This window comes from Panicum hallii, chromosome 4, assembly GCF_002211085.1.
Source record: "Panicum hallii strain FIL2 chromosome 4, PHallii_v3.1, whole genome shotgun sequence".
Classification (NCBI taxonomy): domain Eukaryota; kingdom Viridiplantae; phylum Streptophyta; class Magnoliopsida; order Poales; family Poaceae; genus Panicum; species Panicum hallii.
This window is the reverse complement of record NC_038045.1, coordinates 17,777,177-17,849,265: the sequence shown is the minus strand read 5'-3', so window position 1 is coordinate 17,849,265 and position 72,089 is coordinate 17,777,177. Positions and strand designations below refer to the sequence as shown.

Below are 72,089 nucleotides of genomic sequence, written 5' to 3'. Positions count from 1 at the left end.
ATCCCTGACTTCAGTCCCACCAGTAAAGGCAAGCCCCGGACATAACCTACTATTTTATTTACACTGCAATCTATATCTATTTATATATTTCCATGCATCAAGTTCTTAGGGATTGCTTGGAACCCTAGCTGCATAATTCCAGGAACCGATGTATTGAACATTAGAAATTGAGTCCGACTAGCTGCTATGCTAATAGGACCGGTAGAAATCGGGTGATTTCCTGTCACTCGTGCGATATAGGAGTTGTAATGTTTGCATACCTGCAATCACTATAAGGATGACGGACGGGAAGAATGTAAGGTATCATGGTTGAGGTGATACCCCGTTTGTGTTGTTGACATTGATAAGGTCGCAGTGTGTGGTGATCGGGGTTAAGCGTTTGAAAGTACTAACCACATGCCGTGAGTTTTGGGTAAGTGGCAAGCCTAGTAACCAATCGGCCCGAGGAGTGGACATACCTCCCACCACTCGTATTTGCTTCTTCTGGTTACTGGATTCGACGTGTAGGAATACGTGTTGCAAGGGCAACCAGGAGTACGGTCTGTAAGCATCTAGGCCCTTAAGGTATGTTTCGGTGATTAATGACAACCATTATTGTGACTAATGAGTTTGTGCAGCTTTATAGATCATTATTGCTCATTTGGTTATATGTCAAAAGAGGCCTCTAATTTTCATTGTTCAAAAAGGCGATCTCGGCATTCAACTCTATAATGTGTCAAGACTAAGGATCTTTCTAGCCCTAAGTGTCATAAGGTTGAGAAGGACACTTAGGTTAGTATAGGTTTTATAGTTTTGTAGTGATCGCTCTATTAAGAGGGGTGTAGGCTTAGTAACTTGAGCATGGACATGGTCATTTGAAAATGGATGCACACAATGGTCACTCAGGTTTCTAGAAGCTCAAATAAGTGGTTCTCAACTTATATCTCAAGAATATTTGGATTTCATTCAAGACTCAAGTCAGAATAGGCAAAATCAGAAAAATCCTATTCACCGGTTTAACCGACGCTTCAAGTTTCATATACGTCGGTTAAACAAGGTCAGCAGAGTTTGACAAGTCAATTCACCGGTTCAACCGATGATATTTAAAAAGGGACGTCGGTGCAGTTGTCCAGAGACTCGGTTTTCAGTTGATCAGTGGACAGATAGACTCACCGGTTAAACCGACGCTGTTTGAAATTGGACGTCGGTTCAGTTGTCCAGTGACTTGGTATTTCTGTTGATCAATGGATGATTACACTCACCGGTTAAACCGATGCAACAACGGTTAATCTGCCCAAGCTGTAACGGCTAGCTTTCAGAAGTAGCAGTTTACATTCACCGGTTAAACCGACGATGACTATTGGAGGGACGTCGGATTAACCGGCGCTACGCAGTTTTCTGGCAGCTTTTTCTCCAACGGCTCTATTCGTGTGAGCTGCCCATATATAGCCCTCCAATGGGTCATTCTACTACTCTTGACACCAGGCAACATCCAAACACACATACTATAGTCAAGAGCCACCTTGAGCTTCAACATTTCATACTCTTGTTCATTCAATCATTCAAGAAGCAAGATTAAGGACTTGAGTAGAGAGAAGCTTGTGTGCATCCATTCTTTGTGATTGGTTCTTGCTCAAGTGAAGGCCTTAGCTTGTTACTCTTGGTGATTGGCATCACCTAGGCGATCTTGGTGATCGAGGTGATTCTCGCGGAGCTTGCCAAGGATTGTGAAAGCCCGGAGAAGAGTTTTGTACGTGGCTTGATCTCCACCACACCGGGATGGTGAACGGAGACTCTTAGTGAGCGCCCTCGTCTTGGTGACTTGGGAGGTGACAATACTCTTTGTGAGTGTCACAACGTGGATTAGGGGTGTGTGCCAACACATCGATACCACGGGAAAAAATCCGGTTGTCCCTTGTCCACTTTACTTATTTCAAGCATTATCTTTCATGCAATTGATTCATGTGCTTGATTTAGGGATCACTAGATAGCTCTACCTTGCTAGGCTTTATCTCTTTTCATCTTATCTAGCTTGTGTAGGTTGTTTAGTTGTCCGGTTGGTGAATTGAGGCCTTTCTAGTTCTTGCATAGGTTAAGGTTGTTTTATCTTGTTTTAGAAATTGAATAAGGCCCAATTCACCCCCCCTCTTGGTCCATCGATCCTTTCAATTGGTATCAGAGCCTCGTTGCTCATTTGGATCATTAGGCTTCACCGCCTAGAGCTATGGCCAAGATGGGTGGTTCGCCGCCTCACTTCGAGGGCAAGAACTTTGCCTATTGGAAAGTTCGCATGGCCGCATACCTTGATGCGATTGCCCCCGAAGTATGGTTGGCAACTAAAGTCGGATTCACCGGAGAACCCACCCCCGACCAATTAAAATGGAATGCTAGAGCTAGAAATGCAATTTTCGAAGCTATTAGTGAGGAGGTCTTTGCTAGAGTTAATGGCATGGACCTAGCAAGTGATATTTGGAAGGAGCTCATTGAAATACATGAAGGTTCCACCAAAGTTCGTGAACAAAAATATCACTTGTTTAGAGCTAAGTATGATTCCTTCAAAATGCTAGCTCATGAAAATTGCAATGATATGTATTCTCGCTTGAATGTCATTGTCAAGGACATTAATGCACTTGAAATATCCAAAATTGACAGTGCATCCATCAACCGCAAGATCCTCATGCTACTCCCGAAGCCCAAGTATAACATTATCAATGCTATGCTTCAAAAGGAGGATCTCGCCGCAATGGAAGTTGGAGAACTTGTGGGCGAAATTCGCGCTCATGAAATGAGCATTCTTGGTATGACCGAAGAGCCAACATCAAGCAAGTCAATTGCTCTAAAGACCAAGACAAACAAATCCCGCAAGCTCAAGATGGTCAAACAAGACTCAAGCTCAAGCAATGAAGAAGATGATCATCATGAGAGCTCATCCGATGTTGAAGATGATGGAGAGCTTGCTCTCATGATGAGAAAGTTCACACGCTTGAATGAGAAGATCAATAAGAAGGGCTTCAACTTTGACTCCAAGAAGGGAATGTTCCGGCCAATGGATGTCAAGAACAAGATTTGCCACAATTGTGGCGAAAAAGGACACATCCGTCCAAATTGCCCCAAGCCGGACAAAAGAAGCAAGGACAACAAGAGTAAGCATCGCCATGATTCAAGCGATGATGAAGAAGAGGAGAGGAAGAACAAAAACAAGAGATTTGGGAAGAAGAAGATCCATGACAAGAAGACCAAGCTCTTTCCAAAGAAGAAAGGGCACACCAAGAAAAGTTTCTTGGTGGAGAAACAAGAATGGGTGACCGATGTCTCATCAAGCGAAGACTCAAGTGATGAAGAAGACATTGTCACCATCGCCCTCACCAATGAAGAACCTTCTCTACCTCCGCCTCCTATGTGCCTCATGGCAAAAGGTAACACCAAGGTATGTGAGGTAGATAGTGAAGATGATAGTGATGAAGAGCTTGATCCAAATGAATTTACTAACCTCATCAATGAGTATACATCCGTCATCAAGAGGGAAAAGGGCAAAGTTAAAGTTCTTGAGAGCACTCATGCCAAGTTAGAGCTTGCCCACTCCGACTTACTTAGTAAGTACAATGACTTGCTCAAAAAGCACAATGAGTCACTTGTACTTGCTAAGCAAGTTGAAGAGAGCCACAAAAAGCTCAAACAAGAGCATAGGGAGTTGGCTCACAAGTATCAAGAACTTGAATTTGCCTATGAAGTAATTGACCCAAGTCTTGAGAAAGTTGTCAATGAAAAGGTCAATGCTTCTACTTCATGTGATGACCTACTCATTGATGCATATGCCACTAATGTTGTGCCCAAGCTTGCCTCTTCTAGGGAAAAGGAATTGATGGATCAAGTGGCAAGCCTCAAGAGTAGTGTGGAGAAACTCTCAAGGGGAGAATACATCCACAAGGAGATTCTCTTCAACAATGCCCGTGACTATGGTAAGAGAGGTCTTGGTTCATTTCCGGAGCCAAACATGGCTACAACTCCTTCTCCGGAGATCAAGACAAGCTTCATCAAGGAAGTTGGTTCATATTGCCAACATTGCCAAGTCACCGGGCACCACACTAGGGAGTGCACTTTACCATCACGTCCTCTTCCTAAATTACCCAAGAATTACTCATCAATGTTTCAAAATAATTATTTTCTCTTGAGTAAAGTGAAGGGCAAGGTGAAGGCCAAGTTTATTGGCAAAATTGCTAAGGAGTCGAAGAAGAAGCTCCCCAAGCAACTTTGGGTCCCAAAAGCTCTTGTCACACATGTGCAAGGCCCAAAGCTTGTTTGGGTTCCGAAAACTCAAAAATAAATTCTCATGTGTGTAGGTGAACTACAAAGCCGGTGGAAAACATTGGGTACTTGATAGCGGTTGCTCTCAACATATGACCGGCAATGATAGCATGTTCACCTCACTTGAAGACCCCGGCGATCATGAACATGTCACCTATGGTGATAACTCAAAGGGGAAAGTCTTAGGTTTGGGTAGAATTGCAATCTCAAAAGATTTATCCATTTCAAATGTTTTGTTTGTAGAAGCACTTAGTTTTAACCTCATTTCTATTGCACAATTGTGTGATCTTGGACTAACGTGTGCCTTTGACAAGAATGGTGTTGTAGTGACTTATGAAAAAGACAAGTCATTGGTATTCACGGGGTTTAGGCATGGCAATATCTATTTGGTGGATTTCTCTACAAAGCAAACAAGCACCATGACTTGCCTCTTCACCAAGTCGTCTCTTGGGTGGCTTTGGCATAGAAGAATTGCTCATATTGGCATGAGCAACCTTAAGAAAGCCCACAAGAGAGGGATGATCACCGGCATAAAGGACGTCACTTTTGACAAGAACAAGCTATGCAAAGCATGTCAAGCCGGGAAGCAAGTTGCAACTCATCATCCTATCAAGACGATGTTGTCTACCTCCAAGCCGCTCGAGCTACTACACATGGATCTCTTTGGTCCAACTTCATACAAGAGCATTGGTGGTAACCTCTATTGCCTAGTAATCGTTGATGATTTTTCACGTTACACTTGGGTCATGTTTCTAGGCGATAAGGGTGAAACTCCGGATATCTTCAAGTCATTTGCAAGAAAAGCTCAAAGGGAATACAATTCCCCAATTGTGAAGATCCGGAGTGACAACGGCACCGAGTTCAAAAATATGAAGATTGAAGAATGGTGCGATGAAGAAGGAGTCAAACATGAGTTTTCCGCCACCTACACGCCTCAACAAAATGGAGTGGTGGAAAGAAAGAACAAGACACTCATCACCCTAGCAAGAGCAATGTTGGATGATTATGGCACGTCCGAGAAGTTTTGGGCGGAAGCAATCAATACGGCGTGTCATGCATCCAACCGTGTGTATCCTCACCGACTCCTCAAGAAAACTCCATATGAGCTCATCACCGGGAGGAAACCTAATATATCATACTTTCGAGTCTTTGGTTGCAAATGCTTCATTTATAAGAAGAAAAGGCTCGGTAAGTTTGAAAGTAGATGTGATGAAGGTTTCTTTCTTGGTTATGCATCAAACTCCAAAGCATATAGAGTATTCAATCAAACCTCCGGGTTAGTTGAAGAAACATGTGATGTGGAGTTTGATGAATCTAATGGCTCCCAAGAGGAGGTTGTTGGCTATGAAAATGTAGGGGATGAAGAGATTGAAGAAGCCTTGAAGAAGATGTCCATTGGGGACATCAAGCCGGAAGAGGTGCATGAAGGCAATGATCAAGGGGGAGGACCTTCCTCATCTACACCAAGCACCTCCACGGCACCCCTAGTGGATGAAGATCAAGATAAAGTTGATCCACTACCTCAAGAAAATGTGTCAACGACAACACCCCAAGTCCAAGAACAAGAAGAGCAAAATGTTCCACCACAAGCACAAGTCACTCATGATCCACCTCAACAAGCATCCACGCAAACACCACTAGTGAAGCATGGTCGCATCTCCAAGGATCATCCAATTGGTCAAATCATTGGTAGTCCTTCCAAAGGAGTAAGAACTCGTTCTAAGCATGCTTCATTTTGTAAACATCACTCGTTTGTTTCTTGTATTGAACCCACTAGCATAGAGGAAGCCCTTGAGAACTCGGATTGGGTGATGGCCATGCAAGAAGAATTGAATAATTTCACCCGCAATGAAGTTTGGGTCCTCGAAGCTCCTCCAAAAGACAAGAACATCATCGGCACCAAGTGGGTATTTCGAAACAAGCAAGATGAACATGGGGTGGTAGTACGCAACAAAGCAAGACTTGTGGCAAAAGGGTTTTCTCAAGTCGAAGGTTTGGATTTTGGTGAAACTTTTGCTCCGGTCGCAAGACTTGAAGCTATCCGCATCCTTCTTGCTTACTCCTCACATCATAATATTAAGTTATACCAAATGGATGTGAAAAGTGCGTTCTTAAATGGCTTTATTAACGAACTTGTTTATGTTGAGCAACCTCCCGGGTTTGAAGATCCGAGGAATCCTAATCATGTTTATAGGTTGCACAAGGCACTCTATGGGCTCAAACAAGCTCCAAGGGCTTGGTATGAGAGGCTTCGTGACTTCCTAATCATGCAAGGCTTCAAGATCGGGAGGGTGGACACCACCTTGTTCACAAAAGACGTCAACGGGGATCTTTTCATTTGTCAAATTTATGTTGACGATATTATCTTTGGCTCAACTAATGATTTACTAAGCCATGAGTTTGCTACCATGATGTCTAGGGAATTCGAGATGTCCATGATTGGCGAATTGACCTTCTTCCTTGGTTTTCAAGTCAAACAAATGAAGGAAGGAACATTCATTTATCAAGAAAAATATACCAAAGATATCTTGAAGAAGTTCAAGATGGATGAATGTAAGCCAATCAAGACACCCATGGCAACCAATGGGCATCTCGACTCGGATGTGGACGGTAAACCTGTTGATCAATCCCTCTATCGTTCAATGATAGGGTCTTTGCTTTACCTTACCGCATCTAGGCCCGATATAATGTTTAGTGTGTGCTTGTGTGCCCGTTTTCAAGCTAACCCTAAGGAATCACATCTCTCGGCTGTGAATAGGATCCTTCGGTATCTCAAGCACACTCCTAGCATAGGCTTGTGGTACCCCAAAGGCGCTAGTTTAGATCTCTTGGGATACTCGGATTCGGATTTTGCCGGAAGCCGTGTGGATCGCAAGAGTACCTCCGGGGGTTGCCACTTGCTTGGGCGTTCTCTAGTTTCTTGGTCGAGCAAGAAGCAAAATTCCGTGGCTTTGTCCACCGCGGAAGCGGAATATATAGCTGCCGGTGCATGTTGTGCCCAAATTCTATATATGAAGCAAACCCTTTTGGACTTTGGTGTGAAACTAGGAAGAATACCACTCCTTTGTGACAATGAAAGTGCCGTAAAAATTGCCAAGAATCCAGTTCAACATTCTCGCACAAAGCACATTGATATTCGCCATCACTTCTTGCGTGATCACGAAGCCAAGGGGGATATTTCCCTTCAAGGTGTGAGATCCGAGGAGCAATTGGCGGATATTTTCACAAAACCTTTAGACGAAAGTACCTTTGTTAGGCTAAGAAATGAGCTAAATGTGTTAGATGCGGCAAACGTCATGTAAGTTGCTATGTCATATAGAAAAATGCATACATATAGGACACTTGTCTAACCATGGTAAGATAGTGATGAGCAAGGGTTTAGCTAGAGGTGGTGGTCCACTTGTTTTCCTCTAGGCTTGTAGAAAGGCTCATCATGATGAAGCTTTCCGTGGGATCAAACTTGACAAGTAGATCTTAAATTCTCGCTATGCATTTCTTGTCAAATAGTTGTGCATCTCATGTTTACCTTTCTTTCGCATGTGTTTGTAATTTGCATTATCATTGCATGCATAAAAGTCACAAAGGAGATCACTTGATGAAGATGAGACTTGTTTTACATGCAAGATCTTAATTCATGAGAAGTGAAGAAAGTAAAGTGTTAGGTGTGTTATTGCCTAGTGAGCAATGTCATTGTGAGTTTGAAGCTTTCCTCCTTCAATATTCCTATGACATGGCTCATACATTTTAAATTGGCGCTTTGTCTCTCTTGCGACTTATCCTTGATTTTGAAAAGAAAAACTATTTAAGTTATTAAGCTATCCTATTTTGAGGGGTAAAGTCGCCTATGCAAGTCCATTAACTTGAGTTTAGTTGAATCTTATAAGTTCATTGGACTTAGCATAGAAAAGTGAGCTGAGAGAGGGTTTTTGGGTTCACCGGTTAAACCGACGTTCAATGGATCTATACCCATCGGTTTAACCGGCGTTACTAAGTGTCAGCCACAGCTCAGTCATTTCAGGCGTTCAACCGGCGTATACAAAGTTTGCAGCATCGGATCAACCGATGAACAGAACTCAATTCTGACCTGAAAATCAACTGTTATTTGCATCGTTCAACCGACGAGTTCACTTTTCAGATCATCGGTTCAACCGGCGTACAGATACAGATTTGGCAGAGTTTCTGGTAAACTACACCGACGCAATCAACCGGTGTTCAAAACCTAGGCGTCGGATCAACCGGCGATAAGAAAATCTGCGGGGTCCACATGTCATATTCCTCTCTTGACCGGTCACAACCTCACTCTCGCTTTCGCTTCCCGCTCGACCCCTCGTCTTCGCCCTCGGTCCAGTCACCGCCGCCGTCGTCCGCCGCCGTACGCCGCCCGCGCCGCCTCGCTCCGCCGCCCGTCGCGCCGCCGCCGTCTGCGCACGCACACCTTCCGCGCCGCCGCCGCCTTCCACCGCGCGCCCAGCCGCGCCCGTGCGTTCCCAGCCCGCGTGCGCCCACGCCGCCGCTGTCCGCCCGTGCGCCACCTCGCCGTCGCTGCCACCACAGCGCCGCCCCTGCTCCAAAGCGCCGCCGCCAGTGCTGCTCCACGCCATCGCCAGCACGTCCTGCACTTCCACCGTGCCGTTGCCCTCGCGCATTGCACTGCATCCACGCATCCACGCCTCGCACGCCACGTGTTCGGCATTTTGCCCGAACCATCGCGCTAGCCCTCGCTCACCGCTTCGCTGTCTTGTTTCTGTGGTCTGTCGAGATGGGTCGTGACAAGAGGAAGGGGAAGGAGATAGTAGTTGAGGAGCCCGCGCGCAAGCGGACTCGCGCAGCGAGAGAGGCCGAAAGGGCCGAGATGGTGGCTAAGGCCGCCGAGGAGCAGGCGTCTGGCCGTGCTCGTCCGTTCGCGATCAGGGACACGCCAGCCAGGGGCAGAGCCAGAGGCAGAGGCAGAGGCATGGGCAGAGTCAGAGGTGCCAGGGCCACCAGAGCCGTGACAGCAGCAGCAGCAGAGTCTGAGTCTGGTCAGTCACATTCAGCGGCAGAGTCAGAGACAGCTTCAGATACAGAGACAGCGCAGTCCGAGCAGTCTCAGGGGCAGGACACTCAGTCACCAGCTCTTCGACGTTCTGGCCGCACCCGGCAAACGTCCCCCGCAGAGCAGCCCTCACCTGCGACCGAGCGTCGTACCGGACCTAGGACGCGAGGAGGCCACCAGCCACAGGAGCCTCGCAGGTCCACCGCAGCAGCAGCAGCAGCTCGACGAGCCGAGGCCCTAGCGGCCGAGCGCGCAGTGTTCCGCATGGACACTGTCGTGCGTTTGGAGCCAGGTGTACTGCTCCAGAACTTGACCAAGGCCAATGCGGTGAAGGTCAAGAGGCTCAGGTGGAGTGTACAGGAGGAGGAGTGGTTTCCCGTGACACGAGACAGCCGGGTCGATCGCAGATTCTGGACACTTCTTCAGGCCAGTTTCTACGAGACCTACCAGAGGCGGGGCCACAGGATTTTCCCTCACAGGGTTCTGGACTGGGTTTCACTGAGGACTGCTGCAGGGGGAGCCGATGTCCGCGAGCACTTCGAGCACTTCAGAGGTCTGCCCAGGTTGCTCTCGATTGAGAGGAACAGATATATTGAGGACTGGGTCAGAGTTTTCTACGCCACAGCTTGGATTGCCCCAGAGCGCAGAGCAGTTCACTTCATGTTTGGGGGGCAGGTATTTGGATTGTCCAGAGCGACACTTGCTGGGATACTTGGAGTTGACCTTGTTGACGTCTCTCTACACGAGATGGTCTACGGTGATGCAGATCCACCTCGCTGGGCCATGATTGGCGGAATAGCACCTTCTCACGAGGCGATCTCTCAGTGCTTCCGCCAGCCCTTCCCGGCCTCCTACGCCAGAGTTCCCAGCCTGCTGACCCCAGAGGCTTACGCAGTTCACATGGCACTCCGGAGGACTTTGCTCCCGAGGAGTGGCTACCCAGAGGGGTTCACTGGTCTGCAGCAGCTGCTACTACTTCACATCCTCACTCACGAGCCGTTCGATATTGTTGATTTTATTCTGGCAGAGATTGAGGATGTCATCACTGATGGGATGGGAGTCGTGCGTCAGTTCCCATATGCTCACTGGATCAGTTTTATTTGCTCCATGATTGTGCCAGCTGAGTCACCCATCAGCGCTGTCTACAGACAGGACGAGGTTCCCTGGTTCCCCGTCTACCGCCCGACAGCACCCTCTGACAAGAGGAGAGGGAGACAGGCCGATCGTGCTGCCATGGCACGGCTGTCACCCGAGGTACAGGCCCGAGTGGCCCAGGAGGATGAGGCACTGCTTGCCGCAGAGGCACAGCTTCCCGGAGGAGATGATGAGATTCATTGGTCAGACCTAGAGTCAGACTCCTCCGAGGATGAGGAGTACTTCCCTGCACCAGCCCCAGCTAGTCATGATCATGAGGCAGGAGGTTCCGGAGAGCCAGCTCCAGTGTCAGCTGCTGCTACTACAGTTTCAGAGTCCCAGGTGTCTCAGCCGTCTGAGCTCACCGCACTTCTACAGCAGCTGGTCACACAGCAGAGAGAGGACCGCCGGGCACAGGAGGAGGCCAGGAGAGCCCATGAGGCACAGCTTGCACAGATTCAGAGGGAGGCCGCCCGAGAGCGAGCTGCTACAGAGGAGCGTTTCGTCGGCCTTATTGACAGAGTCTCTCAGAGGACGGACGCTCAGTTTCAGCAGATGCAGCAGGGCATGATGGCGATGTTCGGGATGATTTCACAGTTATATTCTCACACCGGACTCGCCCCTCAGCAGCCAGCACAGTCAGGCCTTCAGGGCGCCGGAGCACCACCACTTGCAGTTACACCTGCTCCGGCCTCCTCTGCTCCAGCTTCTTCCGCAACCCCAGAGATCATGTTCTCACTGTCAGCATTACTTGGGTCTGCGAGTCGTCCTCTCTTCTCTCCTCTGCCTGCGACCTCACTTTTCCAGGAGTCACCCACAGCGGTACAGTCAGTTGGCCTCCCCGCAGTACCACAGCCATTACCTTCAGGGGGAGGCGGAGAGGTGTCCTTACTTCAGCAGTCGTCACAGCCGGCAGCATCAGCACTCACTACTTCAGATGTTGACACATCTTCTGCTGAGCCGGCTACTACTTCCACGGACCCTCTCCCAGGCAGTGCTAGCACCAGGGCCTCGACGACAGCCTCGACGACCGCTACACCTCCGGTCAGCTCAGCACCAGCAGGCCCTTCAGATCAGCAGCTACCGGCAGTCACTGAGGATCCACCGTCTGACGACGACGACGATGATGATGACCCGGATCGCTTCCTCGCCGTCCCGCGGCACTCAGATCAGTAGCTAGCCTTTTTGTGCTTTGATGCCAAAGGGGGAGAGGGAGTCAGGGGGAGGGTAGCACTAGAGAGAGCTCGATCAGGACTTTGTTGTATTATATATTGTCTTATATTTGGTTTTAGTTCATGGATATGTACATTTGTCATTTGAGCATGCTGAGCTTTTGAGACATATCTATGGATTTCGTTTGAGCCTTTGAGCTCTTTGGTTCCTTTCTCTCGAGTTTGCCTGTGTTTATTCTTGCCATATCTTTCTCGCTCTCTCGTTATTTATGTCAGTGTTGTCATCAATCACCAAAAAGGGGGAGATTGTAAGCATCTAGGCCCTTAAGGTATGTTTCGGTGATTAATGACAACCATTATTGTGACTAATGAGTTTGTGCAGCTTTATAGATCATTATTGCTCATTTGGTTATATGTCAAAAGAGGCCTCTAATTTTCATTGTTCAAAAAGGCGATCTCGGCATTCAACTCTATAATGTGTCAAGACTAAGGATCTTTCTAGCCCTAAGTGTCATAAGGTTGAGAAGGACACTTAGGTTAGTATAGGTTTTATAGTTTTGTAGTGATCGCTCTATTAAGAGGGGTGTAGGCTTAGTAACTTGAGCATGGACATGGTCATTTGAAAATGGATGCACACAATGGTCACTCAGGTTTCTAGAAGCTCAAATAAGTGGTTCTCAACTTATATCTCAAGAATATTTGGATTTCATTCAAGACTCAAGTCAGAATAGGCAAAATCAGAAAAATCCTATTCACCGGTTTAACCGACGCTTCAAGTTTCATATACGTCGGTTAAACAAGGTCAGCAGAGTTTGACAAGTCAATTCACCGGTTCAACCGATGATATTTAAAAAGGGACGTCGGTGCAGTTGTCCAGAGACTCGGTTTTCAGTTGATCAGTGGACAGATAGACTCACCGGTTAAACCGACGCTGTTTGAAATTGGACGTCGGTTCAGTTGTCCAGTGACTTGGTATTTCTGTTGATCAATGGATGATTACACTCACCGGTTAAACCGATGCAACAACGGTTAATCTGCCCAAGCTGTAATGGCTAGCTTTCAGAAGTAGCAGTTTACATTCACCGGTTAAACCGACGATGACTATTGGAGGGACGTCGGATTAACCGGCGCTACGCAGTTTTCTGGCAGCTTTTTCTCCAACGGCTCTATTCGTGTGAGCTGCCCATATATAGCCCTCCAATGGGTCATTCTACTACTCTTGACACCAGGCAACATCCAAACACACATACTATAGTCAAGAGCCACCTTGAGCTTCAACATTTCATACTCTTGTTCATTCAATCATTCAAGAAGCAAGATTAAGGACTTGAGTAGAGAGAAGCTTGTGTGCATCCATTCTTTGTGATTGGTTCTTGCTCAAGTGAAGGCCTTAGCTTGTTACTCTTGGTGATTGGCATCACCTAGGCGATCTTGGTGATCGAGGTGATTCTCGCGGAGCTTGCCAAGGATTGTGGAAGCCCGGAGAAGAGTTTTGTACGTGGCTTGATCTCCACCACACCGGGATGGTGAACGGAGACTCTTAGTGAGCGCCCTCATCTTGGTGACTTGGGAGGTGACAATACTCTTTGTGAGTGTCACAACGTGGATTAGGGGTGTGTGCCAACACATCGATACCACGGGAAAAAATCCGGTTGTCCCTTGTCCACTTTACTTATTTCAAGCATTATCTTTCATGCAATTGATTCATGTGCTTGATTTAGGGATCACTAGATAGCTCTACCTTGCTAGGCTTTATCTCTTTTCATCTTATCTAGCTTGTGTAGGTTGTTTAGTTGTCCGGTTGGTGAATTGGGGCCTTTCTAGTTCTTGCATAGGTTAAGGTTGTTTTATCTTGTTTTAGAAATTGAATAAGGCCCAATTCACCCCCCCTCTTGGTCCATCGATCCTTTCACGGTCATGTAGTCATGCTACAGGCGTACGTCCTGCACTTTGGAAGTGCGCATGGTCCTGCAGTCGCTTGTGGTGGCTCTAATCCACGAGTCGGAATGAAAGGCAAACGGTTGCTTCGGAATGACCCTTTGGTGTTCCAAGCGTGTGTGTTAGGTTTATCCTTGCAAGGTTTGAAATTCGATTCAGAATCGTCCGTTTCTCGCGGAGATTGAGACTGCTTGATCCCTTTGTCACATAGAGTAACAAGAGAAATTTCATGATTATCAAAGATGATGTTTGGCTAAAGTTTCTACCGTGCCTGAATAGCTATAGGTGCCTACCTAGAATGAATAATCACATAGAACTTGAAAGCTAAAAGTTGACATTAAGGATCTACTCTTTATTGCTTTTCAGCTGAAAACTCTACCCAAAGCTAAAAGCCTTCATAAGTCTAGTTACATGGCTATGTATACCATGAACGGGTAAGCCTTGTTGAGTATTAGTATACTCAGCCTTGCTAGTTATATGTTTTTCAGGTAATGTCTTTGAAGACCCTACTCTTCCCTTGTCTTGGCCCTGTGCTCTTCCAGATGATTAGTCCGTGGAATGGGATCCGTCCCCGGCCAACACTGATGATCTCGAATGATGTCGTGCCCGGGCTTAGCATGACATCCATCTTGACGACATGTTGTAAATCATCGCGTATGTTTTCCGCTGCCAAAAACCATAACTTTAACGGTTTGTAAGGTTGTCTCTAAACTTGATCTTCGTACTGCTTTAAGAAAATCTTGTATTATAATTTCCTGTGATGTAAAATATGATGGTGACTGTATCTCTGGACTCACCTTCGTGTGAGGTAACCTTATTTGATCCTGTGTATCGGTGGTTTATCGGGACGTTACCCGACAGGCCAAGGGATTATACCGTTTGAAGCACGTTGGAGCCCTCGGGAGTGGACTCGCGTACTTGAGCCGGTATAATTCAGGTTGGTTCTGCCACACTTCCCATCACGAGTTGAGCTTATGCAGCCCTATCTTGTCTTAAATGCAATGGAGGACCAAGTCACCAATGCTGAATGACCGCTCTTGGACATTACGATTGTGGTAGCGTCTGACCCCTTGAAGGTAACAAGCCGACTGGACAAGGGCATTGCATCTTGCTTCTTCAACCGAGTCCAGTTCTAGCTGCCTTGCTTCATCATCTTCGCCTTCATCGTACATCTCTACTCTTGGAGATTTCCACATGATGTATGTAGGGAGGATTTCCTCTTACCCGTAGACAAGAAAGAAAGGGTATGTCCTGTGGCTTTGGAAGATTGAGTCCGTAGCCCCCAGACGACATGTGGAAGCGCTTTGATCCATTTGCCACCTTTTTTGTTGTTCTCGTCATAGAGTCTCTTCTTCAAACCATCAAGGATCATGCCATTCGCCCTCTCAACCTGACCATTCGCTCTTGGGTGCGCAACTGACACATATTTAACCTCAACGGCTGCGTTCTTATAGAATTCCTAGAACTGGTATGCTGTGAAATTAGTACCCAGATTGGTGATGATAGTGTTAGGGAAGCCGAACCGATGTAGGATATCATAGATGAAGTCGACTACTCTGTTATGTGTGAGCATGGTAATTGGCTTGTATTCAATCCACTTTGTAAACATGTCGATGGCTACCAAAACATGAGTGAAACCTCCTAGCGCTGTTGTTAGTGGTCTGATCATATCAAGGCTCCAACAAGCAAACGGCCAAGTTGGTGGGATGGTGATAAGATTATGAGCTGGGAAATGTGACTACTTTCCGAAGGGTTGGCAATTGGGGCACCTGCGAACTAGATCTTCAGCGGCTGATACTGCTATGAGCCTGCCTTGTATGTCTTCCCGACTAGTGTCTTTGAAGCTGCATGATTGCCAGTGGAGCCATCATGAATTTCACGAAGAATATTATATCCATCCTCGCCCGTGACACACTACATGAGGATGTATGAACATGCAGAGCGCCATAAAAGCTTGTCATTAACCATAACAAATCCCATGCTCCATCTTATGATGCGAGCAGCTGATGCGCTCCTTTCAGAGATGCCCACGGGTAGTTTCTGGTCCTTGAAGAAGTCGATGTAAGGTTCCCTCCAATCTTCTCCCAGCATCATGACCTCCCGATCTGATTCCTGTGGACCTAGATCAGTGGTGCCTTGAGCTGGAGTCTTGATGGATGGGTGCTTAAGATCTTGAACAAATACGCTTGCTGGAACCTGAGCACGGGTAGAACCCAGCTTGGATAGTACATCTACTCCAACTATGCTCTCTCAGATCACATGAGGAATCTCTAGCTTTCGTACTTCCATTATGTATGCATCCTTAGCTTCTTTGTTGCAGTCCCACTCCTTGTTGACTTGTTGAACAACCAATAAAGAGTTGTCGTAGACAAGTACTCGCTTGATGCCAAGGGAGATCGCCAGTCTGAGCCCATGTAGAAGCGCCTCGTACTCAGCCTAGATGTGACGAGTATGGCATAGAGAAGTTTCTGAATTGGTGGGTAACGGACCTTTGATTCAGAGAGTACTTTGCTGACGAAATACACTAGTCTCTGCACACCAAATGCATGGCCCTCCTCGGATCGCTCCACCATGATGGCTGTGCTGATCACATGAGTAGTCGCAGCAATGTAGAGCAGCAAGTTCTCGCCTGGTAATGGAGCCGTGAGGATGGGGGCGACTGTAGGTGACGTTTAAGGTCCTGCAGTGCCTACTCGGCCTCCTCTATCAACTTAAACTTCTCTTGCCACTTCAATAACTTGAAGAAGGGTAGTCCCAGTTTCCCAATTTGTGAGATGAATCTATTCAGGGCTCCATTCACCCTATGAGCTTCTGGACATCTTTGACTGTGGTCGGAGCCCCTATGTCAATGATGGTAGTTATTTTCTTTGGGTTGGCTTCAATTCCTCGCTGACTGATAATAAACCCGAGTAGTTTTCCAGATGGTATGCCAAAGATGCACTTTGTCGGGTTGAGCTTCCACCAGACTTGCATAATTGAAGGTTTCTTCTAGGTCCGCAATGAAGTCATCGTGTTTTCGGGTCTTGATGACCACGTCATTCACGTAGGCCTCCACATTGCGGTGTAGCTGATCGGCAAAGCATAGTTGAATTGCTCGCTGGTACGTTGCGCCTGCATTCTTCAACCTAAAGGACATGGTCGTATAAGCATACGCGTCATAAGGGGTCATGAAAGCAGTCTTGATCTGGTCTTCTTCCTTGAGTGCAATCTGATGGTAGTCCGAGTAGCAATCAAGGAAGTAAAGTAGTACACAACCAGCGGTGGAATCAATGACCTGGTCGATGCGTGGTAGCCCAAAGGGATCCTTCGGGCAGTGCTTGTTGAGATCGGTATAATCAACACACATCCTCCAATCATTATTATTCTTCTTCTTTACAAGGATAGGATTAGCTAAGCACTCTAGGTGAAACACATCTTTGATGAAACCAGCCGTGACTAGTTTAGCTATTTCTTTTTTGATTGCTTCCCTTCTGTCTAGAGAGAACCTACAAAGTCGCTGCTTCTTAGGGATGACCTTGGTATTCACTTTCAAACTATGCTCGATCAGTTCCCTAGGAACACCTTGCATATCTGCTGGTTTCCATGCAAATATGTCTCGGTTGGCCCTAAGGATACTGATGAGCGCGCTTTCTTATTTGTCATTGAGCCCTGTGCCAATCAGGGCTGTCTTGGTTGGATCGCCCTCCTGCAGCTGGATCACCTTGAGTGCCACTTCTCCGATGGCTTGCACCTTGGAGTGGTTTGCTTTCTTCATCGGGATTTCCAGCCCAGACTGTGAGAGCTGCTATGTGGCCATAAGTACTTCTGATGAAGTATTTGGAATGCGAGATGTTGAAGCATACTCGATGCCCTCCTAATCACTGTCATACGACTTCTTCAAGTCACCTCGGAAGGTGAGCATCCCACTCTTTCCTAGCATCTTGAGAAGCAGGTAGACATAGTGAGCCACGGCCATGAACTTGGCCAATGTAGGTCTTCCCAGGATGGCAAGGTACGAGGATTCAAAGTTTGCCACCTCAAATTTGATGTATTCGGTCCTGTAATTTTCCCTTGTGCCGAATGTGACAGGTAGGGTCACGATCCCAAGTGGTCTAGCCGAGTTCCATGGTACGATGCTGTAGAAAGGAGCATTACTTGGGGTACGCATATCTGTGATATCCAACCCCCATCATCTGCAAAGTACTCGCGAAGAGAAGGATGAGGCCGCTTCCTCCGTCGATGAGTACTCTGGTGAGCTTGACGCTGGCTACCACTCGATCCAGCACGAGCGGGAATTTTTCCGGCCCTGAGAAGCTAGTCCACTGATCATCTCTTGAAAGCGAGATGGGGACCTCCAACCATTGGAGTGATCGATAGACAAGATCTTGCAGAGTGTTAGCTTTTGAGCTCGTTTGGAGGCGAAGCCAGATTCGCCGCCAAAGATGATGTTGATAGTCTTCGATGCATCCTGGAATTGGAGGCTCCTGACTTGTCTTCTGGTTCATCGTCCTCCTGGCCTTTGCCCTTCTTGTTGACGTCCTTGTCAAGAGGTGGGGTGTTGAAGGTTCTTCAGAGGTTGTAGCACTCGATCGTCGAGTGCTTGGCGTTTGGGTGCCATGGGCATTGCTTGTGCAGAAGTTTCTCGAACTGCTCCAGCGTCATCCCCGACTTCTTGCCTCGTGGGGGGCGCTCAACAGCCGCGACTAGATCGTCTGGCTTGCACTTTCGGGCGGATCCCGAGTGGTTCCGCTGACTTCTATCGTTGCGGTGGTCGTTCCCCCGCTTGTTATTGTTTTATTCACTCCTGCGCTTAGAGAAGCGACAACGCTCCTACTCCTCTTGGTTTGCCCAAGCTTGCATCATGTCGCGGAGCCCCACGACGGTCTTGGATCAGTTGCGACCGAAATCTCTAAAGAGAGTTTGATCGGTGATGCCGTTGTGGAAGCAGTCGAAGATGTCTTGCTTGGAGATGTTGGCGATGGTAGCGTGTGTGTCGAAGAAGCGGCGAGTGTAGGATCGTAGGAGCTTGTTACGTTCCTATTTGCATTGAGACAGATCGTAATGAGTACCTGCTCGAGTAATTGCCCCTTGAAAGGCAGCGTCGAGGCAGCCGAGGAAGTACTCGGAGGACACCTTCAAGATGGAGTTTCAGAAGAAACCGAAGACGACATCAAAACTACTCGAAAGCCTGCAGTACTCGGCTACGAAGAGTGCGGGGGTTTGTCAGACCTAGGGCCACGGGACTGTGCATATGACATAGAATATTCTAGGATAAGGGATAGAGCATGTCCCATACCTTATATCTGTACAGAAGTAAACTACTCTATTAGTACTCGGGTAGGACCCCTAAGCTAGCATCAGTTTAGGATTCCATATAACTCTATCCTCACAGAGTATATAAGGGCGGGCAGGGACCCCTCCAAACCTATGTACACCTAAGGCAATACAAATCACCGTACAGGACGTAGGGTATTATGCACATCGCAGACCGAATATTTCTAAACTTTATATTGCTTGCACCTTCAAATTACTGATCTCGACGATACCCTACCTACAATCTACCACCTTAGGGTATCCTTCGGTGTGCTTAGTGGTAAAATGCCAACACATGCAGGAGGTGGTTTTGGAAACTGATTGCAGCGCCATAGCAGAAATGTTGGCCACCCAAGGAGGATTAAAATCAACCTTCAGGTTCATTCTGAATGAAGCCAATGAAGCTGGAAGGTTGTTACCTGAGTGGAAGGTGGTCCACAAGGGAAGAGAGTGTAATGGCGTAGCGCATGAACTCGCGCATTTGGCAAAGCAAACAAAATATTCCACTGTCTGGCGGTTCGCTGCCCTGATGTGTGTCGAGCAAATAATTGCTCAAGAATGCATCGAACTTTCTGAGTAATAAAAATTCTCTTCCCCTCGCAAAGAAAACGTCTTTAGGCATCAAATGAGCTGTATGGGAGCAACATATTTTTTCTAATAAAATTTTCTGTACTTAATGGAATTTGTGCTGTATACTGAAGCGCTATCGATGTTCTATTAACATACTAGTTGTATGTTTGCAGTGAGGTCAGACGTTTGTTTCAATACTAGCTAGATCTTTATTCTTTGAGCAGCGCCAAGCTATTGTTTACTTGTATTTTGCACTGTTTTTCCTTTATTGTGACATGAAACGGGGGATCTCGACAGCTAAGATGGATTCTATGGATACGGCAAGGTCGAGTAGATGGCTCCCATGTTCGACATTTATGTTTTGTGATAGTGATTATATATTTCTTAAAAAAATATCTGGAAAAGCCGTGCCTCCTTAACCTTTAGGCATAATCATGGTCTGCGGGGCATCCACTTTTCACCTCGCGTCCAATTCTCCATATTTTATTTTTTGAATTGGTCTTGTCCATATTTTCGGAGCATCAAGAGTTGGCGGCACTATGTTTTCATAAATATCATCATGGGCGAGATAGAGAGCTTAACCCACCAACTGTATAGATAGGGAAGGCCGGGACCACGGATTTTGATGAATATAGTTTCCTTGCCATTTGATTATAATTCCTTCTCTCCATGTCATCAATACCGAGAATAAATTTATGGAAAAAACAGTTTGTGTAATCTAGAGATCAACAGAGGTTCACTTTCAAGAATTGGACATGGAATTACATATTAAAATTAAACATAGTCTCCGTTTAACTTCCTGAAAATAGGGTGATGTTCTGGTTAGTATGAAAAGATCACACAACATTTCCCTCCTGCTCCCATTCGATAAAAAGGGTCCACTGTCAATATCAACAATGGAGATAAGGACATATACAAAAACTTAAACAAAATAAAAGCAGTCAAACTAGTTTGATGCTACTTATGTATCATGCATAACGCTTTATTATTCAGCCAATTCCAATAATGGAGACAGGGGCAAAGCAAAATATTTAAACAAAAATAAAAGCAGTCAACCAAGTTTGGTGGTACGTATCATTCATATTGATCCGTGAATCCGTTCTCAATTTCCCTGGAGGCCTGGAGACTACATTGAAATAACGTTTTGAAATTTGTTCGAACTACCAATAGGCATAACGCTTTTATATTCATTAGATGAAAATGCAATCTTTTTGTATAGGTTCATAAGTACTCCTTCCGTTTGTAAAATAATCTGGCGCCATATTATTCTCAATGTTCTCATACCGTTCGAATATTAAAAGTAATTGTTGTATACTAGTCGGGTATCATATACATATCCAAAACATCATCATATACATTGGCCTCTTGTTTACGGTCAACCAACAAAACAACTAATTAATTGGGACCCATGATTAATCAATACAATTTGATGAGATGTAACACTTAGAATCCATATGCCCGTTTGACTGCATTAATTCGTCCAGCAACCCATACCTTATACTGAAAGACTCCAGCATATTGGTAACATGTAAAGGACGCCTAACAGCAACCTAAACAATGACACCCTACTTCCTCGCTAGGGGCTGCCCCTACTTTTGGGGCTCTATTTTTCACCACAAACTCAAGCAACAGCCTATAGTTCGCTGCCTCTACTTTCTAGGACCCACCAATCAATGTATCATCGTTTTTCCTTTTATTTTGATTTTTGTTGCAGGCACCCCTCCTCCCTCTTTGCACCTACTCTTTATCCCTCGACCGCCTGCATGGCTTCTCCTGGCGGCACCTACACGGCTCCTTGCCTTCCAACACCAGCTCGCCTCCATCCGCTTAGACATGGTCATTGTGCTCCATCTCAGATTCTCCACCTCAAATTGAGCTCGCGCTTCCCGCCATAGTAGTTCCCTACGTTATTGAGCGTCGATTTGGAATGGTGGCTCATTGATTAAGGGCAAACGATGGTAGAGGAAGGGCACCGGCACTCATAAGGTTGTGGATGAGGGGCAGCCTCCCTCCTATCCCACCACAAAGTCGAATCGGTGGCGCCAGACTTGAATCCGATGTGTGCAGTACAAAAGCATGGAGTACAGATCTTGGCCATGATACCAGATGTCGTCAATGTCCACAAGAAGGACAAGCAGCTCCACCTCATGGAGCATTGATGTTGACTCTGGGTGCTTTGGCAGCACTCGATGTGGATTTTGTGGGTCGAGGAGTGGCAGGGATGATGAGGCATGGGGTTGGGATAGTGCTCTTGGCTGCCCATTTATGTGGGCATGCGGTGGCATCAAGCCACTAGCGAGCGAATCAGCCATCCCTTCTTTCCATCCTTCTTCTCTATTGGGGGATGCCACCTTCGGTCGTATACCAAAGGGTGTCACTATGCTTTTTCTGTATTTCAGGGTAAGCGAATGGAGAGAGTCAGCAGAGACGGATTCTACGGCTTGACGCTTCGAATAAATCAAAGTGAAATCCATCAGTCTATTGACCGAAGGGTTCTTGCAAGCACAGAGTTGGGATGCGGAGCAGTAGAGCTTTTCAGGAGGATCGAGAAAGCGGAAGCTTTCGCCCACTTTGGCCTAATACTAAAGACCATGCAGAGCAGCACTGAGCTGAGTTGTAAAGTTGTAATGGGGAACTTAAATAGGAAATTACCTTGTACCCCTAGAATATCATTAGAATATATATAGTAGTTGGAGGGGTAAAATGTTGTAATCTTCAGCATGACAGGGATCTAGGGACCCTATAAATACCCCTATGACTGCAATTGATATAACGGTCAGTTGTGCCTTCATGCTATTTTGGGTCATTGCGGAACGTTTCTTATTCCACGGACTGTTGTGATACTCCTTCATTCTGAAGAGCTAGTACTTCCCACCAACAGTTTTGGCGCCAACCGTGGTTCGTCCCAAGGCACGACATGACTCGAAGAAGAAGGATAGCACTTCGGCGAGCGCACCGGAGACACAACCTCTAGGACTTATGTACTTCTAATCTAAGCATCCACAGTCTATATTATACACACTTACACATGTTGAGACCCAACTCTAGCCTCCCAAACACTACCGAGAGACCGGATTATGACCGGTGGAGGAGCCACCAGCCCATTACGGCAATTTACGAACTATTACGTTCTGGACGTGAAGGATTACGAAGAATGGACATCGCTGTCACCACCTGCCGCCTACCTCTGCAAACTGTGGGGTAGCCTCGCCATCCAGCAATGCTTAACAATCCCAGGCCCCATGCCTGCATTGATAAGTGATACTCTAGTACTACACACGGAGCCCTAACTCTCCGGATCCATAGACATTGCACTAGAGAAAACATATAGAATATTGGACCGATGTCGTGATATATGATACAAGTATAAACTATAAATGGGACATGTATCTAGCAAAGCAGAATATGACCCATGCATAAGCAATGAAGGAAGATAACTCTATTGAATCTATCCAAGTATTACAAAGAGAGAAAAGTAGTAAAGGCATACAAAACTCTCCTAGTGAACTTGGGACACAAGGAAGAGCTACTTCAGCCTAAAGTCCACTAGCCTAGGGACTAATTTCATGAGGAAGAGAGAATGAGCTTCTTGGTGTGTGTTCTATTGAGAGACCCCTCCCTCTTATTTATAGCCTTGTGTAGGTCAGTTCTGGTCCGTAAATGAGCTAGAGACATGCATAACCGCCATTGGGAGGCCACCAGGACCTGCCACGCATTGGTTGGAGGTGAGGTGGCACAGCTCTGGTTCGGCCGAACTAGGCTAACCGCCTCTAGCCACCGACTTTGACAAGGAGGCTGGTAGGTGGGCCCTTACGTCGTTGTCTGTGCCTCGCGCTAAAGTATGTTTGTTTTAGTTCAGTTGTGGGCTCTTTGATCAATGTGAGGCTTAGGTGGCATCTCTTGATTGGTTGGAGATGTGTTTCTTTGCCACTTGGATTTGTTTCCTCTTTTTAATATGCTCAAATCCTTGCATGTTAATGATATCCAAGGGACATGTGGAACTAACATTATTCTCTATTAGTATGCGTGTAAGAAATGTTAGTTCTTGTTTATTTTCTGGATAAGTTGATGGGTGAACTATGTACTTAATGATTGTCAACAGCTGACAATCACAACTTGAATTTTCCAGGTGAATGTTTTTTTAATACTCCCCTATGCCGCTGCCGAGAGGCGACTAGGACAAACTGATCAAGGATGTAGCTGAGCTCGAGATGCCAACGAGGCCACCATTACACTGCCAGTCCGACTCGTCTGTTGACGTGTCGGAGGAGGAGTTCTAGGAGAAGAAGGGGTCAGCTGATGATGAGGCTGGCCCTATTGTTAAGTGCCTGCACCGAGTTGTACGAAAATGATCGGTGCTACCGGCGCAGAAGAAGGGGCGCCACCAGAGGAGTGGACGCCCCTCTGTTGTGTTGACATTGCACGAGGACAAGGACATCCCTATGGACATCATGTACAACCTCTCAGGGAATATGCCTTTGGTGAGAAGGCAGCCTATGGGCTATCTGAGTTGAAGGAGAAGATGCTGCCCCCACAAAGGGTGACAGCGCGAGCCGACGACTCTCTGATGCTCTTGAAGCCGAGCTTTGAGCTGCACATTAGCAATAAGTAAGGCCCTTGATTCATGAGCATGTTTTCTGTAACAGTTGAATTTTGATGACTTATAACATTCTAGTCGTTGTTGCAGGAGGGTGTCGTTTATCGGTGCAAAGAGGAAGGTGTTGGAGGCCGCCAACCAGGCCAACAAGGCCAAGGTTGAGAAGGCCCTGGTGCCTGAAAAGGACGTAAAGCTGACTCTGCCTCGTTGAGCAGAGGAGGAGGTGCCAGTATGCATCCCTCCATGTGACGACTTGTCCGAGGCGAGGGTGGAGGCGGTGATGGGATGACTCCGCCTCGGGATGTCCAGATCGAGGTCGAAGGGCTGGTGGGGTGAGGGAAGGAGCCGGAGGAGACGCTAGTCGTGAAAGCCGAGACCCCTTCCCTTCCCCAGATCCTATTCGAGGTGCCGGTGGGCCATGTCCGTGACGAGGGGCTACGCCTCGAAGAGGAGGTCGTGAAAAGGCCGCAGCTTGTCACGAGGGAGGAGCTCCCCGCTGAGCAAGCGGCATCATCCGTCCAGGTTAGTAACGCTTGCTGTCCAGGCGCATCTCCGTAGGTTTACTTTGCTGAAGATTAATGTTTGTCCGCTTTTGCTGGCTGAGCTGACTCGAAGGGCCGCTGGGCAGCTTTAGCCAGCTGGAGATTTGAAGGAGAGGCTGATGGAGCGGGAGGTGTGTGGATGGCGCAGCTAGAGCCTCGAACCCAGGAGCTAGAGCTCCAAAAATCCAAGGCCATGAAGAAGTTCATCCACAAGGTGAAAGGTAACATCTTCTTGAGCCATGTTTTCTGAAGATCGGTGGACAATCTTTTTAGCGTTATCTAGTTGCTATGACATAAGTGTTTTGCATTCTAAATTTATGATAAAAGAGAGATAAACAAGAATAAAATAAAGCTGGATTAACTAAGTAACTAAACTAAAACATAGATTCAAATTAAGTTGTCATGCATGGAAAATCTTTGAAGAGACATATGCATTCGCAGTAATCACATAAGGGGAGTGTTGTTAAACAACTGGACTCGGTGTCAAGAAGGAAAGGAAGACAAGAAGTCCTAGTCCTTGTCTGATTGCTTATAGGCTCTTACAAAAACTGTAGACTTAGTTTGGAGTATATATACGAGGGAAATTTCAGCATAAACCATTGATATTAAGAGAATAAGGAATAGTCCCTCATACTTGTGTCTTCTACTTTGTTCTTAAGCTTCATGTGACAGGCGTGAGAGGGAGAGGATCCGTGTTACACCCGATTTTGGAAAGGAACCGAATGTATCTCATATGTGCGCCAGGATCAAGTTCACCCACATATGATAGACGATACAAGTATATCCGAAACAATATCCCAACGTGAAAGAGTATTAGAGTACTTTATTACATGACTAAAACTCTTAATCTTCAGCAACAAATAAATGTTTGTAACTAGCAGCGAAACTTCAACTTCACAGGCAAATGACTGGGAGACATACGCCTAGAACTCCTCAAAATCTTCAGGGTACTCCGGACAGTTATCTTGTTCTGAGCAGCATTGGTTTTAATAAAGCAAGCGTGAGTACACTTATGATTGGTACTCAGCAAGTGGAGTAAATTATATGATATGCAAAGCCAAAATTCAAGGAGTAGCTGACATGGTTCGACTGTGATAAGCACTTTTAGTGAATTAACTAAGTGTAAGTATATACCAAACCCCTTAAATAGAATAAAAAGAGATAAGTAACAACGACATAAGTAAAGAACACCAATTTAGATCATCTTCAAGTTCAATTATCATGTGAGAGTCCAAGCCGCTCTTAACCATGAGCACGGCTGATATATCAGTTTTCACTCTACAGAGATTGTACACTTTACCCACAACTCATGTTTCCCTTGATGTCCGGGTTTGCAAAACCCTTAAACACTTCCAAGGTGAGGGGCAAGGATTCACTACAAGACCCTTACAAAGATTCCCTAACTTGCAACGACCCGCTAAGGTTTCAGGCTGCAGTGGTCATAACCCTCCCTAATGAGGTGGTACCTTAGCCAAGGACCATAAATAAAGCCTCCAAGAGGACCGGGCTTTACCCCATCAACGCACTCCCCTCTTGCCCTTTCGGTAGATCATTACAAGTTAAAGTTTCTAATTAATTAGTCAAGACCAGATTCATGTAGTATTGTGGTTGCACTGTTTTCCTGGGTGGTTCTCTGTATTCCAATTAATGCAATGATCTTATAGGTATCACCATAAAGGTATTCCAGAACATGAAGTAAAACAAGTGTAGCATAGTTTCCAAGTTAACTAACCATAAACAAAGTAGAAGCAACTAGCGTAGCTACAACGTAAAGTAAACAACCCAGGTTTAATCAAGGAAATTCAACAGAAAATTAGACATATTCTTAGTTTGGGATCCATCATATTATAGACACATGCATGTATATAAAGTAAATGTGTGTATTTAGAAAGTTATTAGGACCGGAATATGATCAAGGACCACTTGCCTTCCTCAAAGCACTACTGCTGCTCAGGGGCGTCGTCAAAGCCTTGCTCTTGTGGTCCCTTGAACTACGCACCATCTATCGCATCACACAAGTACATACAAGCAAGCAAGTATAATAAATAAGAAATAGTATACCAAACAATGTAAACAGAGCAAAACAACGTTATAAAGCTACTGTACACATCGCGAGGATCGCATGAGCACAAGAATCGATGAAAATGGAGTTAAAACAGAGAAGTTATGGCTAAAGCATGGTTCTAGGGGCTCATTCGTAAAAGAATTGAAACTAAAAGGGCTCCGAACAAAGAAACCGAGGGCTAAAATATAAATAAACCTTAGATCTAGGGTTTAGATTGAGAAACAGAGGGGCTAGGGATGGCGGGTTCTATTTTAGTAAAGATCAAGGGCTAAAATAGAAGAAAAAGGATCTACTTGTAAATACTTTTGAACTGCGGTGGAGTGCGGATTGATTTTGGTAAAACTCAGCAGCTAATTTGCAAAAGGGCCTAGGGTACCGGTATGGTTTGGATTGACCCGATCTAGATCGGATCAGCGCGATCCGATCTCGATCGCATAGCTGCGCGAGGCTAGGGCAGCTCGGAGGTGGCGCATGGCGGCTAGCGGAGGCGGGCACGCCGGAGCATCGCGTAAATGTGATTCCGACCATGATTTGGCTCGGGTTGGGCCTGGGATAAAGAGAGCAGGGTGGGGAACGCGTTTAGGGGCTTTGGACGGGGTGCCAGGGGCTAGTGAAGGTGGACGGCGGCGAGGCGCGGGATGGAGGCGCCGGCGAGCGATTGCACGCAAGGGGGAAGGAGACAGGGAGAGAGAGAAGAGGCCGGCGAGTGGACCTACCACGCGGTAAAGCTCTGGCAGTGGGCGGGGGCGATGGAGCGACGGTGGAGTGACGAGACGGCGGTGCTCCCAAGCTTGGCGATGAAGGCGGCGTCGCGACTAGGGTTAGGGCTTTCCGGGTGAAGAGCGGCGGCTGCGGATTGGTGAGGGCACAGGTCCTGGTGGCTGCTACTTATGAGGCCGGGGGGGGGAGGGTGATGGACTTGGCGTGCGGGCTAGGGGCGGCGCCTCGGTCGGACTCGGGATTGAATTCGAGTCTAGCTCGAGGTAGGGAACGAGCCCGACGGGCGGGGCCCAACTTGGAGTGAGAGAGAGAAAGGGGAGAAGAGGGGGACCAGGTTGGGCCCCTGGGCCGGGAAAGGAGGGGGCGAAGCGGCCAGCTGGGCCGTGCGGGAGAGAAGGAAAGGAAGGAAAAAGAGATTGGGCGGAGCGGGCCGGGTGAGGGAGGTGGGCCGGGCCAAAAGGAGAAAGAGAGAGAGAGAGAGAGAGAGAGAGAGAGAGAGAGAGAGGTGAACCCAAATGCATTTGAATTTAAATCTGAAATTTAAATTCAAATGAAAGACAAGCAATAAAATAATACAGTACGGCATGAAAATGCACAAGGCCCATTTTCCTTATATTTCTTTTTGTGGCTAGTAAATTATTTATAATTCACGGTCAATGTTCTAAAATCAAAAGAAATTGAATAAAAACCTTATGGGTCCTACAAAAATCTAGCAAAATTTATTTAGGTTCCTGATTTGAAAATTAGGGTGTTACAAACCTACCCCCCTTAAAAGGAATTTCATCCTCGAGATGCGGCTGGGCTAGCAAAGAGTTGGGGAAATCTGTTTGTAACTCGTGCTCTCGTTTCCAAGTAGCCTCATCCTCTACATGGTGACTCCATTGAACCTTACACATCCGAATCCTCTTGCTCCGAGTGATTCTCTCCAATGTGTCCAGGATTTTGACCGGGTACTCTGTGTAAGTCAAATCATTCTGCACATTCAATTCCTCTAGTGGCAACTGTTCCTCTACCCTCAAGCACTTCTTCAACTGCGATATGTGGAACATGTTGTGCATATCTCATGTAGGTAGCTCTAGCTCGTAAGCTAACTCACCTTTCCATTCCAAGATCCTGAAAGGGCTAATTTAATGAGGTGACAACTTCCCTTTGACTTTGAATCTGCACAAACCTCTAATAGGTGACACTTTCAGATACACAAACTCTCCTTCTTCAAAAGTCAGCTCCTGTCGTTGAGTATCTGCATAGCTCTTCTATCTCGACTAAGCTACTTTCATATTCTCACGTACAACCTGCACCTGTCGTTCGGCTTCTTTAATGATCTCAGGCCCGAACAACTAGCTTTCGCCTATCTCACTCCAATACAACGGAGTTCTGCACTTCCTGCCATACAATACCTCAAACGGTGCCATCTTCAAACTGGCCTGATAACTATTGTTGTAAGAGAACTCTGCAAACGGCAAACTCTTATCCCAACTGCCTCCGTGCTTTAGGGCACAAGCCCTAAGCATATCCTCTAACACCTGATTTGTTCTTTCTGTCTACCCATCTATCAGCGGATGATAAGCAGAGCTGAAATTCAACTTTGTGTCCATTGACTCATGCAACTTCTGCCAAAATCAAGACATGAACTAAGTACCTTTGTCGGACACTATCTTCTTGGGTACTCCATGCAAAAACACATTTGGAGATGTATAGCTCTACTAATCGTGCCCCTGTGTAGGTAGTCTTCACTGGAATAAAGTGAGCTACCTTGGTCAACTGATCCACGATGACCCATATCGAATCATAACCATCCCGTGTATGTGGCAATCCCACGACGAAATCCATACCAATTTCTTCCCATTTCCATTCTGGCACCTTCAATGGCTATAACAAACTGGCTGGTCTCTGATGTTCTTCCTTGACTCTCTAACATACATCACACAATGCTACATGAGCTGCAACATCACGCTTCATGCCATACCACCAATATCTCTCCTTCAAGTCCTGATACATCTTGGTACTGCTAGGATGGATGGAATAAGCTGAGTCATGAGCTTCCAGCAGAATTTTCTCATGAAGGTGATCCACATCGGACACACATATCCTCTTTCAAAACTACACAGTTCCATACTCATCCTCAGTGAAATCAGGTGCCTTGCCTGCTTCTATCATCTCCTTTATCTCTTGAATCTTAGCATCTTCAAGCTGACCCTTCCATATCTCCTGTTCAAGAGTCGGCTCCACTTCTATAGTGAGCCCTTCAGTATGAGCAATGAACCCAAGGTTGAGTTGCTCAAACTCCTTATACAATTCCCGAGGCATCCAGCTAGCCATTGTCGCATTCACATAGCTCTTGCGACTCAAGGCATCGGCAACCACATTGGCCTTCCTTGGATAATAGTGTATCTCCAGGTCATAGTCCTTGATGAGCTCTAACCATCTTTGCTATCTTAGGTTGAGGTTATTCTGAGTGAAAATGTACTTCAAACTCTTGTGGTTGGTGTATATGTGACATCTGTGACCCAACAAATAGTGCCTCCATATCTTAAAAGAATGTACCACTGCTGCTAACCCAGATCGTGTGTGGGATAGTTCTGCTCATATTTCCTTAACTGGCGAGACGCATATGCAATCACATGCCCTTGTTGCATCAATACACAACCAAGACCTTGTTTAGAAGCATCATAGTAGATGTCGAAACTCTTGCGAATATTAGGCATAACCAATACTGGTGCCGTAGTCAACCTTTTCCTCAACTCATCAAAATTATCCTGACATGCCTCTGACCATACAAACTCCTTTCCCTTTTCTAGTAGTGAAGTAAGGGGTTTCACTATCTTAGAAAAGCCTTCTATAAACCTCCGGTAATATCCCGCGAGTCCTAGAAAACTCCGGATTTCTGAAACTGTCATTGGCGGTTCCCACTTTAACACATCCCTGACCATCCCTGGATCAACTGCAATACGTCCATCTATGATAACGTGACCAAGAAACAAGATCTCACTCAGCTAGAATTCACACTTGCTAAGCTTGGCATGTTAGACCCGGGCACACGGGACTATCCACGTGGCACACTTCTCCTAGAATACGGGATGGGACATGGCCCATGCCCTATATTTGTTGTAACTACTCGTAGTACAATAGAACTACTCATACGGTAGTGAAACTAGTCGGATATGGTAGGAAACTACCCGAGAAGTACTCGGGTAGGACTCCTGGGCTTGTACCCGACTAGGACTTCTATGTAAACCTGTCCCCCCCAGACTATATAAGGGCGGACAGGGACCCCCTCGAGGACAATCACCATCAAATGCAATACAAACCATATAGGACGTAGGGTATTACGCTTTCAGCAGCCCGAACCTATCTAAACCTTATGTTCCTTTGCACCTTTGAGTTCCTGATCTCGGCGACACTATACCTACAAACTCACCACCTCGGGGTATCCCTCAGTGGGCATGGCAGTAAAACACCGACATGGCATACAACTGATTTTTTCTGAGTTTCTGCAGAACAAGACTCAAATGTTCTTCATGTTCCTCCTCATTCTTGGAGTACACTAGAATATCATCAATAAACACCACCATGAACTTTTCAAGATATTCCATGAACACTTTACTTATCAGGTACATGAAGTAGGCTGGAGCATTAGTCAACCCAAAGGACATTACTGTATATTCATAAAGCCCGTATCTAGTAGTGAAAGCTATCTTGGCAATATCTGAAGGTCATATCCTCAGCTGATGATACCCTGACCTCAAGTCAATCTTGGAGAATACTCTGGCTCCCTTCAACTGATCAAACAGGTCTTCTATACGAGGCAACGGTTACTTGTTCTTGATGGTAACCTCATTAAAAGCTCTATAAACAACACACGTCCTTTGTGTACCATCGTTTTTCTCAACGAATATCACAGGTGCTCCCCAAGGGGAAGAACTAGGAGGAATGAACCGCTTATCCAGCAATTCTTTTAACTGTTTCTTAAGTTCTCCTAATTCACTAACTGATAATCTATATGGTCTCTTAGCAATAGGTGCAGTACCAGTTAAAAGATCTATAAGGAATTCAATGTCGCGTTCAGATGGCATACTTGGCAATTCATCGGGGAAGACATCCGGGTACTCACATACCACCCTAATATTCTTAATCAAATCTGCCTTCATCTGGTTCACTGCATAGTCTGCGGTGGATGGAAACGTTGCAATGAACTCAAACCATTCTCCTTCTGAACTAGTGGGAAGCATTGACCTCTTGGAACAGTGAATAACTGCATCGTACTTTATCAACCATCCCATTCCGAGAATAATGTCAATACCACTAGACTCCAAGACTATTGGATTTGCATAGAATTCTCTACCCATAATCTGCATTTTCACCCCCAAGACACTGATACATAAACCCTCATATTTTCCCTAGGTGAGTTTACTAGCATGGAACTAGGTATGGTGCATAGAGGAATAGAGTACTTAGCAACATACTCGGCAGAAATAAAGGAATGCGATGCTCCAGAATCAAAGAAAACTAATGCAGGGGCTGAGTTGACTAGGAACATACCGAAAACAACATCCTTAGCCTCCTGAGCGGTCTCCGCGGCCACATGATTCAGAAGCCGACGGACGTAGTTCTGCTGGCCCTTGTTGCTCTGCGGTGTCAGGTTGTTGTTTCTAGGCTGCTGCTGTTGTGGAGTCTACCTCTTTCCACTATTCTTGAACTGGCTTGGAGTATTCTGGACGTTCCTCTTGGGACAACCATTGGCATAGTATCCAGTCTCGCCACACTTGAAGCACGTGTTACCACCAGTGGGAACAGGGGTGTTGTTCCTCATAGGTGTTCAGGTAGGAGTGTTCTGGCGGTTCTGCAGGAAATTGGGGTGCTCCACTGATTAACCAGCATGCTGAGCCTGCTGATGCTGCTGGTTCTGCTGATTGGGTGCTGGTATTGATTCTGACCGAAGTTGACATTCTGTCCTCCATTGCGAAAAGGTCCTCCAGTGTGAAAAGTTGACATGGAGTGAGTTGTTGCTGAACTGCCCCAGCAACTCAAACTTCCTCTTCTGCTCACCCATCTCCTTGCAGGCATGCTCCACCATGATGGCTTGTCCACCATCTTCTGGAAGTTTGCAAAGGTGTGCACCATCAATTGATACTTGATAGGACCAATCAGTCCGTCCTTGAAGTTATCCTACTTCTCTTCATCATCCGCCATGTCTACGGGGGCGTAGCAGGACAGTTGAATGAACTTGTCATGGTACTCACTCATAGACATTGCTCCCTACTTCAGTGCAAGGAACTCCTACTTCTTGAGCTTCATCAGACCCTTGGGTATGTGTTGCTCTCTGAACTTGTTCTTGAATTCCTACCAGTTGATGGTGTTGGGGTGTCATGAGCTATGGTGTAAGCATCCCACCAATCTGCAGCGGTCCCTTCCTGTTTTCCTGAAGCATACAGGACCTTCTCCCTATCAGTACACTAGACGATGTTCAACATCTTCTCCATAGTCTTGATCCAGTCATCAGCTTGCAGAGGATCAGGTGAGTGAGAAAATGAAGGGGGCTTGTGACTCATGAATTCCCTGTGTCTGTCTCTAGCTGGCGATGGTGGCGGTGGTGGAGCTTGGTTCATCTGGGCCTGCATGTTGGCAATAGTGTTTTCCATGGTGGTCAGTAGCTGAGTCTGGGTGGCTAGGAACTGCTCCATCCCTGCTGGTGGTGCCTCATGCTGCTAACTCTGCTAAGGATCTGGGTTGGTGTTGTTTCTTCTTTCCTGACGTGGTACTCCAGGCTGATCAACCCCTGATCCGGACTTGGTGTTCACCATCTGATCGGTTAGAGAAATGAGACTCATGAAATAAATCATGGAAAAAGGATAGGAACAAGAATAAGATAGAGACAGTAAAATAAAATAGATAAGCCCAAGCTTTACTAAACTATATATCTTTCTTAAAAACTTGATGTAATTGTGGTCATCACTCCATAATTCATCGCAATCATTACAAAGATCCAAAACAAATATTTCTCACAAAACCAAGCACACAAGCATACTGACTAAGATTAAGCAAACTATAAAGACCGTTCGAACTAGCGATTATAAAAAAACTCTTAAGGACACTCCTAACTTAGACTCCTAGATTTAGCATCTCTAACGGTAACAGGTGCGGTAGCCAAGCTCTCCATAGTAGACGCGCTTGCGGGGAGGTGACTCTGGCAGGTAGTCGATAGACTCGTCGCTGTCGTACTTTGGGGGTAGCTCCTGATCTCCCCTCAGCTGGGCTTCCAGAATCGCCTTCTCCCTGAGCATCTTCCTCAACTTCCTCTTGACTTCCTGGATCTCTGATCCGGCAGCATCCAAGTCAGTGCTAAGAGCGGCGACCAACTCTTGTGTGGTGTCCATGAGCAAGCTTCCCTCCCCAGGGGGTGGACCAGGAATCTGCGCACTGGTAGCACCCTTCCTGCGGCAAGGGAACTTCTGGAACTCTATGCCCTGTAGCTCATCCCGGTAGACATGGTAGCTCATCTCGGTAGACATGGCAGAGAGAATAGAGTGCTCTCCTAGTAGCTTCGCTGGTCCCTGATCACCACTGCCACTAACCACTCCTCCTCCTGCTGAGCATTCCTGAACAAAGAGGCTTCATAGCATGGCCTTAGTGGAAAGCCGATTCTCTGCATGGCCCTCCATAAAAGTGCTGGGAATGGACCTTCAGCAAAGTCCAAGTGGTGCAGTTCCTTCTCATAATGGGGTTCTGGTGGCGGTACATCCGCTGCGGCGGCTGGCTTTGGATCATCATCTGGGTCATCACCACCACCATCTGGCGCAGCTAGGATCAAGTTCACAGACATATGATAGACGATAAAAGTATATATCCGAAACAATATCCTAACGTGAGAGAGTATTAGAGTACTTTATTACATGATCGAAAGTCTTAAACTTAAGCAACAAATAAACGTTTGTAACTAGCAGCGGAACTTCAACTTCACAGGCAGATGACTGGAAGATATACGCCTAGAACTCCTCAAAATCTTCAGAGTAATCCGGACAGTTATCTTGTTCTGAGCAACATTGGTTTTAATAAACCAAGCGTGAGTACACTTATGGTTGGTACTCAGCAAGTGGAGTAAATTATATGATATGCAAAACCAAAATTCAAGGCGTAGCTAATATAGTTCGACTGCGATAAGCACTTTTAGTTAAAACGGAGAAGTTATGGCTAAAACATGGTTCGAGAGGCTCATTCGTAAAAGTTTTGAAATTAAAAGGGCTCTGAACATAGAAATCGAGGGCTAAAACATAAAGAAACCTTAAATCTAGGGTTCAGATCGAGAAACAGATGGGTTAGGGATGATGGGTTCTATTTTAGAAAAGATCAGGGGCTAAAACAAAAGAAAAAACATCTACTTGCAAATACTTTTGAACTGTGGTGTAGTGCGGGTTGATTTCGGTAAAACTCAGGGGCTAATTTGCAAAAGGGCCTAGGGTTGACCGGTATGGTTTGGATTGAACTAATCTAGATCGGATCTAGGCAGTCCGATCTCGATCGTACGGCTGCACGATGCTGGGGCGGCTCGGCGGCGGCGCGGCGGTGCACGGCGACGAGCAGTGACAGTCTCGCCAAAGAGTCGCATAAACGCGATTCTGGCCACAAATTTGTCTCAGGTTGGTCCTAGGAGAAAGAGAGTGGGGTGGGGAACGCGTTCTGGGGAAGGCGGATGGCGGTGATGCGCGGCACAGAGGCGCCGCCGAGCGATTGCGCGCAAAGGGGTAACGAGAGAGAGAGAGAGAAGAGGCCGGCGAGTGATCCTACCACGCGGCAAAGCTCCGGCAGCGAGCGGGGGTGACGGAGCCACGGCGGAGTGGCGAGACGGCGGCGCTCCCGAGCTTGGTGATGAAGGCGGCATCGCGGCTAGGGTTTGGGCTTGCAGGGTGAGGGGCGGCGGTTGCGGATTGATGAGGGCACGGGTCCTGGCGGGTGCTACTTATGAGGGGGTGATGGCCTTGGTGTGCGGGCCAGGGGTGGCGCCTCGGTCGGACTCGGGATCGAACCCGAGTCTAGCTCGAGGTAAGGAACGAGGCCGAAGGGCAGGGCCAGCCTGACAGCGATAGAGAGGAAGGGGAGAAGAGGGGGAGCGGGTTGGACCGCTGGGTCGGGAAAGGAGGCGGCGAAGCGGCCGGATGAGCCGTGCGGGAGAGAAGGAAAGGAAGGAAAAAGAGAGGGGGCGGAGTGGATCGGGTGAGGGAGGTGGGCCGGGCCAAAAGGAGAGAGAGAAAGGTGAAACCAAATGTATTTGAATTTAAATTTTAAATTTAAATTTAAATGAAAGACAAGCAATAAAATAATGCAGTGTGGTATGAAAATGCACAAGATCTATTTTTCTTATATTTTTTTATAGCTAAGTAAATTATTTATAATTCACGGTTAATGTTCTAAGATCAAAAGAAATTGAATAAAAACCTTATGGATGCTGCAAAAATCTAGAAAAATTTATTTAGATTCCTAATTTAAAAATTAGGGTATTACAATTCGACTGCTGACGATCGTATTTCACAATAATACTTTTTACCTTTTATGACTCAATGGTAATTGGTCTTCGTCGTACCCAAATCGGGCCCCAACCTAGAGACCTCTCTCTCTCATCATTAAAGCTCATTAACTTTGTTGTTCAGTTGACGGGCTCCATGCGCCCATTACCCCGCGTTTTCACTTAATGTATGTCCTTCTATGTTGCCATCTATATATATCATGCATCTATGGTAGTCGATTGGTAGTGTGATGGACCTCTAATTTATTTGAAGGTGCTTCAGAAGCAATCTATCTAAATTACCGAAGCCAATATTGGAGTGGTCGACCATGTGGAGGCTAAAGATCTCAGAGGGAGCAGGGGCATGGCTGCAGACGGTGAGCAACTTTCATGGCCGGCAGGTGTGGGAGTTCGACCCCGACGCCGGCACGGACCAGGAGCGCGCCAAGGTGGAGCAGCTTCGCCGGGAGTTCTCGGAGAACCGCTTCCGAAGGAGGGAATCGCAGGACCTGCTCATGCGCATGCAGGTAAATATATATATCTATCTATCTTTATCTTTATATATACTATTTCTAAAGCATGGAAGGAGTCCTTCACGCGTTCTGCCTTTTCCAATTTTTCGTCCGTCCTCGGTTGAGTTGCTCGTGCCTATGACTTGGCTGCGTCGGAGTCGAACATTGCCGCCGCACCGAGCTCTTGGTGCGCACGTCAAGAAGCTTGGCCCGTGCGGCAATAAAGCTGAGTCCGTGGCCCTATCGTCAAAAACAGACGTCCGCTCAGGGTCCCCGTCTCCGCGGCGGCGTCTCCTGTTCCTGCCCTCCGGCGCTGTCGCCGAGGTGCGAGGTGCCCACCCCACGCAACCCTCCCGCACGCCGGCGCGGCAACGTATTGACCCTGACAGCCACTCCACGCCTTCCGGCGTGTTGTCAAAGAGGCAATTACGTGTTGGCTATCTACCACCTCGGCCTTGTCGCCCCGTCGCCGTACGGCATCGGCCCTAGTCTGCCCAGCAGGTCTAACTGCTTGCTCCAATCTCCTTCGTGCTACTGTGTCGATCTCATGATTTGCTTGCTTGGTGGTGTTAGTTCTACTGGTTGCTGACTCGATCGGTGGTCTGTGTTGCGTCTGCTACTGTACTGTATGCACTTTAGTTGTTCGATGAAATAGCCGTTCAAGCTGCCGGGAACTTTTGCAATTGGGCTGGGATGTGCTAGCTGCATGATGGTGTAACTAGATGATGTGGCCTTCTTTGAACAAACAAGTTGTGTAGTTTATTATTTTGTTCTATGGACTATCTAAGTTGTACGAATTTTACTTATTTGTGCATGAGGGTTTCAAGCCTATTTTGAAAATAATTGATGTGAATTAAAAATCAAGCTATCACCTAAGTTTTGGGTCATGTCTGCTCAAAAGGGTGTGTGAGGTTTTTTTTGTCCGTTGCAATGCATGGACATATTTGCTAGTATATACTATATGCCCCCCATCACAGCAAGCTCGATTTTTATGGTCATGTAACATGTATAGTTTTCTTCTTTTATAAAGTTACTAGCAAATATGAATGTACGATGCTACGGCTAAAAAATAATATATATATATATATATTATCGTTCAAGGCATGACTACCCCCTCGTAAATATGAAATACCCCTTCACGAATTTCTCTTGCATCATAAGCACCGGTTACCATCCACTGCTTGCATACCAGCTTTGAAACACATTCCCATCTCATCGGTTCCGTAGGTGCGCGATGCATGAGACCTCGGCTGGCAATGCCCGTTTATATGGAGTTGGCACACGAGTAGTGGCGGAATTGGAGAGAAAATTTAAGAGAGCTGGACAAACATATAGAATAGAATAGTCAATTTCATCCTCAAATTTTCAGCTGAAGCTTAACTTCGGCCCTAAACTTCCAAACGACTATTTCAGTGCCTAATTTCTCCATCATGCTCAGTTGAATCATTTGTCCTATATAGCATGCCACGTTGGCTCGTCTTGTCACATCTAGTCAGCTATGCTTCATAAAAAATTAATATTTCTATAAATTTGGTCATTATAAAAATTTTATCTTCACAAAACTGAAATAGTGTACAGTTTTTAAGAAAGGAAGTTGATAAGAATATATTTATTATACACGTATAAAAGTTTCTTAAATATGTCTGAACCAATATATATTGCTGCTATACAAATAGGAACACTTGGATGCTGATATGGTATGCTAATGTGGCCAGACACGTAGAACGAAGGACTAAATTAAGCTGTACGGTGAAACAGTCATTTTGAAAGTTTAGGGATGAAGTTAACCCTCGACTAAAAGTTCGGGAACGAAATAGGCTATTCGGCCAAAGAAAACCCGGTCTTTCCTTTAGTTTTGCATGGGCCCCTCATTTCTGCCACTGCGCGCGAGGAACGCGTGCTTGGATGGAACTCGATTGCATGCAGCGACATACTCCGATTAAAACTCCAAGTAATATACGGTGATTACCCCTGTTCCAATTAGAACTCCAATTGACGGACCACCGAATGATTGCTTTGCTTTTGCTTTAGAATGTAAGTAGAGATTATTAAGCACTGCACAGGGAGGACGACGCACACCATCCTGATGCCACTCACGTGCGCACGTGGATGTATTAATCAGGTACTGTTGTGGTAGGCTGTTGAACTTTTCTTGAGCTCTCTCGTTTGTTTAATGCAAGCAGTTCACGGGACTAGATCATCTGCGCGCGGATATGCCCGCGGCCGTGAAGCTGGAGGACGGCGACGAAGTAACGGAAGAAATTCTTCAGGAGTCGCTAAGACGAGCGCTCGGTTGGATGTCAGATCTCCAAGCTGAAGATGGCCACTGGCCAGGTGATTTCAGTGGGATCATGTACCTGCTGCCTTTCTGGGTCAGTGATTCACACGCACTTTGCTAAATTGTTGGGCTCTCTACATGCCATCTAGGAGTAATTTTCTTCTAGTTTTGCTTTTCAGATTTTCGCGCTGCACATCATAGGATCAATCGATGATGTACTGTCCAAAGAGCACATTCGTGAGATATGCCGCCATATCTACAACCATCAGGTATGGCATGACGACTAACATATAACAGAATATCTGCAATAACCACTGTAACGAGTTCAGAGAAAGGAACATAAGAGAGATTAATTATTTCATCTAAGCAACCTCCTGATTTGATCATGAATACAACTTACGTACTCTATACCATTAAGCATACAATTCTTTGCTTATAATAGAACGAGGACGGCGGCTGGGGCTTCAACGTTTTGGACGAGAGTGCCATGTTTGGCACATGCTTAAACTACGTCACTTTGAGGCTCCTCGGGCAAGTGCAAAAGGATGAGAATGATGGACTAGCAAAAGGCCGCGCATGGATATTGTCCCATGGCACTGCAACTGCAGCGCCACAATGGGCAAAGATATTACTCTCGGTAGTAAACTTATTCTCGCCTTTTTAAGAGAAAGCATTGCAAATTTAACTTATGGAAGCTTCTCGGTACTCTTACTACACATGCTGTGAGCAACCGTAATCATGTTGCATGCATTTTTTCCTTGTGCTGCTTATACTCACCTTCTAATATAATATTTTGAATAGAAGAGGAGCTATCTATTTTGTATTAATCTTTTCTAATAATGAACTTCCTAATTAATGCGTGATACATGTAACTACTTGTACTGGAATTGAGATAAGTCATCTGTTCTACTTAACTGAAGGTCCTAGGTGTATATGATTGGTCCGGAAATCGTCCAGTGATCCCTGAACTTTGGTTGGTCCCACGGTTTCTCCCAATTCATCCAGGTACTTATCTTACAGAGTTCCTTCAAATGTCAATAGAACTATATACATACTGTAAACAAAGTACAGTGTTTTAAAAAAGAAAGTCTAGAATATGCAAATTGTAAAAAATGAATTATCTTGCCGTTGCTTCCATATGTCATCATTTCTTCACGGTTTCCAAATTGGCATTGGCTTTGCTCTATACTTCTCCCTTCTTTCATTCCATCACTTCAGTCTCAAGCACTATTCCATTGCGTCAAGCTGCCGACCATATTGCACCTCTTTGGCTTCTCCTCTCAGCAAGAGGAACGAGACCACACACACGCACACACGAACGGAAGATATTAGGTAGTCCCGCGGTGGCAGGTTTCGGGTGTGTTTGGTTGGGCAGTGGCTGTGAAAAATCTGATATGTGTTTGGTTGGGTATTTGGTTGACGAAGCTGCTGTGGGCTGTCAAACGTGAAAAGTTAAAATTCTATAAAGTTTTGGGGTCTTTGGAAAAATATTAAGATACAAAAATACTATGATTAATTACAAAGTTTTGTGAGGGGCTTTTTGCAAAAGCATCTTCCAATGTCTTTCCTCCTCCTACCCGAAGCCATTGACGACATTGGGACCTCAAATCGGCATGGGGAGGGAGAGATAGGGCCTGGGAAGTGGGGGAATTGAATCCCGGGCTATGGAGCAACCATTTGATGCGGCATTTTGGGTCAAATATATTGAGATGGCGGCTGATTTTGGGAAGGAGCAGCCACGGTGGGTTGAGCTCGATGGGGCGGCCACGGGGGAAGCTCAATGATGCCGGGATAGGGGTGCCGGTGGACAAGGGCGCGGGACGGCCGAGAAAAGGCGAGACCCCTCCAAGCCAGCCCAACGCCGCTCCCTATCCCCACCGGCGTGACACCTCACGCGCAGGCTCATCTCCATGCTCCAACAACCACCGCGTGCTCTGCTCCGCTCTCACGCATCGCGCCAACGCCCGCGCCCGCCCGTGCCGGAGAAGGGAGGAAGGGAGGGTCGCCAAAGAAGGGAGGGAGGGGTTGCTAGAGAAGCCATTGCCGACCAAAGCAGGGCTCCACCGCCGGTCAAATCCGTTGTGGCCGTGCCCTCCCCGACCGATTCCTCCAACCCCCGCCGCGGCCGGCTAACCACCGCATCGAGCTGCCGCCGGTGACCTCAAGCCCAACCCTCGGTGTCACTCGCATGGTGGTCGGCGGTGGAGCTCGCTAGGTGCGCACGCAGAGTTCTTTTTCCGTCGGGTGGGGAATTGAACCGGTATGCACTTACCAGTGGTAGGTGCGAGTAAATTTGCACCATCGGATCGGCTATGAGATTTCTACTACCAACAAAGCTGCTTTTGGACAAAGCTGGAGACCTGGTCTGCCCCTTTTGGTTGGCTTTTTGACTTTGGCCGGAAATTACGGACCCAAATGCCCAACCAAACGGAGCTTTCATCTATTTATCTAAGAATGACCGAATGTATCTTATTTATTATTATTATACAGCACCAGTGAATATGTCCGTGCATTGCTATAGGAAACCTTATAAATATATTAATTAGCATATAAAAAATATATATTATTCATCATATGTATTTTATAATAATATAATTTGTGTCGGTCAAGAATTTCAGTCTTTTCCAATTTTACTCACCAAACACTAATTCTAAATGGTTTCGGACCCTTAACTCAACATACGGTCACTCGAGTTCCCGATTAGAACTCTGATTGACGGAACAAGGAATCATTGATTGCTTTAGTAATAGTAGATTTATAAAAAAAGATAAAAATACTAATTTTGGACCTAATTTATATACACATGAAATTTAAAGTTTAAAACTCATTCCCTTCCCACGGCTGCAAATAACAAATTGCTTGAAAAGATACCAAGAGAAAAAAGAAACGCAAAAGTTACTATTCACATCAAATTTATTTATTTCTTTTTTATTATATACTAACTATGAATCTTCGCTACAAATGTGAAAGGATGATACAAAACATTACGTACTACATTCAGAAGTTGATTCTAGGGCCACTTATCTCCGGAGTTTTTGCCAGCTTTCCGGGATCTGTGCATACATGCACCAATAATATTGATCTGGATAACAGCAAGTATGCATTTTATTTTGTAAAATTGTTGGCATACCTGCAATAAAAAATTTGAGAATTAATACAAATACTGATGATGCACGGTAGATGGAACCATACGAGCACATACTACAATTTAGGAATTCAAGTCTATAGGTAGAAATAATTTTATCCAGTGTAAAAAAAACTTACCATGTCGAGCTCTTGTTTAGGCTGTTTAAATCTCGCAGGTAGTCCGCCTGTTACCTTTAATCACCTAGTCCTGTTTTAGCATTCGCTCATAGCGTGTATAAGATCTTTATCTCGTGTACGCATGGAGTCACTTAGGCGTCACAAAAGATCCTAAGTTTCACAAATTAAGGTATTTACTAACCGAGTAGATTAGCGACCATTAAGATAAGACAATAAATGTAAAAATAAGCAGTCGTCGTTGTGACAAAGAGAATGCTTGTTGGCATAAAGTAGTCGGCGAGAACGCGGGTTGCGCATAAAGTAATCGGCGAGAGCGCGTGTTGCAGCGCGAAGTAGTCGATTGTGGTGTAGCCTTCGAGGGTAATTCTCGTCAATGGGCGTACCCAAACCAATGGTTGGCATATGACCAATCTTGTTGTTAACAAGTTAGACAAAGGTCTAAGTCACTCAGCTTGATTCATGGGCGATTTGTTGATCAAGCCATCTAGTCGGAGTCGACTGACTAATTGTCGATCGTGCGGCAGCCATCCCCGACTAGTTTCTAGTCGAGATACGTAGTAGATCGTTGGTAGCGGCATGTCGACGTTGCGGTGCAAGCTAAAGTCGAGCCAAGTAGTCGAGATCGTCAGGGTTTTGATCAAATCAGAGCGTTGAATCTTATCGAGATCTTCGATGAGGTCGTCGATGTCGCGACGGGATGTTCGTGCAAATGCCTCCGGCTTCTTGGTGTCGACAAGGTGCCGACGGAAGTCGCCTGCGCTGTTGGGAACGCAGACCCACGAGCCGAAGACGAAAGTCAAGCCCTCCTCAAGCGCAACGGTGGTGAAGTTGAACCATACCATCGAGTTCGCTAGGGGTTCTTCAATGAACACCCCTACCTGGGACGCCCACTGTTGTGTTTTATCGCCAAACTTACCGAGGGATACCCCTAAGGTGGTATGTTGTAGGTAGGGTGTTGCCGAGACCAGAAACTTGAAGGTGCAAAGAATACAAAGATATAGACAGGTTTCGGCCACGATGTGCGTAATATCCTACATCCTGTGTGGTTATTTCTATTGCCTTAGATGTAGATTGATGTGTTGTCCCTTTGGAGGGGGTCCCTGCCCATCCTTATATACTCTGGGGGATAGGTTCATAGGTATCCTAATCTGGTACGAGCTTAGAAGTCCTACTCTGATCGTACCAAGTAGCTTCCTTCTATACCGACTAGTTCTACTCGTATCCAAGTACAACATATATAAGCCATGAGATATGTCTCACCCCTTATTCTAGAATAATCTATGCCATATGCGCAGTCCCGTCGCCTCAGGTCTGACACTGACGGACCAAGTAATCATTGTTGCATGCTTTAGTAATAGTAGAGATAGACATCTACACAAATAGATGATATAGGGCCTATTTCGATCCACCAGCTAGGTAGCTAATTAGTTCAAAGAGGGCCAGCTAATGCGCAACTAAAGTCCTTAACTAGTTGAATATTAATTATCCAATTAGCTGGTACAATGCCCAGCTAATGGATTAGCTAGGAGGATAAAGATTGCACGACATATAAGGTTAATGTTACTCTATCCATCCCATAATATAGCTAGCTTTTAACTTTTTCCTACATACTAAGGGAACAAAGTAAAAGAAAAATTTTACCTTGATTAACTTGTCCCGCTGCAGAAGACTGGGGACTTCGACTGCCTGCCATGTTTGTTTGCATGCAACTCTTGTGGCCAACATTGGTGCTGAGTTTCCTGGCTTGCATGCACGCAAATTAAAAATCAACATGAAGTTATAAGTATCATGAGGGGTATTTTAAGCGGAACGCTGGTTGCAATCCACCTTAGAACTAAGAAATACTTGTATTCGGCGATAAAAATTCAAACGTTAATGCTACCTATATTCTGGGATGAAGGGACTGGATGCCATGTGGCCGATAGCATATATTATGATCAATATTGCTAATAAAATGATTAGTAGAAGTTATGTGGTGGGTATAATACAGGAAATAAATTACAAATTATATATAGATCAGATTCGGTGTGGCGGATGATGGCTCACAAAATATTCGTCGGCAACATGTTACCTGTTATGTTTGACAACCAACGCGGAGCAGCTAGCTCTTCATGAAGTTTAGTGATTGGTTTACTCTAACATGTATGATGGGGTTTGCTTCGAGAGTCAGGATGACTCACTAGGGCTGAGAAGAAATGTAATATTGTTGCACTGAGTAATGGAGGTTGGAGTTGGAAGGATATATAGCAGTGCCAGCGTGTGAGCAGTTTATTTGAAGCAACTCAAGCTCTTGTCCTCGCTCGAAAGAATAACCACCCTCCTTGTCCTCAGCGGCGGAGCCAGAATTTTGAAGTTGGATATTCCGAACATAAAAGTGTAAACGCAAAAATATATATGGCAACGTAAATTTGAGTGTCAAAACTAAGCGATTCATGCTATAAGCATGACCGGTAATTTAGAGAAAATATTCAATTATGCTATAAATTTGTACTTACAATTTTGGGGGAAAATTACATCACAGAATCTTCTGCGTCCTGCTCCTCCTATAAGTTATCCCTGATGCTTGGGTCATCCCATAGTGTTGGGAACCATTACACCTAGCTTCCTTCTTTGCTGATATACTATAGCCCTTCTAATTCTTTTGGTCGTTGCTACGGTGCCATGCCATGTAAGGTCTACCAGATTGGCCTAAGCTTTTGCATTTGAGAAGTAAAAGAGACGAAGGGCTAACAAGATTCGATGCGCGAGACTTGAGAGATAAAGAGATAGCAAGACAGAGGTGATGGGCCAGATAGTCTGCTCATAGATTTAGAAACAATAGAATTTGATCCAAAATAAATAAATATATTTGTATATACTTTATATATACTTGTCTTTTTGCAAAATAAGGTGGGTATTCCTAGGAGGACTACCCCCTAGCTCCGCCCATACTTGTCCTTCGAGACGGCACTCTTACGATCTATGGAGAAGTGAGATAAGAACCATCGACTTCTTGATTTCCTTTTGTTTTGCGTTGTAGGCTCTCCTCCTCACATCCCTTCATGTAGACTTCATATTCTTAATGATCCTCGGCCGACAATTTATGCTTAGCGATGTTGTCGGGATCAACCTCACCATATTTTTGTAGATTCGACATAGTAGCAGATCTCCTGTTCTTCGTTCCCATCAGAGTTGCCAAAAAGTATGTTGATGCGAAAACGTCCCGCACCAAATAGGTAGCACTGAACATGCAAAACACTGGGGCGCGCCTCGCGGCGCCACTGCACACACCAGTCGGACTGGTGTTGTAGATTGGTAGGACTGTCTCGTCAGGGAGCCCGATGAGGATCCAACGAATGCTCGGGGAGGGATCCCATATTGGGGAAAGCGCAGCTTAGCGTTGTCCTAGGGTCGGCATGCCACCTAGAACGTCTTCAAACGCCATCAAGATAAAGGAAGAACAACAGGTATGGGAAGTGGAAGAGTTAGGGTTTGGAAGAGATAAAAAATAAAGAAAACTAATAGATTGATATGTGTTTGATCAATTGGATACTCTCAATAGGCCATGGCCCTTTATATTATAGGGTGGTAAAGGTTTTACCCCATTAGAAGTTGAAACTCTAACAAATTATGTGTCAAAACCAGTCCGAACGCTCTAACCAACCGGTCTGACTTGTCCGATGTAGGTCAAGTCTTCCCGAAGTCATAACTCTCTTATCTGAACTGCAAGTTGGACATTCTACATATGTATTTCGATCATCTCGATAAGAGCTACACAATGGTGAAGTCAAATTTTCATATTGATAAAGTCACCCACTACCAAAAACAGGTTTTAGGAAAACGCATTTGCAGGGGCTGATGCGGAATTAGCTCCTACTTTTCGCAGCTACAAATAGTTATTTGCCAGAGTGGATAACACGCCTACCCCTGTAAACTCATTTGCAGAAAAAATAAAATAGCAAAAGAGAAAAGAAAATAATATCCCAGCCAACTGGCCACCACCACAAGTCCCTCTACTTCAGAGATACATTTTTTTATGAAATATGCACAATTGCATTAACCGGAGTTCGAACAGCTTATCTCAAGCTTCGCGCGTACCCTCCTCTGCACCGTAATACACAGTCACTTATGACTCTATGAGGTATATTTTTTTCATTAACTTTGAAATTGATATGTAAGAGCGGTTGACACCATCACCCACCACCCCAAGAAACCCATTTCCAAGGGCGCATGATGCCACAACCCGCCCCTGAATTTTTTTCTTTTCTATTCCAACTTTTATTTAAATTTTAGAATATAGCAAAATAAATAAAAAAGATGAAACTTCTACACTATGGTTATTGTGAACTATAGATATAGAAAAAATATGTTAAGCATATTTTAGCATATATAAAGGTTGAGATTGTGGAAACTCAAAGTATAGCTTGAGTTGTATGAGATACTAGTCTGTGGAGTCGATGAGTTTATGGAGAATGTATATCGAACTCTATGTATAATATTTTGAATCTTCTATGATGATGAAAAGTCATCTAAAGTATGACGCAATGCCAATTTACGGATGATTTGGACCTTTTTAGGTACTACTATTGACTATTTTTCTTTTTTGTGCTGAAAACTCATTTAGACCATAGAATATAGCAAAACACAAGCAAAAAATAATAAACTTCTACACTAAGGTTATGGTAAATTATAAGTCTATAAAAAAATAATCCAAGAATATTTTAATATATATAAAAGTTAAGATTATTGAAAAATTTAGTCTCATGGAAAATATTCTCAGTGGCGGGTGGGGGCAGGTGGGGGTGTAATCCGCTCCTGAAAAATGTATTTTTAGGGAATACCTTATCACCCGCTCCTAGAAATAGCCACATTTCCAAGAGCAGGTGATAGCGTCACCCACCTCTAAAAATGCATTTCTAGGAGCGGTTCGAAAGCTACAATAACAGCCTAGTATTTGTGAAAGCGGGTCGCATTTTTGGCCGACCCTAAAAAAATGAAGGCGCCCTTACAAACCATTTTTATAGTAGTGACCTAAACCGGTCTGACTGGTTTATGCGCACCGGTCTGACCAGTTTGCATATTCATGCCAAATTTTTTCGTCAACACATTGTATGTTAAATTAGTTGAGGAACTTCAAAGTACTTTCATTCGTATAATGCCTCCTATGTGAACTGAGCTTTCCTTTGCGCAGGACGATTTTGGTGCTTCACAAGGATTACTTACATGTCAATAGCTTTCCTATATGCTAAGAGAGTTGTTGGTCCAGTTACACCAATCATCTTGGCATTGAGGAACGAACTGTACAGTTCCCCTTATGGTGAGATTGATTGGGATAAGGCTCGCAACTCTTGTGCCAAGGTTTGTCCCTATATCCTTCCTATTTTCAGGAACATTCTTGAACCTCCATTTAATATCTGTGTAACATATACATTAGATACAAAACCTTTTTAGTATATATGCATAGTATCATTCGTCAAATAATGCGTGTAAACATTTTAAGCACTCACAACAAAATACAACGGCAGGATACAATTTAAAGTCGAAATTCGATCTACAGGTCAAGAACAGAAAAAAATATAAATTCTGACCAAAGAGTAGATATCCCAATGTAGAGAAACAATAAAGATACACATTATTGATACCACCTAGCACCGTTTGATATAATTTGACGTATACTTAGCTTAATTATAGGCTCCAATCCGATAGTTTTCAGAATTAATGTTATAAAACAAGTATTCAAGGAAAGCAACTGACTTACAGCAATTTATCACGTCTGTTTAAATTAGCATGCATCTACATCAAGATTGAAGTTTATAACTTGTAGGATACTGCAATCTTCATTTATTCATCTTCCTTTTCATGAACATTATCATGACCACATTGATATCGAATTTAGAGGGAAGTTTGACTTGATTTAAAAAACAATCAGGTCCGAGTTTACCACGTTAGTGACGTGTTTGGACCATGCACGGCTCTAGTGATAGAAAATTCTTTTTAACCCAAGTCACCCCAACTATTTTTTATAATTTTTTTTATTTAATCCAGACCTATTTTTGTTTCACTTTGATAAGGAGTCCAATCTAGGGCGGCTGGATGCAATTCAGGTATTTTAACCACTACGCTGATGGCCCTTTAGGAGTGATAGAATATTCTTATCGGTGACATGTTTTGTTGAGGCACGTCATTTGTATTTCCACCAATTGGTATATTTGGTTGGAGGCAGAGACATAGGTGACACATTGTAATTTTGTCGGTCTCTAATCTCCAAATTAGAGATGTGTTTTTTCCCATCACTAATTTGGGTGTCTCCTATATATGTGCACTTTTTAGGAATGAAAGATGCATGGATGCAATAGTTGCTCATGTTTTCATCATATTAATTATTTGTTCATCTGTCTGCCTATGAAGCACTCCATTGAGATATAAAACAATATTAGTTTTTGTCTCTGGCTTCTATTTTGATAGGAGGACATGCGCTACCGACCCTCAGCAGTGTACAAAGCTATTTCAAATTGTTTGCACAAGTTTGTGGAGCCAGTCTTGAACAGTTGGCCGATGAACAAGCTAAGAGAGAGAGCTTTGAATCACATATTGCAACATATCCATTACGAAGATGAAACTACTCAATACATTGGCCTATGTCCTGTTACAAAGGTATTTATCAAGTTATCTGATTCTCTCGCTCATAGCTACTCAAAGTAATGCAGCTAGTTTTTTTTTCTAGCCATAACCGATGAAAATCATGAATTGAGACGCGTCCGTGTATCCATGAATCAGTTCTTCGCGTGCCATCCAATATAGGCCAGCACGCTCAGCCTACCAATCCAATGTAAGCCACTGCATGTCAGAGTCGGTAATTTGGGGATCGAAATTGCTAATTTGAGGTTACCCTGTTAAAATTATCTCACAGTCACTACCACTCTAAGAGACTTACGATTAAACATCGGGGAAAGGATTTTGTTGCCTTGGATTCGCCAGCGATTGGTGAGAAAATGCACGTACCCCACGCTGTCAGACGCTGGCACGCGAGACATGGCGTTACAAATGACCGGGTGCCCGGGTGGGCTAGAGTATATTAGCTATATTTTGGTCAAACTAACGGACCCTTGATCTTTCCCATTCCTTTCCAAGGATGTTAACAGTTAACCGATACCAAATATGTTACTGCCCCTGAGGTCGCTTTTCCCTTGTGTTCAACCATCACTTTCTACCCTGCAATGCTCCAACGAGCTCTACTAAAACGAGGTACTGATATAAATACTCCGACACAACATGAGGCCACAATATGCCATCACTTCGCGGGGCTGCAACTAAGGATGCAATAACGATATTTTGTTGGGTTATTGGGTCAACCAAAAATTTGGTAAAATAAACTACAATGGTATGCCACGGAATTAATTTAGGGTACCAAAATAAATTAAAATGGCAAGCAGCTGACCTAGCTAGAAAGGATACTACATATACCCCCTTCAACTCCGGTTGAAAACTGGTATCACCGCCAGTTCGGCTGTCCATTGAATTAGGATCGACATTGATAGGATAGCACTTCACCGCCACCTGCTCTGCACTCTGTCACCCGCTTGCCGTCCGCTCCGTGCGCTGTCACCCGCATGCAGCTAGCTCCATGCGCCGTCACCCAATGCAGCCAGCTCCGTGCACCGTGTCCACCTGCAGCCCGCTCCCTGCGCCGTCGCCCACTCTGCACGCACTCCATGCCGCCGCCGCCGCCGCCGCCCCTTTGTGGGAGATGGGGAGGGGAGGGCCGGGAGGCACTGACGCGAGAAGGGCCTCTTGCACCACCGTCGAGCCGAGGCCCCTCGTGCTGCCGCAGGGATGGGGACCCTCGCACCACCGTCGAGCCACGGCCTCTCGCGCCGCCGCAGGGGACGGGTTGTGGGTAAAGATGGCAACGGGTACAAAATATCCGTGTGCCTGCGGATAGCAAACCCGGCGGGCGCGGATACGGGTTTGCATTTATGCCCGCGGACGCGGGCGCAGGTACAACCTTAAACCCAATATCTGCTAACGGGTTTGAAAAATAATATCCGCATCCGCAAACCCGCCAAACCCGATTTAGCGGCTGACATGTGGGTCCTAAACCGACTTCATTTAGGGTTTATGTTAATGTGTGATGTATTATGTATTCATGTATGAGACTAGTTTATTTATATGCTCAAATTTATTTATTTTCTTAAATAAATGATGTTTATTTGCTGTTGAAATATAATGTGTGCTTGATTTTCTAAAGTTTGCGGGTACACGGGTGTGCCCGCGGGTATGCCGATATCCGCGAATAGCGGTTACGGGCGTCGTTTCGTGCCCGTGGCGGGTTGTGGGAGCGGGTGCGGGCACGGATTTTAGTACGCGGGTACGGGTTTATAAGGTTAGTATCCGCGCGGATTTTACCCTTTACCATCTATAGTTGTGGGGGAAGCAAGGGGCGGTGGGGGAGGCTGTAGGGGAGGAGGGGTGGCGGCGGGGAGGCACGACGGGGAGGGGAGGGGAGCTGCCGGCTGGGAGGCGCACCAGGGATGTGTCGGCGGGGGAGTTGTGGCAGGGAGGGGATGGGAGGCGGGGGAGTGGAGGAGCGGGGGAGAGCGAAAGAGTGGGAGAGAATCAGGGAAATGAGAGGGAGAGGGAGGGAGGGGAAAAAATAAAAGGGAGGAGTGGGCATCACCGTCGGGTCATAACACGGCCCGGCGGTGATGCCCACCATCACCACCGGTTCGTAATACGATCCCGTTTTGATGTCCGTTGAACCTATCACCGTCGGGTCGAAAGTGAACCGGTGGTAATAGTCTAACACCGCCAGTTCGGATCAAACTGTCGTTGAGGCGTTTGCAATGGTACATTATGTAGTATTGATCATTTAAGTATCCACTTGGATCCTCTGCTTCACTGCTGTGCTGTGTGTGTCTGTTGAGGCACACGACAGCATTGTTTGTTTTCGAAGCAGCATATATAGCAGTTCCCATCTGTGTCCTTACCCCCCCTTCAGATTGCATGCATGTGGCCACTACTGTGCTGCATATGTAATGAGATCGTTAGTAAGATCAGAATATTAATAAGCACATTAGTAACTTCAGAATATTAGTAAGCATAATTGATTACCTCCGAATTGTGTTACTCTGTGAGAGTTGCATACGCTAGCTTTTATGTTCGTCCTGATCATAACAGTTAATAAGAACTAACATATCTACAAACTCGATGATGATCAGGCGCTGAATATGATTTGTTGTTGGGTGGAAAATCCAAATTCAGATGTACTCAAACGGCATCTTCCAAGGATACATGATTATTTGTGGATTGCTGAAGATGGCATGAAGACCAAAGTACAATTTTGTTCTGCTCCCGATATACTTATCCCTTCTTGTATTTACAAGCATTTGCATTTAGTTATTTAGTTATTTTCAATTTAAGATAGAAATACGAATACTTCAAGTAACATGCCAATGATAAGACCACCCATAGAACGACAACAATATACTTGCTCTAATGTGAAGGTGCTGATGTCCACCTTGGTTCATTGGGAAGCACTACTAGAAAACAGGTAATTAGTACCGGTTGGGAACCCCTATTAGTACATGCAACATAATAAGTGTGCGTGCGGTGCATAAGGTTCGAACTTGAGACTTCTTGTCTCGCGGGTAACGGGCTTACCATCTCACCTACCTAGCAGATCTGATTAAGAGAGAGATGGTTTCATTCTGAATTAACCCGTGGAGAATCCTTTAGTACCATATGGTAACACCAACCGGTACTAAAGGATCCACATTAGTACAAATCGGTACTAATGTGAGTGTAGATTTTAGTACCGGATCCAATTCCCACCTGTATATTTGTGGTGGATGGATGAGAGATTTTCTAGTTGTGAAAGGAGATAATGTTATGAATATATATATCTCATTAGATTGGAAAATTTTCTCTCCAAACTACTACCAGGGGAGTGCACCAAAGTTGCCTAGCATAATTGCACAGACAGGTACTCTCCAAGCTCCCATGCATGCAACAGAATGTCTTGATCTATTCCTACCATGTTTTTAACCATATGGATAACCATATGTTATATTTGAAATAACATCATGACAACAACATAACAGATTAGTGCTTCTTTACTCTTCCTAAACTAAAAAAATTATAATGGATGTATATATGTATTGGTGGATGGGCTCATTCTGGTCCTTCCTATCTTTGACTTCAAAACTGCTCTCTTGAAACTGTCATACAATACTAGCAATAAAATCACCCGTGCATTGCAACAGCACAACAAATAGAAAATGTTATACGTGCATACATATTTCATAAGACAGTGGTGTCAGAGAAAGCATACAAGTACGTGATAACACATCAATGACTAACCGGCCTGTGCAAATTAAATAAGCAGAAAACAAATTCACGTACAAGAGGATGGGTTAATAATAAGGTGACAAATTCCAAATAATCAGGAAAGAGTGGGCAAACAAGGGGAATTTTAGGGCAGAGTACGTAGGTGATGATGGCATACCATCACCACAAGCTCGATTGTTTTATGTGATGGATGTTCCTATTGAGGGCGTGCCAACTAGATGTGCATCTATGATTTTGAAGAGTACTTTATGTTGGATGATGTAAGAATGTACTCTATATTTTTATTGACTGTAGGACATTCATGTACTTCATTTGTCATCAACTGGTGCCTCGATCAGTATGAAACATAATACTACTTATTTTCTTATATAGAATCAAATTTAAGAGAGAAATTGTAATAACTTTCATATGCGATTCTCAATGTAGATATATGATGGTACCCAGAACTGGGAGATAGCACTTATAGTTCAGGCCTTCTTATCAACAGACATTATAGATGAATGTGGGCCAACAATTGATAAGGCCCTCAGATATATTAAGAAAGCACAAGTATGTCGTTAGTCCAGTCCTCTTCAATAATATGAAATCATGTTGATGAACAAATTTAACTGAATTTTGTAATAACAAGGTTATTCAAAATCCTCCTGGCAACCCAAAATATTGGTTTCGGCATAGATCAAAAGGTTCCTGGACACTTTCAACTGTAGATAACAGCTGGGCTTCAACTGATAGTTCTGCTGAAGTAATTAAGGTTAGCACAAGTTTATTTTTTTCTTAATTTAGATGAGTCATGATAATTTTTTTCCTAGTACATGTACATCAACAATTGTTTTCCTTTAGGCTGTATTGTTGGTATCAAAGCTGTCTCCTAGCCTTGTTGGGAACTTAACAGACGAATGGATATTCGATGCTATTGATTGCCTTCTTACCTTCAGGGTATGCTCTTCTCAAGTTAAGTTCTATTTTCGAAACAAGTTAACTGAAGTAGAGAAGGATTTTTTGAAGAAATAAGTATTATTTTGCGCCACATATCACTATATATAATTGCTCGTACTTATTAGCTACTTCAGTTTTATGTTCCACGTATTTGAAATATTCAGTTAGTTGCATAAGTCTTCTTGTAACATGATCCTTTTTATGTTATAGATGATCTTCATTGGCTTCTATATTTGCAATGGTTTGTCAATAATATTACTTTATTTCACATTATACAATTAATTAACAGCAGTTTTTCTCTTCTAAAGAATAAAGACGGTTCATTCTCTTCATTTGAGTGCCAAAGAACTTATTCCTGGCTAGAGGTAAGTAGCTGTAATTAATTAAGATACCATGTATGTGATAAATATATAGTATGGGACTTCAGGAGGTAGTTGGCATATGTTTTCCCTTTGAAGTACACATTTTGCAATCATTAATTTGAGAAGAAACTAATTAAGAGGAATGACAGCCATTATTGTAAATGACAGATCAAATAATATAACAATGTTGTTGATAAGCTTAACCAATAATTCAAGTTAATTAGTTGCATATGCACTGACATTATTGTTTTTGTGAACAACCTAGATTTTGAATCCATTGGAGAGTTTCCGGAATCTTATCGTCGATCACCCGTAAGAACTTGGACAGCATTTCTCCAACCGAACTTGATCCAAAGATCTTTGTAACCGAATGATTCCATAACAGGACGGTTTTTTTATACTCAATGACAGGACAGTTGAATGTACTTCATCAATAATACAGGCTCTGTTAATGTTTGGGGAGAGTTATCCAGGGTACCGCAGTGAACAGATAAGAGAATATGTCAACAAAGCTGCCATATATATTGAGAATAATCAAAAGAACGACGGATCCTGGTTTGCATAAAGACATCATCTCTTTTCTGTACAAAATGCAGTCTTTGTACAAAATGTTGTCTTTTGTTCTGCATCTAATAATTACATCGGTTCTAGGTATGGCACATGGGGCATATGTTTTATCTATGGGACACTCTTTGCACTAAAAGGCTTAGTTGCTGCTGGGGGAACTTACGAGAACAGTGTTTGCATCAGGAAAGCATGCAACTTTCTGCTGTCAGCACAGCTGAAAACAGGGGGCTGGGGGGAAAGCTATCTTTCTTGTGAACGTGAGGTGAATAATTGTAGTTTTTCCTTCTCATATACAAATTAATTAATTAATAGTCTTGTACTGTACGAACCATGTCAAAAATGGTCACAAACATAGTATTCAAAAGTGTATTTTGAAACCATGGAATTTTGTGATAGATAAACAATTACATAATATCATATTCAGTCAAAATCTAAGACTCTTACTTTGCTAATACTAATAACGGAGTAAATCATGCAAATGTTAGGCTAGATTTATGGAGTAACTTAGATGTGAGCAAAATAATATGGAAAAAAGAATAACAAGAAAGTAAACTACAAGTCATATGCCGATCATATATAAACTGCTCTACATAAAGAACAATGGAAGAAGACAAAGTATCGAGATTAAAAGTGATCGAGAGCCATATGCCATGTGAAGAACTTTCTTACCTCCCCTTCCAACTCAAATCCATCAACTTTAATTAATATGTATTGATGGCTGATTTATTTTGAATATTCAAAGGTACTATTAAAATTATCAGTTTTATTAACTTTTGTGATGCCTGAGCAGGTTTATGTAGAGGGTAATCATACCCATGCTGTGAGCACCGCTTGGGCAATGCTAGGATTGATTTCTGCTGGGCAGGTTTGATTTGTTCATCATGTGTACACGGCAAAATAAAAAATGAAAAACCATTCCCTTCAATCAAAATAAGTGATGTTCTGGAATAATATCTGCAATGCATAGAGAAATTTCCTGATATTATTATTGTATTAACTAGGGTTTATTAGTAAATATATGCTAGAGAATTACTATCAGTGTAAGTTGTAGCTGAAGGCTATGTTAGTGTCCAAAATGTAACTTATCTGTGCCTCTATGGTTGGAGGGAATATCATTTATGAAACAGCATTGTGTTTACCATGCTAGAGTTGTTCTAACTGGGTGATATAAACAGATGGAACGTGATCAAACACCATTACATCGTGCCGCAAAAGTATTAATTAATATGCAGTTGGAGACAGGCGATTATCCTCAGCAAGTGAGTTTCTTTTGTCTTGTATATGAATAGTTTATTTACATGTTGAGATTCCGGCTTGTATCTAAATCATCCTCACTTCTCCATGCATTCTCCTTGCCAAGTAAATTAAAATGGGGGAGTATTATATCTAAGTACCTGTCATTTTGTTTGATCCACAGAATACTTCTAGCATATATACACATAACCAAGATAGCAAGGAGCTCAAGATTTTTATTACTAAATTTTTCATAGATTATCCAAGATTAAAAAAATATACTTCTGCATTTAAGGCTAAGATTTTTCTCTCTTTTTTGCATTTTTATGATAGGAACATATGGGAAACACCAATTCTTCTGTTTACTTCAACTATCCCAACTACCGCAACTTGTTTCCTATATGGGCTCTTGGAGAGTACCACCGGGGGCAACATGCAAAGAAGAATTGAAATAATAGACTCATGTAATGCAAATAAGTCAAGAACAACACAAGGGTGCGCCATGCTGGAGCAAAAAATAAAATGGAGATTTTAGTGAGTAATTAATGTCTACCCGCAAAAAAATATTAAATAATGTCAACATAATTGACTGTATTTTCTCGCTAAACAATATTCAATTATATGTAACCGTTCGTACAATCTGCTACACTGGGTGTACAAGTGCATGTTTCATTGTCCTGTTTTAGTTTCATGCAAGTGGATGATTAGTATTAATCCTCATAGTAATAAGTGATGGTTGAGATCTCAAGAAATCCTAAGATACAATGAAATCTAATCCTACATCCTACTATACTACTTCCTCCATCCCAAATTATTAATGTTTTGGTTTTTCTAAATATATAAATTTTGCTATGCACGTAGACATATGTGATAGCCCACCTTTTGATAAGAAAGGACATACCCTAAGTAGCTAGGGTTAAGGATATGAAAATAAAAAAGAAAAAGGAAAAGAAAAGAGACGAGGTCAAACTTGGTCAAACTTTGTCCAAATTTGAAAAGTTTGCATGTCAAACTCTCTGATGAAGAGTGTCAAACAGCAGGAAAAGTCAAAGGAAGGTCAAACCGAAAGTTTGAAGATCAAATTCAAAAGGAAAAGAGTTTGAATTCAATGGATCACATGAAGTATAGAAAAGGGTTGATTAGCCATGTTCAACGGCTTAAATTTTGAAAATTCTGTTGAACAAGTCAACTCTTAGTCAATATGAGAAATACAGTGCAAAGTGTATATTTTACAGTGAAACCAAGTTTTAACAAAGGAAAAAGTGTTTTGGACATGTTAAAGGCCCCTAAGGTTTGAAAGAACAGCAGCTTCAGCTGACACTTGGAGAATTTCCAAGTCTGGATTTACAGTGTTAAAGGGGCAAATTTGGGGCTAATTAAAATGAGATTTTATATGTAACCTTTGGGACACAAGTACATATATCAAAATATGGATGTTTGGACTAGGAATAGGTGCCATTGGTTTGCCTTAAAACATTTGGCAATGCATTTAAATTTGAATTCAAATATGGCCAGTTTGAATATATTAATTGCAACTATGAATCGGGGCTGAATTCAGTGAAAAATGACTAAGTTTGGGGCCCAATAAAGTGAGGTTTCTTGTGAAGATCTTGGAAAACAAGCATACCATTGTGAAGCTGGATTCCTGGACTGTGCAATGTTGTTATTTTTTTAACTAGAACCCCCAGGGAAAGGCTTTTGAAATTAAATGTAAAGATGGCTGGTTTGAGTAAACAAACTGAAAGTCTGAATGTGGTTTAAACAGCAATATTCAGAGGTTTAAGAATTCATGTATGAGTGATGGATGAAAAGTGACCAACCTTAGATAACGATGTTCAGGGTACAAAAAGGTGTCAGTTTGTTTGCTGAAAACATTTGGCAAAGCTTCCAAATTTAAATCCAAAAACAGCTGATCTGAATAAAGGCTGAAACTCTGAATTTCAGCTGAAGAAGATATGTTCAGAGATATTTTTGAATGGGTTAGACATTGAATCAGGAGATGTTCCTGTGACTACGTTGTATATAAATGTGTCCTCTACAGCTTTGGTTTTGGAAGAATTTAAAGTTCTGTAATGAATTCTGGGGATAATTGGATCCAAAGTTAGGAGGTTTGGGTAGATGACTGAAACAATAAATTTCAGGCCAAAATCCTAATGTTCACAGATGGTTTTGAGCATGATTGAGGCAGAATTAAGGGAATTATTCAACAAGAAAATTGTTTCTGGATATGTTCTCTACAACTTTGATATTGGAAGATTTTGATGTAGAAATTTGGAACTGGGAGATAAAGGAGCTGCAAATTTCTGGTTCAGGGCAAAAAGGGGCTGCATTTCTGAATTTGAGTGAACCCGATGAATTCAGCAATATTTAGATCCGTTTTTGAATCATTTAGTGTCCAAATCAAGGAAAGTGAATGTAATAGAAGTTATAGAGGAATATGGGGCTTCATCTTTGCGTTTTACAGATTTCGAAGTTCTGTAGAAACTTTTGGAGATGTTGGAGCACGAACTTGCTGGTTCAGAAGGCAATCGAGGTCATTCAGAAAAGAACAGAGACGAGCAGAGCAGATAAGATCGAGACTTGAGCAGTGCCACGAGCCGGCGAGAGGAAGCGCCAGCAGCAGAGAGGCAAGCAGGAGGTGGAGGGCGCGAAGACGGTGAAGAAATCAAATAAGTACTGCCTGTGGGCGTCGTCTTTTTCCTCCCGTTTCCGACCCTTGTTTCCTCTTCTCGGCATGAACTCTCTCGCCGCCAAATTCGTCGTCGACGAGCCATCCCTACCCAATTCCTAACACAGACGACCTCACCACACCACCAGCGACCCAATTGAGCCGCTCCCGAGCCGAAACCATGGCCGCAGGTGCCAATTCGCCATCATCTTCTTCCTGCGTGCGCCGCCGGCCATTCATCGCCTCCGACAAGCTTCTGCCGCCGTCCAGCCGTCCCAGATCGATTCCTCCTGCCCAAGGCTGCGCAAGATCACCAGAAACGTGTTCCCCAACTCCCCAAGCAGCCCCAGCCCTTGTTTTCGCCGGAATCTGGCCATCTTTTCCATCCCGAGCGCCGCCGTCGATCTTCCTCGGTGAGCTTGGTCCTCGGGGCTTTTCCAGCGCCTCTGGTGTAGCGTGTAGGCTCGAGTGTGTGCGTCTGGTGCTAGTGAGGCTGCTGGCTGGTCAAGCGTGGCTCTGTGAGGGCCAGAACGCCGCCCCGACGCCGTGCGCCGCCGTGCCATGGGTGCTGTCACAACCCAAATGTTATAATTAATATGTAACTAGTTGCATCATGAGCATCATTAGTGCATAACATCCCATCATATGCATGTGATGACATGTGTTTGGAATTGTTTTTGCTTGTGCAAATTAATGATTGTTAAGGAAATTCAATTTTGGCTTTGCAACTATGCATCCAAATGTTTGATTCAAATACTAGATATAAGATGGTGAATTTAAAATATTTTTGCTCAATTTAATACACACCATAAGAAGTAAGATAAGAGGTAAGATCAATGCCAACTTATTAAAAATCATGGTAGGAACATCCGGTTGTGCTTATTGTATAAGCTAGAAATGCAACGTTGCACCAACACCTGGTTAACAACTTAAGCCCAGACTTTGCTCAGGATGAGCAAAGCCCTAGCTTAGGGGTGTTGTTGACGGTCCTTAAGTGCAAAATATGACTGTCAACTACACTCACAAATAAAGAAAAATCCTACCTCTTACTCATATATTTGTATCACTAATCTAGCTCCACAGTTATTTTGTCTATCAAGCAATTTCAAGAAAGCAAGTCCAGAATAAGAATAAAACATGCAGAAGATGCAACAGAAACACACAGAAGATCGTATCCTGCATCACACTTACAAGAAGGGCCCACCTGGAAGACCAAACGGATGCGCCAAGACACAAATCACCAAGGATCATCGCTAGGGCCCACATGTCAGCTAGCCAGAGCAAGGCAGAGCCGGGGAGGCTCCACCTGGGGTCGTCCAAACCCCTGGGTTGGCCAAACCTAGATGGACTCCCGTCCAGGTGCATTTTGATGTGGAGTACCCCCTATGCTTCCTCAAGACCGTGGCTAAGGTTTCCAAACATAAAGATAGCGGGAACCGTCCTTGGAGCCTATAAAGGAGGCCTTTCCCACCCTTATTATCAAACACCACACATTGGAAGCCTCTCTCCCTCTCTCACTTTATGACATGTACTCCATAGGGTAGTGGAGCTAGGCTAGAACTTCTCTTTAGCGAATCTAGTCGTCCTTGAGGCCGTTAAGCAATCCTCTCCCTCCGGTATGGCTTTGTATTTGACTTGTTAGTATCCTATTCGTAATGCAGAGCTTAGTCATGGTTGCTATGCTATCTTCATAGTTTATCATACCATGCCTTGTTCTTCCAAAAGTTATGCTTTATATGTGGTTAGGCCAGATGTTCTAAGTAAAGATATCGGTTCGTTGTGCCTTTGGGCTTGCCTTGGTGCTTTACTTGTCCATCCGAAGGGTGGGAGCCGGGGGCGCTAGGGTAGTGACCTCATGCACGGGCATGGTGCTTGGGTATGCGGGATCCCTCGGATATGACCATGCACCACGGTGTTGTAGGGGTAGATGGCAGGTGGTGACAGCCCTGTCCGTCCGCTACGACAGCTTTGCCGTGGTTAGTGTAGTCCCCCATGTTTGATTATGGTGTAGGTGTTCTGAAAGATGTAACAGGACTGGCTGTACACCGGTGCGGGATATTCTCCCTGATATTCTAAGCCTTAGCGCTGAGCCACAATCATGTATCTTGTATAACCCTTGCTTGTATGAATAGATACTTTTAGGATATTCTTTGTATGCCTATGCTCCTACTAACCTTTGGTTTATTCGTTATTCTTTATCTTGAGATTGGCTTGTGTGTGTCTCATATTACCCTTATTCATATCTTCTATCATAACTTACCCCTTTATGAAATATAGGCTATAGCTTATTCATAATATCCTATTTATGTACCTAGTAAACTCTTTTACACCGTGCCATCCTACGAGAAAAATATAAATAACGACACCCGAATACTCTCCATGTGAAATACTACAACGGTATATCCGTACGCTTGCAGATCCAATCTGTAATCGTTAAGACATACCACCACGACGTTTCTTGGTGCCATCGCTAAGGACTAACAATCCTAGTGATGACGTTAAGAAATGCCAACATCTACTACGCTTTGGCGGAGCACCCCCGATGCAATGGCTAGGTTGAACGCGCTAATGGTATGATCCTCTAGGGCTCAAGGTGCGAATCTTTGACCAGATCGAGAAGTACGGCTCCAAATGGCTCCAAGTGCTGCCGCAAGTTGTTTGGGGCCTATGCACCTAGAAAAGCCGAGCCACAGGTTACTCTCCCTTTCTCCTGGTCTATGCTTCTAAGGCCATTGTGGCAGAACCAACCTGAATTATACCGGCTCAAGTACGTGAGTCCACTTTCGAGGGCTCCAACGTGCTTCAAACGGTATAATCCCTTGGCCTGTCGGGTAACGTCCCGATAAACCACCAATACACAGGATCAAATAAGGTTACCTCACACGAAGGTGAGTCCAGAGATACAATCACCATCACATTTTACATCACAGAGAAAATTACATTACAAGGGTTTTCAAAAGAGGTACGAAGTTTCAAATTCAGAGAAAAGATTACAAACTGTTAAAACTATGGTTTTTAGCAGCGGAAAACATACGCGATGATTACAACACGTCGTTAAGACGGATGTCATGCTAAGCCCGGGCATGACATCACTCGATATCACCAGTGCTGGCCGGGGACGGATTCCATTCCACGGACCAACCTTCTGTAAGAGCACAGGGCCAAGGCAAGGGAAGAGTAGGGTCTTCAAGACATTACCTGCAAAACATATAACTAGCAAGGCTGAGTATACTAATACTCAGCAAGGCTTACCCGGGATTGGGTATACTTTAGCCCATAACTAGACTTATGAAGGCTTATAATAGTTCTGGGTTTGGTTTCAGCTGAAAAGCAACTAAGAGTAGATCCTTATTTTTAACTTTTAGCTTTCAAGTTCTATGTGATTATCCATTCTAGATAAGCACTTATAACTAAGCAAGCAAGGTAGAGCTCTTTATCTCAACCATCAGTATTACTTATCATATAGTTGCTCTTGTTACTCTGTGTGATAAAGGGATTAAGTAGTCTCAATCATCGTGAGAGGCGGACGATTCTGAATCGAATTTAACCTTGCAAAGTAAACCTAACTCACACGCTTGGAACATCTAACGGTAGTTCCGAAGCAACCGTTTGCCTTTCATTCCGACTCGTGGACAGGTCCACCACAAGCGCTGCAGGAACATACGCACATCACTCGTGCAGGACATACGTCTGTAGCGCGACTACAAAACCCGTATTCCTGGTTGCCCTTGCAACACGTATTTCCTCAGTCGAACATAAGTAACCAGAAGAAGCAAGACCAGTGGTGGGAGGTATGTCCACTCCTCGGGCCGATTGGTTACTAGGCTTACCGCTTACCATATTTCACGGCATGTGGCTAGTACTTTCAAATGCTTAACCCCGATCGGCACACACCGCGACCTTATCAAAATTCATCAACACAGACGGGGTATCACCTCAACCATGATACCGCACAAAACTCCCGTCCGGCATTCTTATAGTGATAACAGGAATGTAAACATTACAATTCCTATATCGCGCGAGTGACAGGAAATCACCCGACTTCTACCGGTCCTATTAGCATAGCATCTAGTAGATATGACCTCAGGTGCAATACATTGGTTCCTAGGATTCATGCATCTAGGGTATCAAGCAATTCCTAAGAACTTAATGCATAGAATACGTAAATAGATATAGATTGCAGTGTAATAAAATAGTAGGTTATGTCTGGGGCTTGCCTTTACTGGTGGGGCTGGGGTTAGTCAAGTTAATAACGTCCGAACTTTGGTTCGGGCCTTCAGAGAATCCCCTGACGAAGTCCTTAGGGTCTTCAGAACATCCTCCTTCTGGTTCCGGGATTAGCTGGTAATTTTCGTCGGCGAGAGTGGTCGAGTCTACATGATATGCAAGATAGAGTTCAATGGATGCACACACTTTCATCTCAATTCACGGTAAAGTTGCAATCCAAAAGTTAACACTCAAGAACTTATGGTACAAAAAGGAACCTAAGCTTTGAATCATAAACATTCAACTCATGACTATAACATTAATTTAATTGAAAACAAAAATTAAAATACTTAAAATTAAATTGAAGTTTGAATGTGAAGCTTGGATAATTAAAGTTATAAAGTTTTGAAAATTTAAACATAGCTTTATTGCATACTTAAAAGATTTTGACTAAAAGATCTAATTAGATAAGCTTTACTGAAAAGACTTAGCTAATTCTATTATAAACAAATTGAATTGATCAACTTAAAAGAATTTAAATTATGAAACAAACTTAGGTTTGAAAAGTTCATATCAATTCATATTTAATCTATAGAAATTGCATACAAAAAATCAGGATCAACAAAGTTAACATGTAGGAGATATGGATATTACACTTTCTTAACTTAGATTTAACATAGATTCAAAACTATTTGGTTTCATATCAAACTCACTTAATAGAAGTTGTAGAGTCCAAAATCTAGTTTCCAACAAAACTGGTTTTGCAATTTTTGGAATTTTCCACGATTTTCTATTGAATTTACAAGTCAAAAATACCACTCACATGAAATAACGAGCATTCACTTACTTCCATTTTATGCACAGCACAGATCATATACTTTCATAACATGGTCACAAAACAAGAGTGATAGAGTTTGGAATAAGGATTCAAATCCAACTGGTTTTACATTTTTTTTGAATTTTCTATGATTTCCTAGGAATTTTCAAAGTTCAGCACATTGGAAAGGAAAAAGACCCAAAATCTGTCATTTAGACCCTTGGAAAGAGTTAAATCTTCGCGAACAGGTCCTTCTGCCATGGATGGCCGGAGGAGCTCGGTTCCAACTCCAATCCCGGCGATGGGATGGTCAATTAGCAAGAGGAAGGGGGTGGAGAGGAAGAGGGCATCCGGGCGCACCCTTTTGAGGCCTTGGCCGGGCTTGGGGGCGGTCGGAAAGGGGGTCGCCGGCGGGAGGCAGTAGGGCGGCGGCGGGGCGGCACTGGGAGCAGCGCTCCGGCGAGGGAAAGGCGCAAGGGGGGTGGGGGAATAGCTTCAAGAGGTCCCGGGGCTGCTATTTATAGAGAGGAGAAGGGAAGGGAGGGGCGCATGACCGGGCGCCACGGCGGCGTGGAGGTGGTAGAGCCGGCGGCGGCGCTGAGCGCGTGGGGGCGCGAGGAGAGGCCACGAGGGCGGGCTAGGGTAAAGGGCAGGGCTAGGGCGGCGCCTAGGAGTGAGGGGGAAGCAAGGGGGGCTGCACTGCCGCGACCTGGAATCGAGGAACGGCGGCGGCGACGGTGAGCAGTAAAAACAGAGGAGCAGAGGAAACAGCCAGAGGAAGAAGAAAGGTTGAAGACGACTGGACCGATTTGCAATTTTCCAAAGTTCCAGGGACCTGTCTGTAAACCAGTGATAACTCTTAAGCTAGGGCTCAAAAGGAAAAGTGTTCAAAATGAAAGTTGTAAAACTTTTTAAGCTCTACAACTTTGTTTTAGGGTTTGAAATCAAAAACTCGAAGTATGCAACTTTATTTTGAAACTTGAGACTAACTTTAAATTTTATAAAGATTTTGTCCTTGTTAATTATTTTACACATAACTTGGGCCTAAATGCAGGTTTTCAGGTAAGTCATGATTACTTGTATTCTTATAATTTGACCCCTAGTAATTTTGAAGATTACTTTTGTAACTCATGCATTTTGCACAAAAGGACTCATATTCTTATAAAATTACACATAGGGTCTTATTTCTACAAATACATCCAACCTTATACATTTCAACACATACATTACATTTCATACTTATTATGGTACAATTTGACACCTAGGGTGTCACAGCCCTCCCCCCTAAAAAGAATCTCGTCCCGAGATTCGAAGGCAGAAAGAATCAGACGATTAGATTTGGGGATTGGCTTGAAGGAAGTTTGGAAAATTTTGTTGAAGATAGGATTCTATTTCCCAAGTTGCTTCTTCCTCGGTGTGGTGATCCCATAAATCTTGTACATCTTAATCATCGTTCTTCTGGTGACTCTTTCCTTGGTATCCAAGATTTGAATAGGTTGCTCAGCGTAAGATAAATCAGGTTCAATCTCAATGGCGGTGGTTTCAACGATCTCCGTAGGTACTTTAATACATTTCTTGAGTTGAGAGACATGGAAGACATCATGAATGGCAGCCAATTGAGATGGAAGGCGTATTTTGTGTGACACCCTAGGTGTCAAATAGGTTGAACCTTTAGAAATAATGTTTGGTATGTGTGAAATTGTGTGGAAATCTAGCAAAAATTTTGAATTTAAGGGTATTTGTGTAAATTTATAAAAATACAAACCTTTTTATGTAATTTAATTGAAGTATAAAGTAACTTTCCAAATTTTACCAAGGGTCAAAGTGAAAAAGTGAATGTCATCATGACCAGCATTAAATGCTGGCGGATAAGCCCAAAAAGTTGTAAAATTTGCTTTAGTAGGACCAAAACTTATGCAAAGTTTAAATTGAGTACAAAATAGAAAGTAACACAATGTGCTTTAGGTTTCTGGGTTTGAGCCCTAAAGCAAAATTATAGGTTTTGAAAAGTTTTACAACTTTCATTTTGATCATTTTCTCGTTTGAGCACTGGTTTAAAAGTTATAAGCTCGTCACAATGCAGTCCCTGTAATTCTTTGGTTTCGCAAATCAGTCCTTGGCTCCTTTCTTCTTCCTTCTTCCTCCTCTGGCGTCTCCCCTGCTCCCCTGCTCCTCTACTGCTGCGCCGCCGCCCGCCTTTCCCGGCCGCCCCTCGCCACCTCCTGCTCCTTCCTCGCCTACGTGCCTCCCCACCGTCCCCTCACCGCCCTTGCCCGCTTTCGTGGCCTCTCCTCGCGCCCCACGCGCTCTGCGCCGCCGCCGGCTCGGCCACCTCCACGCCGTCGTGGCGCCCGGCCATGTGCCACTCCCCTCCCTCCTCTTCTCTATAAATAGCGTCCCCAAGACCTCTTGAAGCTATTTCCCATTCCCTTGTACCTTTCCCTCGCCGGAGCATTGCCCCCAGCACCACCCCGCCGCCGCACTTCGGCCTCCACGCCGGCGGACCTCCTCCGGCCATCCCCTCTCCTCCCAAGTACGCCAATCGGTGCGCCTCAAACTCCTAGTGCCCATAGGCCAACACTTCTCCACCCTTGACGCCCCACCTCGCCGGAATTTGGCCTTAACCCGCCGCCGGTGCCCTGTTTCCGGCCATAGGGACCACATTGCAAGGTCTGAAATCTTTCCGAGGGCCTATATGAAAGTTTTCAATCTTTTCTTCCTTTCCAATGTGCTGAACTTTGAAAATTCCTAGAAAATCGTAGAAAATTCAAAAAAATGTAAAACTAGTTGGACTTGAATCTTTATTTCAAACTCTATCACTTCTGTTTTATGACCATGTTATGAAAATAGATGGTTTGTGCTGTATTTAAAATAGAAGTAAGTGAGTGCTTGTTATTTCATGTGAGTAGTATTTCTGACTTGTTAATTCTATAGAAAATGGTAGAAAATTCCAAAAATTGCAAAATTAGTTTTGTTAGAAACTAGATTTCAAGTACTACAACTTTTGTTTATGAAGTTTGATATGAAACCCAATACTCTTGTACTTATTTTAAATCTAAGGGTAAAAGGTATTTGATATATAGCTTCTATATTTTAACTTTGTTTCTCATAATTTTTGGCATGTATATTCTGTGTGCTATATGTAACCTTGTGTGGAAATTTCAAACCTAGATTTGTTTTAAACTTAACTTCATTTAATTTGGGCATTTCAAATTCGAAATATTAATTAAGCATGTTCTATAAGCCCAACCAATTAAGATCTTTTGTCATACTCTAATGTGTTGATGACTAGTGTGCAATAGAGTTCCAAAACTTTATGATCCTGTTTATCTAAGTTTTGAATCTAGAACTTGGGATTTAAAATTCAAATACGAATGTTCCAGTTTCTGTTTGCTATAAATTCAGTGCTATAGTTATAGTTCAAATCTAAACCCACCTGGTTGCTTAATGTAACTAGCTAGTTTGGTTGATACCCGATAAATGACTGCCCAGTACAGGGTATTTAAGTGGTTTGTTGGAATGTAATGTTTTTCTATTTGGATTGCAACTTTATCATGAAATAAAATATTGATTCATGCATTTCCTAAGCTGCATCCTTTTGTTTACATGTAGACTCGACATTCCTCGCTGACGGTGACTATCAGATACTCCCCGAGCCTGAAGTGGATATCTCTGAAACCGCCGGGAACATCACTGAAGAATTAACTGAAGCTCCGAACCCAAGTTCGAAAGAATTTATTAATACCTCTGACCCCAACCCTGCCAGTGAAGGCAAGCTCCGGACATATCCCATTATTTTCTTTACATTGCAACCTATGCTTATTTATCTATATTTATGCATTAAGTCTAGGAGTTGTAATGGAACCCTAGATGCATATTTCTAGGAACCAATGTACTGAACATTAGAACCTGAATCCGACTAGTGCTATGCTAATAGAACCGGTAAAAGTCGAGTGATTTCCTGTCACTCGCGCGATATAGGAATTGATTACCTTCATTCCTGCAATCACTATAAGGATGACGGACGGGGTTATTTGCAGTATCATGGAAAGAAATGGTACCCCGTCTGTGTTGATGAATTTGGTTAAGGTCGCAGTGTGTGGTAGTGGCAGTTAAGCGTTTGAAAGTACTAGCCACATGCCGCGAAATATGGTAAGCGGTAAGCCTAGTAACCAATCGGCCCGGCAAGTGGACTCGTCCCCCACCACTCGACTTTTATTTTATTTTTACACGCACCGACTGTGAGAGTACGTTCTGCAGAGCAGACAGGAATACGGTCATGTAGTCGCGCTACAGACATATGTCCTGCACATTGGATGTGCGTATAGTCCAGCAGTCGCTTGTGGTGGCTTTGTTCCACGACCCGGAATGAAAGGCAAACGGTTGCTTCGGAACGACCTGTTGGTGTTCCAAGCGTGTGAGTTAGGTTTACCTTGCAAGGGTTAAAATTCGATTCAGAATCGTCCGCCTCTCACGAAGTTTGAGACTGCTTATCTCTTTTACCACATAGAGTAAGAAGAGCAATGTTTTGATTATCAAAGATGATGTTTGATTAAAGAATTGTACCATGCTTGAAGTAGTTATAGGTGCTTACCTAGAATGGTTAAAAGAATTAGAATCTGAAAGCTAAAATATAAATTAAGGACCTACTTTTTATTGCTTTTCAGCAAAAACTAAACCGAACTTTTACATAGCCTGCATGGTCTAGTTATGGGCTAAGTATACCCAACCCCGGGTAAGCCTTGCTGAGTATTAGTATACTCAGCCTTGCTATATAATGTTGTTTCAGGTAATGTCTTTGAAGAACCTACTTACCCTATGCCTTGGCCTTCTGCTGTGCCTGATGGTTGGTCCGTGGAGTGGGACCCGTCCCCGGCCAACACCGATCCTAGCGAGTAATGTCATGCTCGGGCTTAGCATGATGTTGATACTAACTACGTGTATAATTATCGTACTGTATTTTCCGCTGCTATAAACCCGAATGTTATATATGGTTTGTAATAACTTTTAGAACTCTAGTACTTATGTTATTCTGCAAACTCTTGTAATAAAAGTGTTTGTGATGTAAAATGTGATGGTGATTGTATCTCTGGACTCACCTTCGTGTGAGGTAACCTTATGTGATCCTGTAACGGTGGTTTATCGGGACGTTACCCGACAGGCCAAGGGATTATACCGTTTGAAGTATGTTAGAGCTTTTTGAAATAGACTCTCGTACTTGAGCCGGTATAATTCAGGTTGGTTCTGCCACAGCTGGTATCAGAGCTATAAGATTACTCCGGAGATACATTTTACCTTAAAAATGTCTTCAGTATAAAAGTTTGACCAACAAAATGTTTGGCAAAATTACGTTGGATTCGTTAAGGATTGTGCTTAGTACGTAAAGCCCTAGGGTAAGGTAAAGTAATATGAGAATTATAGGTGGCTATAGTATATGTATATCACTCTAACTTCCAGCACTACATTTTTGTTAGACTTAAATTTCTGCACAACCCAACTCTAATTTCTGTAACGACATCTTCGATGGTGAGGTAAGGAGGTAAGGATCCTCAGCTAACTGGGGAGTTAGCCTTCCCGTCGGTGATGTGAACCGAACGCTGTTTCTCAAGCAGTGGCCTACTTGAGATGCTGCCAATATATCAACTTAGGCTGATGATATTGGGAGTAAATGGTTAGGTGTAGGGTATGAATAGCAATACCCCGCATTTTGCGGTATTCTGTGAATACGTTGTTCCAATAACGTATGTTAACGTCGTCTGTACGGCGGTAATCGTACAGATGTTGTTTCTATAGTAAACAGTAATGATTGGGGGACGCTTTCATGAGTGCTGGCATGAAAGGTTCATATATATTGTGATTTTTTGCAGGTACACTAACCACGATTAAATAGGTTAAGACGAATAGGGATATTCGATTAGTTATTATAGGGAGAGACGAATATATTATGCCACCGGAATTAATCGCATAAGTCCAAGTATTCTTGGCAATTGTTTTGAATGTGAGGACGCGTAGCACGTGCATGCATATCCCTTGATTTGATTGAATAAGTGATATGGCTTGATGATTCAAGGATCTCTAGAGTGTGTTAGTAATTAGTATAATTTTTGAAATGGTTATGTTTGACAGCCTTAAGGTCAATGCTGTTACCCTTACCGCTTTATTCTCAAGATCTAGAACAATCTTTCGATCTTCAGATTCTGCTGTTATCAGGGTAGGTCATCTTGTTTCCTTTACCCTGTGAGGATAGCTACATTCCAATCAATCTATCAAGCTAACTCACATTTTTCCGCAGTCTTCTCAAGGAGTATGGTTGAAAACTTATAATCTCACCATTTGAATCCTTGTTTCAGATGGCTGAGCCTCCAAGGTTCTTTTGGGATTCCGCAGGACACGCTCATACCAATGCCTTGCATTGGGAGGGTTTTCCTCGACTTTTGTGGGAATCTCTCCAGGTGTTTGGCTACACTAAGCCTCCACCTTATGATGGGGTAGAATATGATGAAGAAGATGTTCCTCGTTGCCGGGTGAAAATGACTATTCCTCCGCATCCTACCTTATCTTTGTGGTCACCGATTGAAGTAAATGTGGTTGGTCATCGCCTTGCCGATACTTTTGAAGCAGCAGCTATAGAAGCTATCCATACCTTCTGTGATCAACATCCTGAGGAAGTTGCAGGATATCCTATCGGCTTATTTCCTGCAATGGATTCTCGTGACCCTGAATGGACTTTCAGAGTGACATACTGTGACCATTTATTGGGAACTCTGGCTGGAGAGACTCTACGTACTGCCGTCCGATTTATGAGTGCACAGTACCGCTATCAGACGCTTCAGCAGCACGGTATCTATCGCTTGACCAACATAGCCCAAAGGTATCGTAATCAGGTTGGCCGACAGAATACGCAGATTGAGGCACTCCAAGCTACTATCACTGCCAAGGAAGAAGATATTACTCAGCGTGAAGAAACTATACAGCATCGAGAAGAACAGATTGTTGAGAGTGATGCCCTCATTACTCAGCGTGATACTGTTATTGACTTCCTCCAAGAGCAAGTTCATGAGCTCAACCTTAATTTGGGCCAAGCTATTGACCACATCAACATGCTTCATGAGCAACCAGAGCAACCTGCTGCCAATGAACCAGAGGATGATGAAGAAGAAGACCCTGAAGAAGTCGAAGGAGTCTCTGGGATTGACTCTGAACATGGAGATCCTGTTCTTAGTCCTTACCATTCCTCCTCTGGTAGTCAGTCATCCGTGGGCAACCTCGATGACTTCTAGTTTCGTTTGAGTTGATGGCATTCCAGATGTAGAAAGTGTGTTATAGTGTGACATAGGAGTGAGTAGTTGGATGCTGTGCGAGCCACTTGTTGTAGAATATGTGGCAAACCTATGTAGGGTTTGGTTTGGAATAATGTGATGTAATATGGAACAAGTTTCAGTTAGATATGTGAATCTGAGTTGCTATTTGGATGGCTAAGTTAATACCTGTGACTTGGATTTATTACCTTGCATTGTTCAACTAAAGCTATATTGGTACTACATGATCTCTGAAATTAGAAGCAAGTATGGGTAAATGCTTATGGATGACTTCTATATTTCAGATGGTTGGCGCTACGCGCGGAACCCCGGAAGGATTCAGACCGGATCAAGCTAGTGGGTCACAACAACCACCTCCGCCGCCACCAAATCTAGCGGAAGTGATGGCCCGTCAGACTGAACTCCTAAACATGCTAGTGCAGGCCCAGCAACATCAGTTCCGTCCTCCTCAACGTGGACGTGAGGAGCATCCCTCGGCTGGTTATCAGGATTTCTTCAGCACCCAACCCCCACTTTTTCATAAGACTGAAGAACCCCTGGATGCAGATGCATGGCTCCGAACCATCGAGTCTAAGTTTGCATTACTCCCGGTTCAGTGCTCCGAAGCAAACAAAACTCTTTTCGCAGCCCAACAGCTTCGTGGTAACGCTCGCATTTGGTGGGACAATTACTATGCAATGCAGCCAGATGGACATGTTGTCAATTGGGAAGAATTTAAGACAGCCTTTAGAGCGCATCATATCCCGGAAGGACTCATTGAGCGGAAGCTCAATGAATTTTTGGCACTGACTCAAGGGAACCGTACCGTACTTCAATATGCACAGGCCTTCAACCATTTGTGTCAGTATGCAGGCTATCATGCTGACACAGACATCAAGAAGAAAGATCGTTTCCGTCGTGGATTGAACACTAAGCTAAAGGAGCGCTTGAATTTGGTCAAGGCTAACAATTTCAATGAGTTGGTCAATATGGCCATTACCCAAGAGGACTGTATCTCGGCACATCGTGCTGAGAAGAAGCAAAAAGTATCTACTGGACCCTCGAATGCACAACCTTCGAGGTATCGGTTAGTCCAAAACCCGACTTTCCGAGCTCCGCCCAGGAATGCTCCCACAGGCAGATGGGTAGCTAGACCTCCTCAGCCGCCCCGATTCAACAGGCCACCAGCACCTCAACCTCAGCAGCAGCAACGACCAGTTGGTCCAAGGCTGAACCCTCCGCAGTCTAATCAAGGGAATAACATCAACCGATGTTTTAACTGCGGTAGTCCGGCACATTTTGTTAAAGACTGCCCCCAACCCAAGAGGACATTCCCTGGACAGGCTTCCAACTCCAACTCCAAGAATAAAGGCAAGAGGCAGGTTATGCAAGTCCGTCAAGGAAGGGTGAATTTCACCACTCTATCGGAACTTCCAGAAGGTGCACCAGTGATGACGGGTACATTCACTCTACACCATCACCCTGCTATTATACTTTTTGATTCTGGTGCAACCCATAGTTTTATCAGTACAAGGTTTGGGACCAAAATAGGTTTGGATTTCTACCCCACCAATGGAACTTATATGATAACAACCCCTGGAGGTAGAATTGCATCAAATAAAATTTGTAGAGATGTACCAATCCAGATGGGTAGCACTTTAATAAGGACAGCCTTAATTGCATTAAATCTAGAAGGGATGGATATTCTTCTAGGTATGGATTGGATGTCCAGACATCGAGTATCTTTAGATATCTTTTCTCGAGTGGTTGAAATAA

At 44.3% G+C, this 72,089-nt stretch overlaps 1 protein-coding gene across 10 annotated transcripts; it reads left to right on the top strand.

The window, feature by feature from the left end:
* The first annotated feature begins 36,072 nt into the window (after positions 1 to 36,072).
* On the top strand, positions 36,073 to 59,663 carry LOC112888612 (achilleol B synthase-like). Of its 10 annotated transcripts, XM_025954875.1 has the most exons (19): positions 36,257 to 36,373; positions 36,485 to 36,859; positions 38,542 to 38,730; positions 38,816 to 38,905; positions 39,079 to 39,273; positions 39,557 to 39,641; positions 47,071 to 47,237; positions 48,345 to 48,533; positions 51,098 to 51,211; positions 52,653 to 52,775; positions 52,855 to 52,977; positions 53,067 to 53,177; positions 53,471 to 53,527; positions 53,790 to 53,836; positions 53,936 to 54,079; positions 54,176 to 54,353; positions 54,882 to 54,956; positions 55,267 to 55,350; positions 57,789 to 59,663. In XM_025954875.1, the coding sequence occupies exons 3-19, from the start codon at positions 38,572 to 38,574 to the stop codon at positions 57,906 to 57,908; spliced, it is 2,061 nt and encodes a 686-aa protein (XP_025810660.1). In that variant the 5' UTR covers positions 36,257 to 36,373; positions 36,485 to 36,859; positions 38,542 to 38,571; the 3' UTR covers positions 57,909 to 59,663. The 10 variants fall into 10 exon arrangements, with proteins under 10 accessions (XP_025810653.1, XP_025810656.1, XP_025810651.1 ...); XM_025954868.1 differs by lacking the exon at positions 36,485 to 36,859 and having other exon boundaries at positions 36,073 to 36,373; positions 53,067 to 53,162; XM_025954871.1 differs by lacking the exon at positions 36,485 to 36,859 and having other exon boundaries at positions 36,073 to 36,373; positions 57,806 to 59,663.
* The last annotated feature ends 12,426 nt before the right edge of the window (positions 59,664 to 72,089 follow it).

Bases quoted from the DNA above. Each gene is read 5' to 3' on its own strand.
- LOC112888612 (XM_025954866.1), top strand. From the start codon at position 36,176: ATGTGGAGGCTAAAGATCTCAGAGGGAGCAGGGGCATGGCTGCAGACG. The intron at 47,238-48,344 runs GTTTGTCCCTAT...CTATTTTGATAG, and splicing joins CTCGCAACTCTTGTGCCAAG to GAGGACATGCGCTACCGACC. The intron at 52,978-53,066 runs GTTAGCACAAGT...GTTTTCCTTTAG, and splicing joins GTTCTGCTGAAGTAATTAAG to GCTGTATTGTTGGTATCAAA.